Source organism: Pygocentrus nattereri, chromosome 6 (genome assembly GCF_015220715.1).
Source record: "Pygocentrus nattereri isolate fPygNat1 chromosome 6, fPygNat1.pri, whole genome shotgun sequence".
Lineage (NCBI taxonomy): Eukaryota > Metazoa > Chordata > Actinopteri > Characiformes > Serrasalmidae > Pygocentrus > Pygocentrus nattereri.
In genome coordinates this window covers 16,788,682-16,841,212 of record NC_051216.1, presented here as the reverse complement: position 1 = coordinate 16,841,212, position 52,531 = coordinate 16,788,682, and the positions used below count along the sequence as shown (strand labels likewise).

The 52,531-nt window shown below is 37.2% G+C and overlaps 2 protein-coding genes across 4 annotated transcripts; both read right to left on the bottom strand.

Moving 5' to 3' along the window:
• Positions 1-439: 439 nt before the first annotated feature.
• Positions 440-22,591, bottom strand: vil1 (villin 1). Of its 2 annotated transcripts, XM_017691612.2 has the most exons (21): positions 22,461-22,550; positions 18,122-18,262; positions 13,548-13,656; positions 13,339-13,413; positions 13,032-13,228; positions 12,507-12,615; positions 11,590-11,700; positions 11,285-11,487; positions 10,998-11,076; positions 8,274-8,372; positions 7,524-7,677; positions 7,304-7,404; positions 6,274-6,411; positions 5,607-5,765; positions 5,290-5,469; positions 4,717-4,862; positions 4,452-4,596; positions 3,548-3,736; positions 3,391-3,459; positions 2,210-2,362; positions 440-1,147 (listed from the first exon to the last, which is right to left on the bottom strand). In XM_017691612.2, exons 3-21 carry the CDS (start codon positions 13,626-13,628, stop codon positions 1,034-1,036), a joined length of 2,502 nt encoding a protein of 833 aa, XP_017547101.1. In that variant the 5' UTR covers positions 13,629-13,656; positions 18,122-18,262; positions 22,461-22,550; the 3' UTR covers positions 440-1,033. The 2 variants fall into 2 exon arrangements, with proteins under 2 accessions (XP_017547101.1, XP_017547102.1); XM_017691613.2 differs by lacking the exon at positions 18,122-18,262 and having other exon boundaries at positions 22,461-22,591.
• A 1,543-nt stretch (positions 22,592-24,134) lies between these two features.
• Positions 24,135-47,519, bottom strand: itgb2 (integrin, beta 2). Of its 2 annotated transcripts, XM_017691615.2 has the most exons (19): positions 47,384-47,519; positions 44,126-44,218; positions 42,123-42,319; positions 39,436-39,499; positions 34,384-34,441; positions 33,871-33,962; positions 32,412-32,604; positions 30,919-31,089; positions 30,588-30,829; positions 30,247-30,405; positions 29,937-30,032; positions 29,454-29,543; positions 29,143-29,274; positions 28,141-28,331; positions 27,806-28,038; positions 27,501-27,720; positions 25,949-26,154; positions 24,818-24,984; positions 24,135-24,639 (listed from the first exon to the last, which is right to left on the bottom strand). In XM_017691615.2, exons 5-19 carry the CDS (start codon positions 34,436-34,438, stop codon positions 24,571-24,573), a joined length of 2,316 nt encoding a protein of 771 aa, XP_017547104.1. In that variant the 5' UTR covers positions 34,439-34,441; positions 39,436-39,499; positions 42,123-42,319; positions 44,126-44,218; positions 47,384-47,519; the 3' UTR covers positions 24,135-24,570. The 2 variants fall into 2 exon arrangements, with proteins under 2 accessions (XP_017547104.1, XP_017547103.1); XM_017691614.2 differs by lacking the exon at positions 42,123-42,319.
• Positions 47,520-52,531: the final 5,012 nt, after the last annotated feature.

Genomic DNA, 52,531 nt, shown 5'->3' with positions numbered 1-52,531 from the left:
GATTTTTACACTCTCAGGAGAAAATAGTAACATTTTCTTTGATTACTTTGAAAAAAAAAACTAGACATTTGTGTGAGTTTGTGTGAGTAGAAATCACTTTGAAGCCAGTTATTATGCCTGGTTTTGTTTGCTTTTTTGAGCATAACTAAACTAGACAGGAGGCTAAGCTTATTTTGTTTTGCGAGTTAATCTAATGGTTCCATGGTCAGCTTCAGTTGTTATAGTTATTCATTACTTGAAGATGTGCAGTATTTTGCATGTGTGTGCAGATAACATGAAAATGTTCAGAGAAAATCATTTAGAGTTTGAATCAGCTTAGAATATCTGATCCCAACAGAGTCTTTGCTGTAGTGATAAATGTATTCAGCGTAGCATGTAATGTAGGATTATAACTTAGGTTGTACATGTAAAACTAGCAAATAAAATAATGAAACTGCTCTTGAAATGAGGACACATTCATTTATTAGCAACTTTATGGTAAGTGGACGGTAGTTTATATACACTGAACAACAGTTAATGCTGACTGTCAGCCTCAGATATTATTGGCAGATATTAGTGTCATATTAATGTTACTCGTACTAGTCATTTGTAGCAAATATTTCAACAGCATAGTTACAAACTCCTTAAGGGTCTGAAGTGAAATTGGCAATCGCATGTTCAGTGTAAAAACATGTAAAAACAAAAAAAAGACAGTACAGTGAACAAGCTGCCTTTTGCCTTAACACAGTTTGTCCTGTTCCTGGCTATTAAAAGGTATTAATATATAGTACTTCCATTTAATTCACTGATGATGTTTATATCATTTATTTAAAGTAAAATTATTCTGAAAACTAAGGTTCTCTTAATTGTACTGATGTTATTTATGTGCCTGTACGATACTTAAAATATTTAAATGTAAACAAACAGATCTAAAATCACACATTAGGCACAGACATCTATTGTGTAATCTCAATGCACTAAGCCCGTCACTCAGACGTTCGTATTGATGAGTGATTCCAATGAAGACTCATTGTGAGAGACAAACCTCTCTCTCTTAAAACAGGCCCTTATCTTTCTTCAGGTTCTGCTGTTTCCACAAAGGCATGGAGTAGAATTCCAGACGCGAAATACCCAACACTAGATTGAACTCTTCCTCTGAGAGATACTCCTGAGGAGACAGACAACAGAATGTAGTGACTGAAATATAGTGGATAACACCACAGCTCTCCATGCAGCAGGTTAGGATTCAATTCTCTGATTGGACAAACATATAAGCTATACTAATTACAGTCCTTGGATAAGACTCCCAATGCCACGTTAGCCTACCTCTGTAACAGGATTAAAGTTAAGTTGTTCTGGATGAGCATGTCTGCTAATTGCCATAAATGTGATGGTAAATTATGAACAATTCTGAAGGAAGTGAAAACACTTAAATTGAATACTTCACTATTTCTCAAAGTCTCTGTCTGTGGCACCTGTAGCATGTGGCATGTTTGTGTAGCAATTACCATAGACTAGGCATTCCCAACCTTTTGCAACTTGTGGTCCACACAACTGACTACCATGGCCTACAAGATTTAATCGGTCAGATTGTTTCAAATGCAAAAATACTAATAATCAGCGTACCCTATCAAATTTCATTTGACTGTATAATCAAGCAACATATAATAAACACTAAACAATCTCACAATTTTCTGTTTGTAGCCATTTATTCATGACAGATGAATGCCATTCAATGAAAAAGGAAACATTTTACACTGAAAATATTAGCATGTCTAACTAGCTTTGTCAGCTACATCAGCTGTATATTTTTCCCCAGATCATCACTGAGCTCAACCTAAATATTTAAGTATTTATGATGTTTTACCTGGCAAATAATTATCACACCAATAATATTTGTTATTGTTAAAAAAATGTTTTGTTTAAATGTCAATATATTATATTTGTTTTATACTTATTTAACATTGAGAAAAAATAGTGTGGCCTGTGTGTGAATTATGGCACATTTTATATAATTTATTTGCTCAGCAAAAAAACTTATTAATATTTGTAGAAAAATGCCATTTTTGTGTGTTCTCAGTAGATGAAGTATTATTGTAATTTACTTAGAAAATCAACAAAATGTGTCCTTTGATTCGCGGTGTTCAAACTCTTGCATAATACTGTATAATAGAAGCCAACAATATTTTTGTGTTCTCTAAAATGTTACTTAGTTCTTTCTTTCAAATACCTCTTTTTTGGCAGGATCAACCCCTTTTGGCAGATCCTCTGCCAGGCGGTTTACCAGATCCTCCGCTGGGTAGATTGGTAGATTGGTAGTAGAGGGCAGCAATCCCACGGAGTTGCTCGAGTTATTAGTCTGAGAGCTAGGCTTGGTCAAATCCTGCACTCAAAACACACCGTATGGTGTCTGTTAGTTGAGATGTTACAATTACGATCACACTGCAAAACCATCCTTGATTATCAGGGGAAAAAAACATTTTTCTTCCCTTTATTTCATGGGCATCTTTTTTGCTAACAGCCTAATTAAAGACTTTGGCTCACCACCACCACCACCTGCTCAACAAAATCTCCAGAAATCAATTTTATACAAATTTCCTCTACTCCAAGTGTAGTAGATATAGTAGATTAAATAATTTCATTTTACTTATTTTTTAAACTACGTTTTCAGTGTACTCATCTTTCTTTATAGATAAAAAAATATGTTATACAATGTCAGAAACCACACAAGCATGTTTGAGTTTACTTAAAGGCTCCAAAACGTACTTCCTCTTAGGTCCATTTATGATGTTTGTGTAATTTTATGAACCAAAAACATTTTAATGTGTCCATTTTCCAATCTCTAGTTTCCTTTTAGAATTAGTTTTGTTACTGGACCTCTAAGACTGCTTTATGTAACTAAACTCTCATCTGATTGGCTGTCCTGTATTCTGCTTCATTCAAAAAGCTCTGCTTATAACCTCAGCATGAATGGGCTAAAGTGATGTAAGTGAAATATGTGATTATATGTAAATTACTTGTTTTTTCATGATATCACTAAAACAATTTTATGCAAAACTGGCTGTTTTTGCACCTTAGTTCACATTTATGGACTGGAAGGACTGGAGAGTGAATGTTTACATACCACATCATGCTACGCTATTCCAAAAAAAAGCAGAGAAAATTCATTTTTCTATGACATGGGCCCTGTAACATCTCAGTGCAGTTCAAGATACGTCTGTGATGACCGCACACTCTTTGATGGGGTAAGTTTTGATCACTTGTAAGCTACATTAACCTCACTAGCCTGTGCAAAACTACAGAGCTTAAAACCAGACACCAATAATTTCCTGACCACATTTGGAGTAATGAAACAATTGTACACTGTAAATCTGTTTTAGGCCATTCCTTTAAGTGAAGAATGAATCTCACCACTGTAATCTTAATGATGTCAGTTGCATCTCCAAGTTCTGACTTCAGCTCCTGGTAGGACTTTCCACCCTGAGGAAGCAGTACCCATTTCAGTTTGATACGACTGATGCTATATGACCAAATGAATATCACAGAGACTGTTGAAAGCAGTGCTTACACTCCACATGTGAGGGTCCCAGGCATGGAACCAGCCGGTGAAAGTGGGCGGCTCAAACCCTTGCTTGACCACTAGGATGGGAGTGTCTGGGTCTCGGCCGGCAGGGTGGGTTTTCAGGTACTCTTGTGCAGTGACCACGGCTTCCTTCTTCTCTGTGTCATTGGCTCCTCTGCCGATCCACAAGAACACCTAACACATGCAGCAGGTTTACACCCTTACAAGGAGTGTAGGTTACCTCAAAGCTATTCACTACGCTGAGGTCCATGCAAAGAAAAATATTCTGCCAGATCAGGGGTCTTTTACTGCCCTCTTGCGGCTCCACAGCAGAACTGGATTTTTAAGTAAAAAAATCTCTTGCAGTAAAATAAAGCTCTGCTGATCTGCTGATTCTTACGGTTTTAGCAATAAATGGTCTCAAACGTTGGGATTAATGTATCTATTCACCCTTTAACTCTGAAGGTTGGTGCGCAGACCGTTGGTCACATAACAAGGCAGGCAACAGCCTCGCCTAGCGAACTGTTAGGTTAGTTACGTTAGCTTAGATAACGAAAAGGCAACAAGAAATATTTAAGACGAACAATTAATATGGAAACGATTGGACTTATTTGCATTCATAAGCACTTCAGTAAGTTTCCAGATACGTTTAATCTGCAACAAGAAACTCTGAAACACAACAGAGTTAAATACTGTCAGCTTCTGTTCGAAAGTTCCTGCTCCACCTTCAGTGGAAGGGTACAAATGTAATAAGACGGTGAATGGGAACCTGACTCCAACCTCGTAAAACACGTTTCTGTAGCTACTTTTGAAAATGTTTCCTGCTGGAAATGGGATAAAAACCGATACAGCTGAGCTAACTAAAGCTTTAAGCCAGAATGCTGGAGAGAAGGTAAATGCTGGTCCCCACCTGGTCCCAGATGTCCAGCAGCATGACGTCGTTTTCGTCCAGGTCATCCTGGTTAAAGTTTGAAATCTCAGTCGCAACAAATCTTCCTGTCTTATTTGAGCACTCGAACATGCGAGGGGTAATCTGGCTGTTGTCCTCATGCAGTCTGCTCATGAGAACAGACAGTGAAGATTTGAGATTTGAGGAATGTAAATGTGCAGTTTTTGACTAATTTTTACATTTGACTATGCAAAAATGCTGCTGATGATAGTTATTAGTATTGTACCTCTTTCCACTGGCATACTGGGACTTTCCCCCCAGATTCACCCAAAAGTCAGCAGGTTCCTGACCCTCTGCTATGACCTGCTTCTCCCTCTTAGAGATGATGTCAGCCAGTGATTTACCCATCTCTCTCTCATCCCCACTGCAGCCCTGTAGGAGCAAGAAAGTTCTGTAATCACCCAGACGTTCTTTGGATTTATTTGAAATAACTTCTCATATTAGTCAACTAAAATCTTGTCTTTACAGAGGAATATTATGTTAATGCTGTTGTTGACATACATAGCTGCAAATTATATGTATTAGTATTGGAATCAAAGCTAAAAATGTACATAGTATTATGAGATAGTTCTCTGCCTGGGGAAAATGAACCATTATTACTTTATAGTAGTGTTATATGGACACAAAGTGCCAACAGCATTCTCTTAATGGAGGAAAAATGTAATTTAAAAATGTATTTGTAATTTATCTGTTGATAGATGGACGCTGGGAAATATGTTGCTGCTCAAATGTTAAAATGTATTGGAGTTGCTGATCTTCTGGTGTCTGGAGTAAGAAGTGAGGAGGAGCTGATACTGACCTTTCCATACCACAGGTAACAACAGGTGGCAGTACTTAGCACGAAGACGTCGTTGGAATTGAGTGATGAGGAGCGGGGAACCACCTCAATAGCACGTGTGTTGAACTCATTTGAGCCTTGAACGTGGAATAGTCTCACTGCTGGCTGAACATACGTGGAGTCCTCTTTGGAACTCCCTTCCTGTGAGCCAGACGAAGAGGTGTGAGAACCAACCAGGTATTTCCCAACTCACTTCACACAATCCAGTGCATCACCATCACAGTTACCTAAAACACAGTGAAATATTCCCAGCTTTGGGACAGTGTTATTGGACCCACCTCATAAATCACCATCTTGCCCTTGAAAATGGCCATGAGATGCAGGGGTTCCTTTCCCATAGGCACTCGAACCTGCATTGCTTCTCCATTATACTTCTGGTCCAGAATGACTGCCTGATATGCACAAGCTGCCAGCTCTGATGTGCTTGCATGACGGCCCTGCAAGAATCCAGTAGCATATACATTAGAATTCTTGTGTATTGTAAATGTTTGATTGAACTTTAATTGGGCCTGAAATTTGTCCAAGCCCAACTTGACCCAAGTTTTGACTCTGAACCCAATGCAAGCCCCACAAAATTTTGTCTGAATCTGACCTGTTCCAAAACACATTATCAATGTTTGAGACCAGTACTGACTGAGTCCAGCAAAATGCTGTTCGAAGCTGACTCAAACAGGCTCATCATCACCCAAAGGACCAAATACATTCAGATATAGCTAATGTTGAGTGATATGTTTAACAGATGAAAACGTGTTCAAAGTGAAAGTGATTGGAAAGCCAGAATGTGAAATTTGAATGCGTCCTGAGTGTGACACATGTTTAGGAGATCTGAACCCGACATGATCAGGTTTGGGCACATATTCGAAGCTCTAATCTGGATGACAGCTTGTTTTGCAGATGCTTCAGTCACAAACATACATAGTAAGACATATTAAGGAGGGCACTTACCTGCCACATGTACAAAATGTAGTGCATTTTGCCGCTGACTTGATACGTATAGAGGATGAGGTAGCAGTCACTGCCATAAAAGTGCCCCAGCCATTTCCTGTCCACAGGGACTAGCTCACTGTTCTCTATCCTCCATGTCTGAGAAAGGATAAAGACATGTATTTGCTCCTTCATGCATGCATGCCTTTTTGCAGCTACAGAGGGCGACACTTGCCATGATGTTTGAAGGTGCCATGACGTTCTTTGTAATATTTGATTCAGAAACAGCAACTAGGAATTATGAATAAACTTATATTCAGTACTGAGCTGTTATGGCAACTGCTAAGTTGACTTGGCTTGTTAAAAGTCTGAAAGCACTTCTCCCAAGTGGGCTAGTGATTATTATGCAGTGACAATTTTTTAGTCTGGTTTCAGTTTTCATTTCTAACACATGCACCATCAGTGCTGAGCCCCTTTAACAAGCTGCGTTTGCAAATGATCTTCGCAGTTCATTTGAATGACATTAGCATGTAAAACACTGGTGTTTTCATATGAAGACATGCTCCAAGTCATGACTTGCACTTTATGTCCTGACAATTAATATGTAACTTTTTATTTAATGTGATCAAGGTTCTGGGAACACATTTATCAAAGTCAAAGAATCTGCTATTGATCTACTGTCTTTTCCTAAGCAGGTCACAGCTAAAAAGCCTTCAGACCTGCCTGGAGGCTTTACTTTAGTTTATTTTCCTGTAGGTGTGTCTAAGAAGAATTTGTCATCACAGCTTTGACTTTGGCTCCAAAGAACTTAGAATAGTGAGCATTTCCATGGAATTCTGCAAATTAACAGTTTTAACATGAGCCAAGTGTCCACTTAAGTCTTAGGGAGCAGCCAGTGCTGAAACACTACTTTTAAAATCACCTCTCATGTACTCTTGAGCTATAGGCACACCAAATTCATCTACTAATTGTCCTTCTGCAGTGTCTAAAATTGGAAATTCTTTTTTCATTTAAATGCAGATGTATTGAGTCGTATTACTCGATGACTAACCTCTGCTTCTCCAGAACCATCATCCACCATTTTCTGTTGGGCTGCTATGTCAGGCCTGGCGTGCATCGAATTGACATCAAACTTTATTTGCTCAACTTTGGCTAGAGAAAAATTGGAAGGCACAAAGTAAGTTTTGATTTATGGCTTCACAGAGAGCTAACTATTGATTATGCTGGTAAAATAGCTACAGCTTTCTACTGAATACTTTGGTCGTGCTCACCTATTTTGCCTGCGCTGTGTGTGGTGCCCAGCCCAACTGTTTGACCCTTCACTGTCCATTTCGAGAAAAGTTGCTTGAAGACTGAGGACTCCGAGCCATCGTTCACTGTCTCCACATAAACGGATGGAGGATAGCCTTTAGCCTTTTTGTAAGCCTAAAGTCAAAGAATATTAAATTAGAAAAGAGACATGACGCTATTATGTGAACTTGCATGTAGGGAATTTGTATGTATAGAACTCAGCTCACTATATCAACCATGTGAAATATATAGTACAGGAATAGATATTGAATTATTTTATTATTACTTTTTTACCCTGGAGGTCCACTTATAATACATGTGTTTATATATCAAATGCAGTCACAATTTATTTTTACTTGACCATTTTCCAATCTTTCTTCATCCCTTACAATTAAACAGGGTGTTTTGTTTGTTAATGAGCCTTTAAAACTGATATATGTAAAAAAGCTCTGTTCTTATTGTCCACTGTGTATTGATCCACATTCAGATAACAGTGAATTTTTGTGAATGTTTGTGCAGCTTAGTTTTCATATAGACTGCATAGACTGAGATGTGATCTGTTCATTTTGGAACTTTGACAATGTTTATATACACAACACACATCAACTCTTTCATTACAAAAAACATGAGGAATATTAGTTTGATATGGGTCCTTTCACAGTCCATATTATCCACATCGACTGTGATTTTGCCTTGTTTTAAAGTATGATGCACACATGTGTTTGACTCACTTCAGCCATGTTCAGTGATTCTGTCCTCTCTCTCTTTGATGACTTCCTACCCTTCCAGATAAAGATTCGGATTCCACCTTGGTCCAGCAAAAAGCAGTCCTAGAAAAGGGATTAAACCTGTCTTTAATGGGATGTGGCATAAGTGATCAGTATAGAACATTTTATTTCAGGTACTCGGCCAGCTGCTTAATGGAGCCCACAGTTCCTGAGCTTTAGCGTAAGGTTTGAGGAGTGAGGGAATTTATTATGCTCTAGAATCATCATCAGCTGGCAACACCTGCCTAATCAGTCCTAATGAGTCAGTTAAGGCCCAACAATTTAAAAAAGTTTGTGACTGAAAAGGTGTCCAGATCTTTGCATACACAGTTATCACAATGATTTTTTAAATATAAATATAAAGTAACTGTGCATGTCTTTTGCAGAAGAAGGGTTATTTTGTAAGTAATTTGCCCAAAGTACTTCATTTGAGCATGCTTACTTCAGGAGGTTTTTCACATAGTTTTGCTTCTCTTTCTTTGTCTCTCCCTTGCTTCTTAATTTAATTTTAGTTTACGCAGCAGCCCGCAGAGTTAACGTTTGACTTTCAGTACCATAGCAAAGGCTCGAAGGTAAATTAGGAAGTAAATTTGTTTCAGTTCCTGTCTGTTTTTTTTAAAAGTTTTTTTTTACACATTGTATTTATTACAATGTATTTTACAATTAGTCCATTACAGTTATGGCCAAAAAACAATGAGGAACAAACAAGAATTAACCAAACACACATAAAACAATTAGCTATGTAAGTAATTAAGTAGGTAAAATAGTACATGAATTCATTACAAACAAACAATCAGAAATCAAAAACAACAATAAATAGGGAATAAGAAAAAAAACAGGTAGACTATGTACAGCGCAGTTAGACAATAGAGCCAGACTGGGCAGAGATTATTGGCAACTAGAAAAAGAGGCCCTTAGGCTGTGTCAGATCTGTAAAAAGAAACATGTCTACACACCTAGACAGTAGCATGTTAAAATGATGATACCAGTCCTTTAGGCAGGGGAGATTTTGAAATTGTTTCCTCTAGCAGGCACATTTTGGGCTCTGAAAGCTTTGAGCCTTGGCAGGACGGGACGAAGCTTCTAAGTTGCAGGTATTTAAAAAAGTGCTTTTTTGGAATGCCAAACTTGGTTGAGATCTCTGAGAAGGGCATTAGCACATTATCTTTGTATAGATCTTGTTTTTTTTGCACCCCTTTTCATACTAAATTTTAAATCCTAAATTCAACCTATCAGGTTTCAATTTTTCATTTCCTGTGATTGGTGTGAAACCAGAGAGAGCTATTGTCCATTGAGTAGAGGTATAAACTGAAAAGAAGTTTTGTCCTAATAGAAAGACATTCTATTTCCACCCAAGTAGGGAACACTTCAGGAGAGAAGAGAAAGAATATGTCATTGTTCGTAACTGTGCTGCCCAGTAGTACCACTGCATATTGGAAAACCAAAGGCCACCCCTGTTGTATGGCAAGTGTAGTAATGACAAGCTGACCCTGGCTCACTTATTATTCAAAATAAAATTTATGAAGAGCTTTCTAAAGGTTATAAAGAAAACATGTGTGGGGCGGAGTGGAATATTCTGAGGTAAGTATAATATTTTCTGCAGTATGTTCATTTTAATTCTATTTATACTGGCTATTAATGAGATGGGTAGAGTTCACCATCTTTCAAAAGATTTGGAAATAGATTCCAGAAAAGGCTGATAGTTGACTCTGGAAATATCATCAATATCTGTAATTTTGATTCCTAGGTAAGTGAAGGAGTCAGTAATATTAAAATCTAAAGCTGTGATATGTTTTGTCTTACATAATTATTTAATCGTAGAATGGATGACTTGGATTGGTTTATTTTGTAACCTGAGAATTTCCCAAAGAGTGTCAGAAGTTGTAGTAAAGATGAAATAAATTTCCGAATAGAAGTCAGACTGATATAATATTATATCGTCTGCATATTCGGTAATCTGATCCACCTAATTCAAAACCTAATATATTACTATGTGATCTTATTGCTATGGCTAATGGCTCAATAATCAAAATGAATAACAGGTGATAGTGAACAATCTTGTCTAGTACCTCTTTGGATGTTTATGCTCTTAGAAACTGTGCTGTTAATCAATATTTTAGCAGAGGGAAGGGTATAAAGGGTCTTTATCCAGTTAGAGAAAACTTCACCAAATCCAGATCTTCTGAGAACTTTGAAAAGATATGGCCACTCCACCTGGTCAAAGGCCTTTTCTGCATTCAAAGACAGAATGGTAGTATCTAAGGCTTCCTGCCTGTTTGTATTTATCTTGGAAGATGATCTTTCTGTTGTAGCATTATAATGTCCTTGTTATTGATTACTGTAAGCCTTTTATCATACCCCTTATTATTTTATGAGCCTTGTTGTTTCATCACAGATAATTTCCATTTACTGGTGGATTCATGGAAAATACCTGTGCACCACTGTATGGTTGTAGGGTGTGATATTTGACTACTGAATGGGATTAGGGCCTTTTTATCTGCATGGCCTTTGCACAGGGTTGTTCTTCATCTCAGTGTTCCATGATCAAAGTGCTGTATGCTATATGTAAGTGCAGTTACAAACTCACTATTCAGGGCCTCTGAGTGGCAACTGGCTGAGAGTTGTGCACCATTGCTGGAATATCTATGGTATTTTGTGGTTGGGTGTAACTTTATTTATTTTTTTTACCTCTGGATTGAGCAAATCTTGTGCTAGTGGCTTCACTGCCACTTCCTGCACCACCAGGCTGCCTGAGGAATCTGAAACACTGAACAGAAAACATTTTACTGCTGACATTTTATGCAGGCGTTAATGAGTGATAAGTCTGGATATGGATATCTGTCATTGTCAGTTAACCTTTGACAGTTCATAGAGTACATAGATGCACTTTTAGAACTTATTAACATGTACATCAATGTAATGAGAACCCAAGAAAATGTAAATGTACAATTTAACTTAATTTAAACTGATCTTACTGAAAAAGTTTGATGCTAGACTTCAGTTTCTCATCAACCACCTCATCAGGAATGGAGTCTTTAATTTCCCTTCTTTCTCCCAAGGCCTGTTTCATCAGATTCATTGCCTCTTTAGAAGATTCCTCATCATCTCCCTCCACTATTGTTACCTGTGCTCGACCCCCTCTCTCTCGGTCACGGATATCCTTTGCCAAGTTCATGCCCTATTAGGATAGCAGCTGTCAGTTTGACATACAACAGAATGAACATGGCATACTTATTGAACATGGCTACTACATTACTGCCTGTGAACTGCCATTGTTTACCTTTAGTCTCTCTGTGTAACTGCTCTTAGGACCGTTCCACTGAATGATTAGGTTCCCCAGGTCCAACAGGAACACATCGCCCTTATTGAAGCTGTTCCAGCTCATATCAACCTGAGCACAGAGCAAAGAGCAGAATGTATTCTCACTTTACATTCTGTAGTTTAAATTGTACATGAAGGAGATTACTAGACATGTCAGTTTGGAATTTTTACACTCCATTTTCTCAGTATGTGATCATATTTGTACCATTTCAATATCGGGGGCATAACAATGCCTTGGCAGCACCCTTGTTAAACCTTGTTAAGCCAGTCCTGTTGCTAAATCTGCTGCTAAATACATTTTTACTACATTTTATTAAATTTTTACAACTATGAATTAGCTGCTTTCCACAGCAAATGTAATTTCTCATAAGCACTTTATTAAACAAAGACTAGAGTGAGCTAGTGTAATTGAAAGCAAGTTAATTACCAGCTACTGGCTCGATAGGTAGTTATCAGCTGATATCCAGCTTAATAACTCTTAATAACATAAGAGTGTACATCTAAACTGGTGTGCAAGTGTTATGATGTATAATACATAAATAAAAATACTCTTATTTGACCTTGGTTGTTGCATAATGAAGTACCAAGTAGCTTTTGGCCTGATAATGCTTAAGACAGCTACAAGAGCATTATAGTGTACTATACTGAAATGTTACCAATAATGATAATAATAATAATAATAATAATATACAGTTAATATGTAAAATTCATGTTACTGTGAGAAGTGTCAATGGTAAGTCGGGTAAAATATGTCAAGGCCATACTCTGAAGGGTGGAGGGGCGGAGTTGGTGTGTCTGCTGTTTGTGACCTATTCTTGAAGAAGAGATTATAGTCTTGACTTTCCTGTGTTAAGTTGAGGGTGGGACTTTTCTCACCTCTCCTGCAACCACGTGCTTCTTGCCCTTGACGTGCAGCAGTCTGCGGACATTATATGTGTTGGTTTCCACTTGTTTCATCCCCGAAGCTACACCGCCTTTCTTGTAACTGTGGTAAAAAGTGGTTTGTAATGTTTCTTCAAATGGTTATATGGTCATCATACGCCCAGTGGTGTAAAAGCAGAAGTCAGTGCAATGATCTTCAAACTTCCCCAAAATAATCTCTATATATTTAAAGGTATCCAGGCACCCCTTCTAATTAGAGAATTCAGTTACTTTAAGGGGCATTCACTACTGACACAGGTGTCCTACTGCACACGCAGCTTGTATAATCTCCATAGAATGGGATGCTCTGGAGCAGCCGCACATAAGCCTAAGGTCATCATGCCCCATACCAAGCCTCAGCTAGGGGGGTATGAAACCCCCCTTCTTGCAGTGCACATTTGTTACTATCATATTATCCCATAGTAGACTAAGTCAAGTTTAATCTCTCAAATTTATTAAAAGTAGTAAACGTGATCTTACATGATGCCATTTTTGAAGTATCCCTGGAAGGTGGGGCTCTCATAGCCCTGGGTCTCCCGATGTTGCACTGCCACACCCCCAAGGTGCTCGTCCATCATGGTGGTATATATGGCTGCAGCCCCCTGCTCATCTACGGAGGTCGAATTGCCCAGCCAGAAATGGATGTCATAAGTGAAGGAGCTGCTGATCTTTTGTGTCTGACAGAATAAGGAGGCATTTTCAACACTTTGGTGTGTGACTTTTATTGTGGACTTAGGATTAGCTGTTAAAGTCATCACTTGATTAATATCTTACAGTAAATACTTACATATAGTACTATATAGCTGTCTCCCTCATAAAACTGTCCATATGTTTTAGGTGGACAGGCCACCAGTTCCATGTTCTGAGCATGAGGAAACAGAGCTCTGATAAGTGGCATGTTAACAGATTAAAAAAAAAAACCTTTATCTACACAACATGAGAATTGCTACAGCTCAGATCTAAGGACATGACTAACAGTGCATTCTCAACCCTCACCTCCACTCTCCATATCTGCAGTCCTGGTGTGGTTTTATTGAGGACTTTTGGGACTTCGGTCTTTACTTCGATTGGCGGCATGATGCCAGCTTCAAAATCCGTGACCTACCTTGAAAAGTTAGGAGATAAAAAAAGAAAAGAATCACTTCTCAGTAAGAAAAACAGTCCCCTTTAAGATAAGGTCTACAGTATGGGGCAGCAGGATTAGTCTTAAACCTAGTCTGGCAAAGCTTTTCAAAGATGACTCCCCACTGAACATTGAAATTAAATCTAAGATGAGGCCTAATCCATGTCCAGGAAATTGCTGATGTATGTTTGTCATCACGAAATATGTTCCTCAGCATATTTTTGTCTTTTCTAAAATAGGGTATTCTATGGATATTCTGTCACTTTCATCTTTTATGCTTTTTATGCTTTATGGGGCAGTCATGGGCTGGAGGTTAGGGAACCAGCCTAGTGACCAGAAGGTCGCTGGTTCGATCCCCAGAGCCGACAGCACATGACTGAGGTGTCCTTGAGCAAGACACCTAACTCCCAACTGCTCTCCGGGCACTGCGGATTGGGCTGCCCAGTGCTCTGGGCAAGTGTGCTCAGTGCCTCTTAGTGTGTGTGTGTGTGTGTGTGTGTGTGTGCTCACTAGAGTGTATGTGGTGTTTCACTTCATGGATGGGTTAAATGCGGAGGTGAAATTTCCCTGTTGTGGGACTAATAAAGGTCTCTTAATCTTTATGCTTAAGTTTTGTAATTCTGCAGGTTCAGATTATGGCTATTGCTGTTACTCTCAAATGAGTGGCTTCCCTCCTATAAGACTTTCTCTTGGTTATCTAAGGTTAAAGAAGGGTGTGCTTTATATGAGGCCTTTCTGTGAAAGACTTGAAGTTAAGCTTGAAGCGGAAGAGGATGGAGGACAAAAGTGGCCTGGATCTAATATTAGAAGACATCAAAGGAAACACAGCAGCACTTGAAGATGACTCACGTCTGAGTTCTTATTAGCACCCAGAAGTCATCATTGGTTTTAATAGTAAATTCCTCAGCAGCTTTGCATGTTATGAAATGCCTAGTGGCATGTGCAGTTTATTGTGTGGAGGCCTGTAATGCTTTAAATCATCAATATTTGCTATTTTATGCTACGTGCTGTGTCATACATGTCTATCAGTTCAGACTGATGTTCACTGGTGGCTCAGCCTTGTTGAAATGCAAAAAAAAGTAAAAAAGCACAAAATTAATTTTGCAAAATATAATTCAATTAAAGTCGTTTCTATACATTTCAGTTTTTATGAATCACATTTTGACGTTTTGTCATTTATCGTAAGTATGTTGAGCCTTATGCTCTTGGAACTTCTGCTTTTCTGTCGTTGCTTCTGTGTGTTGATCACTTTCTGTAATTATGGCTCAGTGGACTGTGAAATTGCAAAGGCTCAAAGGCCAAAATAAGTATATCAGAATTTGGTCAAAAGTAAAAAGGTCAACAACAACAAAAAAAAGAATTCAGTTCTCATTAAATATTAAAAATTCCTCTCTACTTCGTATTTGTACGTTAGAGGAAGTAGCAGTTTTTAAATGTTCCACAGGAAGTATGGCTGATGATAAGCCGAGAGCTGTAAAACCTTAACATATGGTGTGTGTATAATGTGTCTCTTGTGTTCCCACACTATCCAGCTGTTTCTGTATACTGTGACTCACATGGTTAGCATGGGCTAAATTAATCCAGCTTATACTATACCCTCTGCATGAGCTGACATCTACTTCCACCCACCCTCAGGCCTCTAAACCACATGACCAACACCCACTTGATTTAAACTGTTACTGCTATCATACACATATGTTGTATCCGGTCTGTGCACAGAACATTTGAGTCAAATGAGTTGGTAACACTGTGGTGGATCTGAATCAGTCTGCTTAGTAACTATCAGCTGCCTTAAGGCCTCTTATGAGGCAAAAGCTATTTGGATAGAATCTCTGCTGAAAATTGCACAGTCCAAAAGCCTCAACCTTAACCAGAGTAAAGGTGTGGCTGATCTGGAGGAAGTTACAATAAAATAGAAAGATCATAGAACGCTTTAAACACATCGTGAAGATACCGTGGATTACAGCTAGCAGTTTAGTTATAAAATGATGCAATGTTCCTTCAGAGATTCTTGAGCTAAAAGGGAATTCCAGTAATTAAAAAAAAATTCAGAATAATTTAACTGTTAAGATAAACAAAGTCATTCAGAGTTACTGAAGAGATATTGACTCTGACTTTTTTACAGTGGTGGTGACAGGAACCAGGGTCACCATTTCCACAGTGGAAATATAGACATTTTATTTATTATACAAAATGACCAGTGAACCTACATGTGTCTGCTGAGTTCTATATGCAATGGTAATATGGTGCTAAATCTAAAAATACATATTCTATGAATACCATTTTGCCGTACAAAGCCCTGCATGTAGCTCTCTGCCATGAATGTTAAAAAATATATATATATAAAACAGTGTCTTAGGCATCTGTAACAATTTCATGTAGTAGTATTATGTGAGGTAGCTTTAAGAGGTATTTAGCAGTATAGATGTCTGGTTCTTATCAACACGCTATGAACAATTCTGAGGCGCATTTAACATCAACTCTCTTAATTAACCTGTTAATTTTGCAGAACTTTGTTTTCCCCTTTAACTCAAGTCATCTTTACTCTAACTGCTACACAAGTGAAACACTGAATATCTTTGTACCATGCAAGAGAAAAGGTAGGACCTTAAACTATAGCTGTGACAAATAGTTTTCTATCCATGAGCTTGAAGCCTTGTATATAAGACTGACTCTTCAGTGGAATGATGAGCTTGACTCTGGATTCGAGGCCTTGCTCTGCAAGGGGCATAGCTGTCTGTTTAATGGCCATGGCAGCTTCTGTACTAACAAAGAAATGAACAAAAATTCTACCTTCTGTCTTCTGTGCTAGGGCTAAAACCATCTTGACTCAATAATCTCAGAACTGACATTTCAGGTTTTCAAATCATAGCTGATTCAACATGATCCCAGCAAACGACTCAGTCTGTATTGCTTCATGGTTCTCAATGGTGTTTGCATAGCTGTGTTTGTTTGTGTGAGAGTGTGTGTTCGAGCAAGTAGACCATGTGTTGTACTCTTATGTAAGCTGCTCTGATACGGCCTCGTGAGAGGTAAATGCTAACTTTGCCACCTACATGTCAATCTGTCTTATTGTTCCATAGGGCTCCTCCTTTCTACTCTTCAGATCTGTCTTTTTAGAACAATCTCTGAGAACCTGGGACTCTTTAGCTTCAGTCCAATCTATGGCTTTTTAAAATATAATTTGTTATATTATGGTGCCAAGATTTTGTACAATACAAAAGACAGATTTCAGATCTTTGAAAAGCAGTGAAAAAGATGGCGACAATAGAATAGAACCACACCCTTAGGGAATGGTATTCAGTTAATGCCAGTGTCGAAGCAAGTTTTTACCTGCTAACCACCTCAAAATTGAGAGTAGTAAACAAGCCAAGCAGAATAGCAACCACCAAACCAGAGCAAAGAAGTACACTAAACCATACTGCTACTTTTTATCACATTTAGTTTTTTGCTTTTTTATATTATTTGACAATACTAACTGCCCTTTACACTGTGTGAACATATCATTTACTATTCTGATGGTCTACTACCACTGGTCCAACATTATTTTGGGAATAAATCTCATTACATTAACTGCTTCTTCCTTCTCCTGTAAAGTTAAGGTTGAGCTAGTGGTGGGGAGCGTTATTTAGTGCTTGCTGTTACAGCATTGAGCAAGTGCTTTTGATCGTTTTGCAACCATTAGCAGTTGCAACTGTTCACTCACTTGAAATGACTTCTACTAAATTCTGCTGAACAAAGGTTTAATCCATACAGTCAGATGCAGGTTATAACTTTTTGAGCATACACATTCCATACATCCCTGGTATATTTGTGTTACATAGGTCTTTTAACCCCTCTACGGACATCTATGGACCCATCTGTGGGAATAAAACGTGTATTCCTCACTTTTAAATTTAGTTATATACAAAAGTTTTGCCACCCTGGTCAAACCCCGTTCAATTATGGTTTTGTCGAAGCTAAAAAGGACACAGTCTCTACAGAGAACTCACCTTAACGCATTCCTACTTTGGCTTTTATTTGGTTTATTTGCCAATTTTAACATATTCAGAATAATAAAATGCAGCCTATGCAAAAGTTATGGCACACTTTATATTTTTAGTTTTTTCTTCCCATAAGTAAACCCCAATGCCACATTTAAGTTTGTTCCTGGTAGAGAATGTGTCTTTGAATATCAGCAAAACATTAGAACAAGGGTTCAAACTTTTGTACATGTTAGTATTATCGTAGTTACTTAAGTCAAAGTACTGGATAAATAAGCCTCAAGAATAGTAAGTGAACAGTAACACTAGAGTTTATGAATTAAGAATTAATAATGGGTAATCTAATAGTACATAATGATGCATGTTCTTCTAAATGTTTTGTGCAATTATCAAGCTATCTAGAACCCTTTCCTTAATAGAATCACTGCTGAATACTTAGAAGAGCACTGTAGGGAGAAACTTACCTAGGGAGAGAGGAGCTGAATGGAGAGGTGTTGCAGGATTGAACAGATGGCGACGGAGTGTCCGTAACGCTCACTCCCTGCTTTACAGCCCCTGCACTTTGCCTGTCGCCACGCTGGCCTTTTATGGCAAGTGTAGGAGATCTGCATACAGGTGTGTTTAGTATTATCTGCTTGACAGGTATTAGTTATCAGCATAATAACCTCTCTGGTACATCTCCATTAGCAATAGAGCCACCCAGATGGACCTGTTTGGCCTACCACCCCCACCTCATTATCTGTACTAACTGTGTACTGGAAAAAAGATGAATTTAATAATAACTGAATTTCTGATTCAAATATGTGCATTTAGTGCTTAAAGTAAGTAAACTGAGAGGTATTGATGTAATATATGTTAGTAGAGTGTAAAGGATGTACACATGATTCAATTACTTTCATTTCTGTGCATCACTTTGTCCGGTGTGGAAAATTCAAATTCTTATCTCTTTGCTCAGCATAGTTTGAGCAGAGTATTTAGGGGAGATGAACTCCTGTTTACTGAAAGTGTAATCCTGCCTTACATTCATTCAACTTCTTACCCAACGTCTTACTCAACTTCTTGCCTGACTCCCTGCACTGAACAAAAAGGGATGGCTCATGATTCGAAAGTGTCAGTGGGTTGCGCATGAATAGAACAAGCATTGTCGAAAAACCATAAGCAAACAACAAAAAACAAAACTGAAGTGAAAATAACACATCCTCTACAAAGAACACATTTTGCATATTTTAATGCATGATTATTGTTTATGTGCTGAATTTAACATATTACGTAACAATTTAACGTAAAAAAGATAAACCATAAAATATAGCCTGTTTTTTATGTTTTGTTTTTCCCAATATGTTAAACTCCACAAATAAATAGAAATTAGAAATAGAAAGTTTGTTTCTTGTAGAGCATGTGTTCTCACGTATAGCTTATTTGCACTTAGAAAATCCACAAAACATAATTTGACCAGGGGTGTTCCAACTTCCTTTATTTTAATTTGTCGTATTTCTGTTGGTCCATTAATCATAAATACAATATAAAGGACAGTTGCTGTGTTCAAATGAATTGGAAAATTGTTTGTTTCCTAAAATTCTGTTGATGTAGCACATTGTATTCATGTGCAACCTCTTGACCAAATTGAATCATGTTAATTTAAAGAACCATGTATTTTTGGTGTGTACATGTCTAACACAATCAATATGGGATATGCTGTCTGTCATGTCTGTCTCATGTTTTTGGTGATCAGATCACATTCAGATTTCACTTGATTGCATGAAAAGCCAGATATAAACACCCCCAGGACACATTGTGAAGGGACTATGATCGGATCACTCAAACCACATACGGAGGTGGTCAGAGACACATCTTGACCACATTTAACACAATAAACTGATTTCTTTTTTTTGTTTTCATTATCCTTATACAGTTACAGTGCTATGAAAAAGTATTGCCCCCACTCAATTTCTTCTATTTTTGCTAATTTGTAACATTTAAATGTTTCAGATCATCCAACTAATTTTCATAATAATAAAAAAAGGCACCACGAGTAACACAAAATGTGCCTTTTAAATGATCAGTCATTGAAGACAAAGATTTATTCAAAAACACACCCAAGTGAAAAAGTAATTGCCCCTCAAAACCTAACAACTGGTTGTGACAAAACAACTGCAGTCAAATAGTTTCAATAACTTGCGATGAGTCTTTCACATCGCTGTAGAGGAATTTTGGCCCAGTGTTCTTTGCAGAATTGTTTTGATTTGGCTACATTGGAGGGTTTTTGAGAGCAGACTGCCCATTTAAGGTCTTGCCATAGCATTTCAATGGGATTCAACTCAGGACTTTGACTCTAAATGAGTGGAGAAGTGTCTGCTGAGTGCTGACTAGCAAGTGAAAAAATAAATAGTGAAAGGAAAGATGGAGAATATACAAACAAGTAAGAAGTATTAAAAGTAGTAGTAAAAGTATGTGTAAAAATGCCTTTTATGTAAAAAAGTGAAATCAGTTCTCATCTGGTCACACTGGCAACACATTTGAATAAAAATTGTAAATGTAATCCAGCCAAAGTTTATCCAGATCTGATTTGGACCCAAGCTGTCAGCAGGTCCAGACTTCCCTCCTTACTCTCTAACTGTGTACGTCATATTGGTTTTGTAGTAGTTACATAATTATTTATAGTAGTTGCTAGTAATGGCGATATACCGGTTCATCCAGTATACCGGTTGAAATTCTTCTTAAGTTAAGTTTTGTCATTATACCACTGAGCAAAGAAATGCAGATAGCACAACCTATGAACAGTGCAAAACATGCTGATTTCCTCACCTCTCATGTAATAAGTTGCAGCCTGAAGCAAATTAGTCCAGTTTATTGTCAAAGGAGCAGACATCAGGTCATAATGAGTCGTAATGAGTTAAAGAGAGTGTAAGGAAAAGCCACTCCCTTGGGCTTAGCTGGTAGCCATTAGCCTAGCATGGAGAGAAGTGTGTCTTCCGCGTGCAGGTGCTCTTTACTTAGTAAGCTACTTCAATTAACATTGCCTTCTCGGCCTACAAGCCGAGAGGCTCCGCAACGTGCTTTATGCGTGGGTTGCACATATTTTTTGTGTGATTTATACAGAAAGCATCAGTAATCTTAAAAATACCATGATATAAATTTTTGTCCATACTGCCCACTGCTAGTAGCTGTTGAATAGTAAGCCTTAGTATTAATTACTGAATAATAAGCACAGAGTTTAAAGGTTTAATGCCCAACAATGAGGCCAGAAAAGCTCTCCTTGAGTTTCAGCGTCAAAAAGGCTAAAATCAGACAGGAATGCACTGATTCCCTATGGGATTTCTTTGATTTTAGGCAGTCAAATCCCTTTAAAAGAATGATATAAGCACTGACATAAAATGGTACTAAAATATCCATTACACAAATGGTTAATATAATATTATTTATATAACATGCAGCTCAGATTTTGCCCCCTCTCTTAATAAAAATATGTCAGTTTCTAAGATACTTTTTAATATTTCCACTTATTATGCATTACCAATACTTACAAAGAGATTGCTTAAACAACTACTATAAAGGGAACATATCCTATACATGTCCATTTTCCAGCAGCTCTTAAACAGTATGTTTTATAACTGCACCTTTAAGACTGATGTATGTAAATAGGCTTTAGCTACAGAAATGTAATTGGCTGCCTTTGCTCAAAAAGCAGTCAGTGCTGAAACACTTTGTATAACTACAGCGAGAACAGGCAGGGCTAAACTGCTGTAGTCTGAATAGACTGACATATATAAATACTTGAGTTGTGACATCACAAAAATGGTGAATTCAAAATGGTTTGTTTTTGCATATATTGACTGGGAAGTGAACAGTGCACTTTGAACAGTTTTATCAGTTTTACATACTACATCAAGCTCTTTATAAAGTGAAGGAAATGTTTTTATGTTATGGGCCCTTTAAAATGATGGCCTTGACTCATTTGAGGTGTCATTCCTTAATTTTAGATATTGCTGCTGTCGGAACAAAACCTTATATCTCCATTTTTGTTGTTTTCCAGTTTTTTTTTACATCATTTGAAAATATCTTTTGTCTTTTATATTGTGTCAACTTTCATGATGACTGGGCCCAAAATTGCTTAGAAAAAAGTCTGGTTCCATTGACTTACAATAAAAGTAGAGTAGGTTTTTCCTTCTCCTGTAAAGTTACCATTTTGGAGATACGAGGTTTTGCTCCGACAACAGCGTTATAAATCTTTCAGCACAAATGAGTCAAGGCATTTATTTTTCTAAATTCCAGTGGTTTAAGGAACAGGTACTGACACACTACTTTACCCAGTTCTACAGATTTGGGAATTCAGTAGCAGCTTCCAGACTGATCGTGCAACAGAGAAGAGGCTGGAGATTCAGATTGGAAAACAGACTGTCCAAAGTGGGCTTGTTTGCTGGCTGTACATTGGTGCACTGTACAGGCTCTCTTAGAGCAGTCTAATGGCCTCGGCTTTTGTTTGCCTTAAATCATGCAGCAATTCAACACTGGAGCCCTTGTGGGGAACGTTGCTTATGAAAGCTGCTTGGGAAAGTTCAGGACGAGGCTTCTGATTTATGACTAGCAAGGTACTTGGCAACCTCTGACCCTGCCACACTCACATATATGCACACCCTTCTGAGGTTATAGCACTAAAGCTAATGAGATCAAAACCTGAAAATTATGCAGACCTACACAGACTTCCATCAGTGCTCCAGCAAAGCCATCTGTATCTAGTTTAACCAAAGGTCCAAAAGCCATTAATACCTACGGCAGCAGTAAGTACAAGAGTAATGTTCCTACCTGCTTCTGGCACTGTGCATATGTGTGTATGTGTCTCCTTGGTAGCAGGACGTCAGGCTGTTTCACTCTCTGAACTTCAGCCTCCTGCACTCTGCCGCACCTCTTCTGATCCCCACACTCATTAACCAGTTCCGCCTGTGGAGAGAGAGAGAGAGAGAGAGAGAGAGAGAGAGGGAGAGTGCAGGGTTCCAAGTGGCCAAGCTTTGCCCACCATCACCCCAGCGACCCTCACCCTCCTCTCTCTTATATAATCTTCAGCATCCATTAGCTCCATGCCTCTGTTTTGTGCACAGAAATATGAATGTGCTGTTCATTTAAACATGTATATTAACTTCTTTATTAACGTCTTTCTTTTTGCTTACGTCTGGCAATAATTTTGTTGATGGAATATATTGCATCGATGTGGACCCAGTGCACATATCTGAATCAAGCAAATTCAAAGCAAAACCTTTTTAAAGTCTTTTTTTGCTCTACACACTGATCTGGCTAACTGTGAACATATGTGAACAAAGTATTTTAGAAGTATGTTCTTCACAGAATGTATTTTTAGGATCTGCTGCAAACTATTATATGGGTCATTTTACAGAAGAGGTTCTAAACGCTGTCCCTCCCTAATAAACATACTGTTGATGTCAGAACAAAACCTCATATCTCCATAAAAGTAACTTTGCAGTAGAAGGAAAAATCATTCTTCACTCTGAGTGTATGCTAAGTAATTTAGGACCATTTTTTATTGCTTCATATATCATAAAGTTATTTTTAAATGGTGTCACAACGAACACATTAATACTCTTACAAAATCTAAGACAAGAATTTATAAATTTATATAAGGGCAAAATTAGCTTGGAAACAAATATGTCACTACCAAAACAAATTTTGTCTGTTTAGTGTCAACGTATTTGTTTTGGTAGTGACATTTAGTTTTGAAAATAATGCATCACACACTGTACAACACAGTGAATTACCATAATTTTACATTTTTCAAGAAAAAAGGCAAAGAGAAATATGCCCGAGTGAACAGACCATGTGAATACAATCCGAGAATTTCAACATTTGATTCCTAACAAAAAAAAAATCTGTATCGATACCAATATTTGAATCAATATTTATGTTATATAAAATGACATTGTCTTAACAACAAAAATAGCTAAATAAAATGTTCTTTATTGCTTAGTTAACATCAGTTAACCCCAAATGATCCCTGTTAGCAGCAGGGATATTGTTAATTAATAATCTTACAACTTTTTATCCAGTAGCTATGAATTATTCAGTAACAGCTATAAATTAATTTTTTTATGATGTGTAGTTATGAGGATGATAAGATTTAAGGAGTTAAGGCATAAGTAGATTTCAGGGTATGCTGAGTGGATTTTTAAATTTTAGTATGCACAAACATAAAGGAGTCTTGAAAATGAATGACTTTTTTATACATTGTTTTTAGCCCCACTTTGAACCACTTCTGTAGAATGATCTATATAGACAACTGTCAGGTTTTGAACAAACTAATGACAGAAGTAACCCCATTAGCTCCAAGGTTATTATTTATTATTCATTGTGCAACTTATTATCCACTAACTACTAATAATTATTCAGTAACAGCTATAAGCTGATATTTACATTTATAATGACAGTGGTTACATTTAAGAGGTTAAAAAAACATCTGCAACGTCAAGGAAGTGTTATATGGGAAATGTTTTATTTATATTGTATATAATCATATTTGCAGTAATATCAAACACACATGACCACACAAACAATATGCTCAACAATAATGCTATGTGCAATATAGGTTCATTGCAGAGTGACATTTTAGTAGTTAAATGTTTTTAAATGTTAAAAAAAAATAGAAAATATAACAAGATGTTAGTAAAATATAATTAAAAAATACTTGTGAATCCCCAGAGCAATGTTTCTGAATCCAGTCCTCAAGGCAGTTGTGAGCTACACAATGCTAATTAGCTGGCTCAGGTGTTCAAGTAGAGCACTGATTAGTCAGCTGAGAGGATGGTACAAACATGTGGACTGGCTGGATTGTATTGGGAATCTGTTACAGCACACAAACTCCATTCATTTACAGTAAGCTTGATGTGAAACAGTTTTCTCTGCTGCCTTATGAGTCTCCAGTAAATGTTGGATTTGCAACAGTAGTTGTTGCTTTTTGGAACAGTGGATTTTCACCCTGTAAAGAGAACAGAACTCAACATGAAGCATAATACCTGATTTAAGGTTAACACTATTCATTGCAATCAGTATTTCTATAGCACATGTGCAGTTCAGTGTGATATTGTTATATTTTTAGAAATCTGTTAGTTTTAAATGTATAATGAAGGATTATTATATCCAAAATAAATACATACATCTGCCCATTTGCGGCGCTGCTGCTCCTTTTCGAACCTCTTCCACTCTTTCAGGTCTTTTACATAAATGAGAGCCTTAATGAGGAGAAGGATCAGGAGTCCAATCAGTGCCACACCAGCCAAAGATCCACCGACGATGGCTGCTACATTCGGCCCCTCAGGACATTCTAATACATGAGATGCATATAGATTATGAAATGCCAATTCTCAGCACATGTACCTTCACAGCAGCATAGATGTGCAAAAGTCAAAGAACACCCTTTATTTAATTTCCAGGTAAAATGTCCAGTAAGTGTGGGTTATTCATTTTTCTGAAGATGTTTCTAAGGTGATTAGATATAAGATAATCCACTTGCAGAAGGAAGAAGACTGTCGAAGGAAAATAAGTTAAAAAAAAGTTTTAAAATATTGTTAAAAGATAATATTTAAGAGAAAATGGTACCAATAACAAGACCTAATAGATCACCAAGAAAATCAAGCTCTACTCTTTCAATCTGAAAAAAGTGTTTCTGTCCATGCTTTCACTTTGAAAAGACAGATTAATAAATAAAGACTTATTGTTGTGTATGAGTCTGAAAGGATCTGTAGCTGTCAAGAAACCCTTACTGAGAAAGTCCAGAGTCTAGAACTTCACATCACTCATTCTGTTAGGATTATTTGGGCCATGGGAGCAGAAAATATAATCAACTTCTGAGTCTGAACTGGCTGCAGATTTCTTTGAAAGACTCCCAAAAAGAACAGAAGCTCTAATGAAGGCAAAAAGTGGACACACTAAATATTGAAAAATGAAGTTGTATTAATTGTGGAGGTTTCTGTGTTAATATCACGTAAATATATGTTTTATGCTTTTTTCCTGATGACGAAATGTAAATAACTTGTAGTTAATGCCCATATTGGAAGGAAATTAAATAAATGAAGGGTTTCTGACTTTTGCACAGTAAGTTATGTTTATATATTGCCAGGAAAACACTGAATTTGAACTGTAAAAGTTGCATTGCAAAATGGTAAGTGGTGCTTGTGTAAACTGTATGAAAGTTGATAAAGCTATCAATTTGGAGTGGGCATCAGTGCTCATCTTTCCATGTGTGTATGTATGTATGTATATATAGTCTATATCTTTCTCACTCTTACCTCTGGTCTTGAGGATTTTGACATTATATTTGTCAAATCCATCTTGTTCAGTCATTGTAAAGGACATCCAGCAGCCCTCGTGGTCTTTGACACGACAGTCACTTTTTGGCAGTTTCTCTTCTATTGTATGGGAGATATTAACGCAGGAACCTGTGCAGTTCTTCTGAAACGGTCCTGACCCGAAGCCCAAGCATTCAATACAACTCCTGATGTGCAGCATACGGATGTGAATATCAGCATATAATGATGGCAAAACTCAGGGGTTGAAAATTTACAGAGAAACTGTGCTAAAGCAAAACTATCAGTATTGTGTTAAAATAGTAAATTAAAAGTGAAAGTACAGAGCTAATCATATCCTTGAGTGGAAGTCAAAGAGTATATACATTTAAACTTACTCAGCTATATAAAAAGCGAAAAGTAAATGTTTAAGCAGATAAAACTGAGGGACGCTGTGTAAAATGTAAATGGATATAAATAAAAACAGAATGCAATGATTTTCAAATCTTGTAGAAATATATTTTATTCACAATAGAACATATAACACATCAGATGTTGAAAGGGAGACATTTTACCATTTTATGAAAAATATTATTTCATTTAGAACTTGATGGCAGCAACGCATGTCAAAAAAGCTGGGACAAGGCCACAATTGTGTAGCATCACCTCTACTTCTAACAACAGTCTGTAAATGTCTGGGAAGTGAGGAAAACAATTTTTCATTTCATGATGCGCCAAATGTATTCTATTGGTGAAAGGTCCACACTGCAGGCAGGCCAGTTCAGCATCCAGACTCTTCTTTTGCAAAGATGTGCTGTTGTGATGGATGTAGTATGTTGTGGTTTAGCTTTGTCTTGCTGAAATTTGCAAGACCTTCCCTGAAAGAGACACTTTCTGGATGGGAGTATATGTTGTTCTAAAAACGCCCGCTGGACACGGCATACATGGTTTCCAAAAAGAATTTCAAATTTGCGGTGAAGATTTGAAGATTGCAGTGTTTCTGGATTGTGTTGACATATAGCTTCTTCTTTACATGATGCAAATTTAATGATACAGTTTACATTTGTGGATTGAATGCTCAAATTGTGTTCACAAAGAAAGATGTAGATTCATAGTTCAGGAAATGGTAAAATGTCTCATTTTCAACATTTGATATGTGTTCTACGTTCCATTGTGAATAAAGTATGGGTCTATGAGATTGCTTAGGTATCAGATGTACTGCTTAATCCCCAGTTCATAGTCCATATGTTAACAAAAAAATAAAATAACTAAAAACAGCCTGTCTTCAATTTGTTTTGTGATGTTATGAAAATCAATGTTTTAAATATGTATATCAGCCTACATCAGTTTAGTCCTGTTCATTCATGCTGAAGTTAAAAGGTAAAAGTTAATTAATATATATATGAAAGTTAATTAATATATCTTCATGGCATAGTAACAAAACCTGTCTGTATAAGGAATAAAGTCATAAGGTGACCTTCAAAAAGTAAAATAAAGTACATGTTGTGTGCCCTTTAGTTATCAAATAAATTAATTCATTCAGTGTTTCACTTACCCAAACTTTTGGCATGGCAGGGAGCAAGAAGGACAGGACCCGCATTTGGGTCCCTTGTACCCTCTCTCGCAAATACACTGATTGCACATACATTTGCCACGCCCATGGCACTCACTTCCACTTGTGGTTATGCAACCATCCTTGGATTTCTTGCAATGACAAGCTGCTCCCTCAAAGCCATCTTTGCACTTGCATTCACCACACTTGCAGTCGCCGTTACCTGAGAGGAGTTCATGAAACCAGCATAAGCATATCTATGAAACTCTGTCTGTACCATTTTGTGTATGTGTATGTATTTGTTTTACCTCCACACAGCTTGTTCTGGTACTTCTCACAGTGTTCATCATCACATTCACAATGAGGGCCGTAGTAGGAGTTTCCTGCCTCGGTCAGGTGACATTTGCACACCCCACACTCACAGTCTCCACGGCCTTCACACTCAGTGCTGTTGTCTTTACGGCACTGTGCTTTCAGTGCCGCCTCGTCTTTTTGGCCCAAACTGCACTCACACCTCTGTCCCAGGAAGCCTGAATTGCAGCTATGAGTAAAAAATGATCACAGATGAACTGTGTTGTTCATTTATATTGTTTATTGGAAGGGTAAAACATCAAATGAGCAACAGGTGGTGATCATGCTGTACCTGCAGGTGCCGCAGACGACACTGCCCTGTTTATTACAGTGCTTATGTTTGTCGTTTAGCTCATTGTCGCACTCACACTCACATCGTGTTTTGACACGAACAGTTAGTTTTTCATTGAAGCCCAAAGGTCCAATGTTGAAGGTCTTTTCATCTATGCATTTCAGTGCTTTCACTGTCACTGAGAAAGTCACCTGAAGAACAAATCATAGTCATAGCAATAAACTCATAAAATAAATTCATGCTTTTCATTTTTTGAGGTAATTTTCTTATTTTTTATGCTGTATTAAGATTTCATGAGGAATGGACCAAAAAAAAGATTTTTAAATCGTTTATAGTTAAGAATGTTTCTTCTAAAATGTCACCATTTTGGACATGCAATATTTTTGTCAGACAGTGCACCTTTTAATAATGCCACATACATTTTTATGGTGTTAGTTTTTAGCAGTAGTTTCACTGATGCTAATTTGTGGCTAACACATTCAAATGCAAAAGTCTACATACCTGTGGTCAAATTACATGTGAAATTCAGCAAATAAACAATTAATTGTAATAACAATGTAATTTGACTGGGGGTGTTCAAACATTTCCCTATGACCATACGAATTTCCATACAGATTTTGGGTGAATATAGTGTAATGAGTGAGTTTTTTTTTTTTAAACTCTATCTCGCTATCATTACATTTTGAATTGTTGTATGAATTGCTTAGCATGGTAACACTAATAATAATAAATAGACATTTTCCTGTGTCTTTGAAGAAACTCAAGATCACTTTGTAATAAAAAATTATTATTTTTTTTTTCTTTTAGGAACCCTTTCACAAATGAACTATTAAAGCTAGAGTTGTTTATTCAGTCTTTAACCAGCCCTTCAACCATCCCTCCTGCCAACCAAAAAAGTATTTAAAAACAAGAAGGCTGGAAAACTGTTCTATAATAGGAGTATCAATAAGTCTATAATAATATCTAGTAATTAATAGCTTACACTTGAAGTAAAGTGCCTACCTCTTTTCCAATGTTGACATTATTGCAGGTTCCCTTATCACTATGCTCCTTCTGTCCTCCACAGTCCTTGTATGTCACAGCTATATCTTCTGGCAGGTTATCATGGGTCACAATAATATTGGAGGACAGTTTCTGTAAAAAAACAAATTACTGTTGGATAAACTCAATATATCATTTTGTGCATAGTGCTCACTCGAGGAAATGTTACTGATGTTACTACCACATAAATTAATATTACAGATGCATGCCACTACACAATACGAATAAGTTTCTTATTTGATGTATTTGTGTAAAAATGTCATAACACTCACATTGTACGCCTCCACAATTAGGTTTACAACATTACTTGAATCATTACTCAGCACTCCAACCTCTGATTTTGGAATGAGTTTGCTCAGCTCCTAGAAAAGGAAACATTGTTATTTGAGGCTTGTTTGACAGTTACATCTGTCGCTGCTGAGAACACTGATGACTGAGCTCATACTGATCTGACATCAGTATCTTCAGCAACAACAGATGTTTTTCCACAATAATACGTATAAGTATAGTAACAATGGACAATTACTGAAGTATTTTAAAGATCGATTAGTATTATTAGGAAATTCATTAGAAAGTACTCATAGTACTCATTAGAAACCTCAAAGATCTTTTTTTCCTGCCAAACCATTGAGTTCCTGTGCATTTCAATTTATTGTATTTCATGACTGCCCATGACTATCTGTATTTTGTTTGAGGACTAGAACTGCATCACACACCAGCAAACACAGAAAACGCACAATAACAATTCTACTCACCCTGTAAACGTCTGCCACTGTCTCAGTGACCGCAAAAATTGGCTGAATGTTCTGTTCCTCCAGCTTTCTGGCTATCTGACCAACAGATGGATAGTCCTGACAGAGAAATTTCAACTGATATTAGACACAGCATCTTTTTTTTTTAGAATCATCCATCAATACATGATTCAAGACACATTCAAGATTGTGATTACATTATTAAATATTATTAAACATTGTGAAACGTACAAAACCACTGTACAAAACCACTGTAATCGATTTATTACAGTAATTATTCCATCTTTATCTTCTACTAAGTAATGACACATACCCATAGGTTGCTCTTTATGTACATATTTTTGTCGTCCAGCTGACAGGCCTCTTGGTTGGGTTCTAGAATGCCAGCAAGCTTTCCATCCCCTGCCATGTGAAAGCCGGCGTCAGTGGCCAGCACCAGCAAACGTGTGCTATTCCCCCAGCCAATCTTATTCTGCACATTTTTGTAAAAGATACACATCACTGTGAATACGATGAGCTTTTTATATGCTACATTCAAAAACTACATTAAAATGGCTCATATTTCACATTTGGATATGAATAAAATATGCTACATGAACATAACTGGCATCTTTCAGTTAGCTTCCAGGCGCATTATTATGCATAAAGACTCACCACACAAGTGACGGCTTGCATGATGGCATCCAGACTTCCCTCTGGTGTGTCCAGGTTGCCAGATATGCGCTGCTGAGAGACCATTTCTTCAAAATTTTTTCCATCATCTGTCAGACTGAGCACATGCTTATAACCAAATGCTGGCTCACACTCAGTTTCTTCTCGCGGACAGGGCTTTTGGAGCTTCTCTTCGTTTGTGTCCGTGAAAGGAAGAAGGGTCTTATCGACAAATGACCCAAAGCCTGCATGAATGAATCGGATTAGAGCATCCTGTCACCACTGGGTTATAACACATGCTTTTCATTTGAATGTCTTTGTCACATGTCCTCACCTATTCTTGCATATCCAGTGATGCGTTTCAGACTGTTAAGTAGTCCTATTCCCAGGTTTTTCACATTCTTCAAATCATCGTTCATTGAGTAGGACAGATCCATCAGGTAGTACAGATCAACAGGGTAACCGTCAGCCCTTTTAAAAGTGAAGTCAAAAGTGTAGGGTTGACCTGAGAAAACAAGATTTGAAGCATTTACTCTTTAATACTTTTTATAAATAAAACTCAGCTGGACATCGGTGTCCATATGGGGTTTATTAATCATACCAAATAGCAAATTGATTTTTGTTACAGTGTTTGTTTATTTGCTTTTATATAATCATCTACAGTTGATTTTTTGTGTATTTCACATGTTTTGGTATTCCACTCATGTTGGTGTTTTGTTCTTCAGTTAACTTAACTGAATTAACCTGTAATCTTATAATGAATAGATAGTACTGTGTGTTTTAGGCATCTAAGCAAATGTTTTAACAATTTAGCTCAGCAGTGAGTTTATCACAATATACATTAGAATAAAGTCATATTCATAATTCAAATAAGCATAAAAACAATAAAAAGTAACAAGAATTTTCTGGGTCCATATTTTCCTTGACACCTTCCACAGCCACCACAGACACATGTTAATATCATCAATTACATCATGAGCACAATTTAATGAAGCACTGATTGGTCAAACCAGGAGTTGCTTTTTAACTACATATAATACTGGGCTTCCTTGAGGAGAGGTAATACATTTTGTTTATTGAAATATTAACACTTTTCTCAGCAAATAAACATACTACACAAATAAATAGATTTTGAAAAACGTTTCTTGGGTGCCTAAGACTTTCGCACAGTATCGTGTATTGTTACTGCCATCTTTGTAGTCTTAATGACCGGTATAAGTGCAGTAACTGCTATAAAGTGATGTCCAGTTTATGATGTGATTGACAAACACACTGTTGTATTACAGTCATTCTCTCAACCATGTAACTGTATGCATTAACCAGATAGATTTGCCAGGTTTGCTCATCTCTATAAGTGTTGCATTACATGTCCTCTGACACTGGGTTCATATTAGAGGACATACAAGCTGTACATTTTAAACACAAGAGTGCAGGGAAAACAGCACAAATACAACAAGAAACTGCATTTAGAAACACAGTAAAGAACTGTTAATTGTACAATACAGTATGAGTACTGTAAACAAACAGATTTCTGTACTGTAAACAAACTTCTGTAGAAATTGCTGCCCATAAGTTGGTACAGCTTACGCTGTAGGTGGAATAAGTGGATATATGTAAATTCGGGATGCACCTATATTGGAGTTATTATATTGTCCTCTGATGCCGATACATGTATAAAATGTAGAAATAGGGACTAGATCTTCCTACATCAATGTTACAGAGAAATGTAACATTTATTTCTGGTGAGTTACAGTACAATAAATGAAATCCATGGATTTTAGCCCTGCATTATACCCTTTAAAATTCTTTTATTTTAAGCTAGCATACCTGGTCTTAGCTCAAGTCTGATCTCTTGTGGCTGTATCTGGACAGGTGTTTTGCCTACAGACAGTGGTTTGTCTCTAATTTTGTGCAGGGTGCTGTCTGGGTCGATTATCATGCTGACTGGGCAGCCTCTTTTGAGAATCTCACTCTTGGTGTCACATCGTACAGCTTCCAGCTCCCCACGCTTGGTGAAATTCTGTGGGAGAAAAACGTTCCTTAGCTTAGTGATCACTAGCTTGATCATTTTGATGTCTTCAGCATGTATGTTGATGTCTTTAACGTGTACAGCATATATGAGACTGAATGCATGAATTGGTAGGTAGATGCAAATATAGTTTAAGTCGAGCCAAGGCAAGTCAGGTTTACCTACATAGCACATTTCATTCAGAAAAGAGATGACGACTGGACAAGCTGGTCAGGTGAGTGGGGTCAGTGGTCGATTTGGAACTGGACTCTGTGATCATGGTGGCTGAGGGAAGGACATTGCTCAAACTGCTCTCCATTATGGAGGATGATGGCCACCCACTGCACACCATCATCATGGACATGAGGAGCATGTTTAGTAGCAGTTGTAGTCACAGAGCTGCTCAACAGACAGATTCAGGAGATCTTTTGTCCTCAGAGCCATCAGGCTCTTCAACTCTTCCCAGGGGGGGCCAGAAGAGAAGGGTGAAGAGAGGGTACTGAATCTGAATCTGATGTTAAATATCATGTTAATCACAAATCATCATGGGTCTTGCATCTCATGCTTCTCTTGTGTTTCTTTATCCTTATGCACGTATAGACAGCATGGTGCACATATTGCACTTTCTGCATACGTCATTGTGCATCTTCCACATCTGGACACTAGACACTTTATTTGGTACCAGTATCTGCACATATTTATTTATTCAGTGGTCATTATATGCTGTTACCTGTAACTTCTTGTACAGACATTATTGCACTGCATCTCTCATCTCAGATAGTTGTGGCATGTGCGGGACAAGCAACAGCAGAAAGAAACTGATAGAGCTGAGAAGCTCTAGGAAGAGACTGAAAAGTCTAGTCAGCTTGAGTCACTTAAAAGTGGCCAACCTAGGTAGGTTGTGTTTATGTTGTGTGGAAATAAAGAAATGGCTGCTGCCACCGTGAATCCTGCCTCCAGCATTCTCCATGAGCCTGGGGTAGCACATGCCGTGCTACAGTAGTATTACAGATTGTTGTATTTTTTCTATTTGTGTATATGCCTGTAGATAGGATCCGGTATATTTATTCTTGTTATAAGTCTACACCCTTATTACTATTACTGTCCTGTATTGTGTGTCTGCTACTGGCTGCTGAATTTCCTTCGGGATCAATGAAGTATCTATCTATCCATCCATCCATCCATCCATCCATTGCAATGCAATGTGCTATTTAAGTAAACCTGACTTGCCTTAGCCTAAACATCTACAACTTTAAAACTCAGCAGAGCAGTACTTACCAAGTCTTGGCACCAGACGCAGCCTGGCCCAGATTTGATGCAGGCATCACAAGTAGCTACTGATGCTTTAATACATTCATCCTCAGAGTGGACTGGAGCAAGAACAGATGTTAGACATAGAAAGTGAAATCAAACTCAATCATATAAAACGCTCTGTTTTCAAGATCTTAAATCATAAGTATTCACATATTGTCGCTGTCCAAAGAAAACCACGTATCTCCATTTTTTCAGTATTTACTTCTCTTCATGTTCTGTGAAAACTTTACAATGATTGGACCAATAGAAATGCTGCAGATTTGCTTGGAATAAAATGCCCTTATGTTAGTTTACATTGAAAGTAAACAATGTTGTTGTCATCTCCAGTAAAGTCACTATTTTGGAAATGTGTTTTTCTTCAGACAGTGATGATGTATTAGTATACAGTATACAATATAACTTACAGAATATAAAGATATTTTGCAAACAAATTCTACTTCATATTCAGTGACCTGATTCTGTCCATTAAAATCTTACCATGTCCTCCACATAACAGCAGGAGAAGTATCTGTAAACTCACTGCCCGATGCATTCCCTAATGAAAAACAGATCATACTCTTTATAAGTAATGGCTGTTGATCTAATGAACTGCAACACTTTGCTAAGGTAATGTTTGTTCATTCAAATTAATACAAAGCTTCCAGTTCCCATACAAGGCACAGCCTACATAGAATTGTGTAAAAAAAAGATCTCTTTGGGACAAAGAACAGTAATTCTTGAAATTTCTTGAAAATAGGGCAAAATATCACATTATTAAGCTTTCACACTTTTTGTTTAACAATGTGTGTGACTAACATGCATATTTTCAAAATTGCACACAAACCAAAACATACAATTGTCATTTAGGTTTCATTACTGTGGCTTTGATTTCTTTTACTTGTCACAGTTGCTGTGAAAGAGTACAAACACCCAAAGAAAAGTGCTTATATGGATATTTGATTACAAATACAACAAGACTGTAAAACGTTGATAATGATTGAACAAAATTACATACAGCACCAGCACACCATTTACATAGATATGTAATTTCCTTGAATCAAATGAGGATCCTGAGCATCAAAGCAGGTGCAACTGATTAGAATGCTTTAAGAGGGTACATGGGAGGCCACTGCTTTATAGAAACATCAGAAACTGTCTGGTGTGGTCTTAGCAATTAAGGTGTGGCTACATTATGTTAAGATCTAAAGAGCTTGATAAATTTTCAAGCAACTTTTAGTCAGTCAGTCCACTGCTCAGAAATACATTGTCATCTACAAATGGGGAAAATTTCATATCACTGGCAATTTGTCCAAGACTGGTCTTTCCAACTAATTCTGCACAAGAGTTGATCGAAAGATGCAGCTGTAACCAGATGGGCAATCCTGACAGTGTCAAAGATTCAAGAGTTTTATTGTCATGTGCACAGCAGAACAGGCAGTTGCACTGTACAATGAAATTCTTACTTTGCTGTTCCTCCATTCACCAAATATAATCTTAAGAGAATAAAAAAAGAAAATATAAGAATAACTCTAAAAACAGTAGTAAAAAGTAAAAGTAAAAAATGTACAGTATATGCAAAGTTGAAATAAAATTAAAGTTGCATGTGCGTATGTGCAAATATGTAGAGCAGCTGTTCATAAAGTGCATCAAGTAACATGTAAACAGATGTAAACAGTAAAAATATTGTTCTGTGCAAGTAATAGATGTAAACAGTATTGTTCAGCAGCAGCAGTACAATGCATGAGGCAACCATTGTTAGGAAACTGCAGAACTTTGCCCAACATGTGCAGACAGGAAGTAAGAAGCTTCTGCTATAAATACGAATGTAGATACGATACGATGATAATGATGATGATAATGATGTTGATGATGATGATGATGAAGAAACCTTTATTGTCACTAGTCACAAGTACCAGTGAAATGGCCATTAACCCGTCCTAGTACATACAATATGACAAACGGTGGGGAGACAGGAGAGGAAAAATACAGAATACCGAATACACAGGGAAAGGGAGGAGATAACGTGAATAGTAGTGTTTTTATGTATGTCAATGTGTTTGCTTAATCATTCCCAAACCTCTCCTCAAGGAAGCCAAGTATTATTTGTAGGTGGTGTGCCTGGTTTGGTTAATCAGTGTTTTGTTATGTTAAATCAGTAGTGATGGTGGTGGCAGAAACAAAACAAAGAAATACTACTCAGGTACTACATGCTGGTGCTTTGCATCTCTAGCACTGTGTCCTTGTCACTTAATGACTTTCAATAGTCTTACTGTACTTGGAATTGATGAAATTTTTCCTATTTTTAACAATAGAAACTTCTTATTTTTAGTCTTAAGCTAAGATTGGGTTAGGCTAAGATAAAATATTCACAAATTTGTATTACAGGTCTTAATTTAGCAATTACATCTTATCTCAATTTCAGAAACTATTGGCTGTGTCCAAAACTGAAAGTAGCTGTCTTGATGTCTTGCTGCCTGAGCTGTCTTATAAGGCAACATTGTGAGGAAGGTGCCTGCAACACACTCTTAAGGCAGTGATATGTCACACCATTGCCAAGATCCAACAGCTCGCTGTCTTATACCTGTTAGTATAAGGCTTTAGAACTTTAATGAAGAAAATTGTCTTTTAAGAAGACTAGCATACTGAACTTTTTAGAACCAACATAAAAAGTATTCTATTTGCACACAAACAAGTCTCTCTCCTCCACTGTGTCCATGCTGGTGTTTTCTGCTACTTTTGCCCTAATCGCATCAGTAATCACAAAGTGGATAATGGGATATGTATGGGATATGCAAGATGGCCAGGGTTGCCTTTAAAAAATGGCCAAACTGAGGAACCTCAGCAGACCTGGAAAAAGTATCCTGTAGCCATGTTGTTGACATTGTCAGTGTAATGTTTATGAGCTGTCAGAGGCTTCCGAATCAAAATACTAGGAAAAAGTTGATCAGAGATGTTGATCCGTACCAAATCAAAGAATTATCTGTGACTCCTAATTATACATATGAAGACATATCCAGACATCAAAAATGACCCAAAATACTGCTTAAATACACACATCTCTGGACAAATTATACACATCACTACAATCATGTCCTTGCTTGGCCAATGGAGGAGTCAGCATTGTTCTGTCATTACCATCAGCTACACTATCATTTGTTGCGGTTGCAAAAGTGCGTAACAGCTGTGTCTGTGTTTAATGAGGTTAATCAGTATTAGCTTGACGTTAGCTCATGTAAGCCCTAACATACATTGTGGCTTTAACTGCATTCACTGTGTAGCGGAAGCACACAAGGTCTTGACATAAATAGCTTGTAAAACTCATCATCAGTTGTTAATAATAAATATTTTACAGAGGTGGAAAAAATACTCAAAATCCTTACTTAAGTAAGAGTACTGTTACTGTAGTGACAATTTACTTGAGTACAGGTCAAAGTATTAATAAAGGAAAGTACGCAAATAAGAGTGAATTTGTAGTTTAGTGGATGAAGCACTTGAGTAAACAAGTTATGTTTATTGTATTTGTATTTTTGCATAATGATCTGTAAAAATACAACATAAGCAATACAAGATATTGCATCAGAAAAAGATTGATCACAGTGCACTTTTCTGTGAACTGTGTAAGGAACAATGTTTACAGTAAACCTTCTGCATTTCATAAGATCATTAAGCAAGACTTCCTAGTTTATGTTTCCAATAAAACATTTTGATATCCCTGAAAGGCTCTGCGAAGAGTAAGTCTGTTTAATTAAGACTATTTTCTTACTTACTTAACTGTGAGTTTTAACAGGCAGATTACTCAATTAATAATGTCATTTTCAGTGACAGCCCTGCTACCCATGGGCTCTGTGAATCTGTGAATGTTCTCTCTAGAGACAGTAAACATTACTTCCTTCAAACTACGTAAATTACCTAATACATGTATAGTACACTTCTACTACTGAAATCATTAACAATAGCAGCAGTTTATCCAGTTTAGTTTTTCCTCTACTGTGATACATTTGTATGGTAATTGTACTTATTAGCTCATACAGAATCAGACATTTGTTTTTACTCTACTGGACAGTTAAACAGATAAACAGCCTCACCGCACACAGTTAAACACTAATACAAACACAGGGAGCAGAGAGCGAGAGAGACGTATATAGAGACATATATGTATTTTTGAAGATGAATAAACAGACACCATTTTATTCTAAAACAACAAAATACGAAGAAAATAGCTAAGACAGTTGCTCTGCTGCTCCTTCAGGCTTAAGTTGAGTGGTGAAAAGTGATGTCTGCGGGTTTGGGGAGGCAGATTTAGCTGCTGACAATAACGCTGTTTTCTTTTGTTCATTAAAAGTAAATGAAGATGACCTTTTGGATAAAGTGTTGTTCCGTGGCTGTACTGGTAACGTTCTCTCTCTGTCTCCACTGAACCTGATGTGAACATACCAGGGCTGAAGTGTTTTAGTGGCTGGGAGTTGCCCTGTGTTTGTTTTCACTTTCAGAACCAAATCTTTTAAATGTAATTGTACTTTACATTTTAATTGACTTTACATTTTAATGATTTAGTTGTCCAGAAAAATGTAAAAAAAAAGTGGAATTCCCTTTAAACATTGTTTTGTATCTCTGTGGTTAAATTAGGCTGTCCTGTTAATGTTATAAAGAAGCAAATAGGTTTATAAAAATGCACTTTTGTAATCATGTCATCAGAGGGTGTTTTGCAACATGCTGTGTTGAGCAAAGGAAGTTAGAGGCTTCCCGAAAAAAGATGTGATTCACATTAAAGAGATTTAAATTGTGGCTTTAAAATAAATGGCTGTAAAAATGTAGCATGACAATGAGACATGCAGTGTAAATGATGCCACTACAAGTGATGGAAATCCCCTTTAAGGCTAGGTTAGGTTTGAACCATGCAAAATGTGTGAAGAAATAGTGATGGTGAACTTCAGTTCAGTGCCGCAGTGCTCAGAATGTGAGAAACGGAGGTGAGACTGCCATAAAAGGTCGGCTTGCCTGCGCATAAGGCCTGTATTGCTTCATAGTGAAATTAGTCCAAGTGTTCAGTTTTCTTCCACAGAGAGTCAAGTTTAGACTTCCTTCCTCTTACGCAGATCTGATCAACAATCCACCACAAGCATGAGAGTCTTACTTGACTCTTTAAGACCAGTTTAAAGTGGAAAAATGACTGAATACGCACATTTAAATATTATGCTGATTATGCTGAGAGTTCACTGAGTAACAAAGTGCTTTGTTACACAGATCTGAGTGTGGGTTAAATCCAAATGTCTAAAATGTTTTTAAGTAAGCAAACAACCAGCATTTCAAAGCCTCTTGTGGTCTCATTGATAAAAAAAAAAATTGTTAAAACAAATACCACTGACATGATAACAAATGACAAAATGAACCCATGAGCTACGATACTGTCTATAGATACAAAAACGTCTGATCAAATTTGTAAAAATAAACTGCAATCTTAACTCAAATGCAAATATCAGCAACAAAATTTGCACTTATACAAAATACATAGAAATGAAGTATGAAATACATCAAAATCTATTTACTTACAGATCTTGAATTTCAGCACCCTAGTAAGTTCTGTCATGGGCGTTGATGTGAAGCAGTCAACTTCCTGCCACAGAAAACAGTTGCAAACATCAAAGATGGTAAAGTACAGCCCATCTGACAGAAAAGCAGTGGAGGAAAACGTGTTCTCTGATATAAAGGGGAGTGCAGGGTCACACAGAAGTGAAAGAGAAAAAAACTTCATACCGCCTTCAAACTAACAAAACAGATTAAAGGGGAATTCCACCAATTTTGATATCCAGTCGCTATATAATGCTGAGAAGAAAATGAAGACACTGTGTCTGGTGTGAAACTTCAACACAGTAGATAGAATAAGGACCAGAGGTGGCAGTGCAAATCTAGACATTTTTTTACAATGCATTTTATTTGTTTGTTCTTTAGACGTAGTGTCGATAATGAGAAAATAGCAGTGAATCTGAAAAAATTATTATTTGTTATACAAAAAAAAGGCGCGTACCTTGTTTTTAAAAAACACAATTTAGTCCCAAACTTTCTCAAACCTAAGCCAAAGCTAAGTAAAACATCAGGCAGCATATTTTATCCATTTTATGTAATAAACAAATAATAACGGTCAAAATGTCATGCCCAATTTTGTATGCAATTTTTGTATTATTTTGTGTGAAACTATACTGTAATAATAATAATAATGTTTATTATTATTAGTGATGATGATAATAATATTAATAATGACAGTCAACAACATTTTTGTCCAAATGTGTCAGCATGTTCCTGAGCATTCAACACTCAACACTGTTCTCTAATCATGCTAGTCATAGCAAGCGAGTAAAAGAAGGAACACCTGTCTTAATCTTGAAAACGTTAATGTTAACCCAAATATAAAGAAGGAACAATGGTCAGACAAAATTTCACACAGTTTAAGACAAAAATGATGATTTTTCCCTCACCATGCAGTAGAAATCTAGTAGAGTTCTAGTTCCCTCTACTTCACTCTAATAATACATAATTATTCTAGTACAGTTTACTAATTTATGTCACCATAATATTTAAATGAAGTGAAACCACAGAGTGAAACTGAGGGGCCATTTTGAACTCGGGGGAAGCTTGCAGGACATACCTCCAACATGAGCCTCTTTATATGAACTACACAAATCCAGAGGGGAACCCATACAGTTTCATTCATATTTGTTTTCTATCAGATAAGAATGTGGACATTTTGACATCTTTTTTTCTCCTAGTTGTGGTGCAATTTTTTACAATGTCCAGGTCATGTGGAATCTATAAGCAGACCACAAGTGTAGTCACTTTATTACAAAATTTTCATGTACTAGACAATTCAGTGAGCTAGATCAGTGAGAACCTTCATCAACATGGTTCTACTGATTTATGTGTGTTGCAGTTACATTTCTTAAGATAATTAAATAAGCATATTATTAACCCCTGAAGCACCGACATGTTGAATCCTGCTCCATAACACTGACATTAACATGCCATAATGGTGTGTGCTATTGGTAACATGACACTACTTGATTATTTGATATAATCTGTCCTGAGAACTTATGACAGGATATGACACTCGCCTCTGACATATTGAAGCATGGTTGCATCTATGTCATGGAGGAGGGTTCGAGTGTTGCCAAGAATAGCTTTTATGAAAGTTTGTATCGCATTTCTTCATGGGAATGCTTTTTGGGAGGGGGGTTCTAACAGTTATTGGTAGTTGGAGCCCATAATTCAGCACCTCTTGCAGTTTTCTCTAATTTTGTTCTGTGAGGAAGCGTGACAGTAAACATCAATCCCATTAATTAAATTCTATTTTATTTGTACCCTAATGTGCAAGCAGAGTGCGTAGTCTAATGAAAAACTCCATAAGATCACAAGGAAGAAACACTGAGAGGAACTAAGACTCAAAAGGGGAACCATGAGCCACGCCTGATAGTGGTGCTATGATACAATACGAGAAGTAGAACATCGCTATCCAAAGACAAACATCTATCTCCACTTTTTGTCTCCATTTTTATTTTTCTACTCACAGCACTTTGAACATGGCACTTGTCCTTTACATTATGTAAAAATGTTATGATGAATGGATGAACAGAAATGCTCCAAAATCACTTTTGATAAAATCTCTTTAAATTAACTTACATAAAATGTTCAGAATGATTTTGCCTTCTCCTGTAATGTTGCTCTGGAGATACACTGTTTTCTTTGGATAGTGATAATAAGTTGAAGAAATGTAAGTATGATTAAACAGAGGCACTCTGGTTATACTGAGGGAAGCTTTGTGACATCAGCCAATGACCAGTATTAAAAGTCTGTTATATTACTGATTATGTCAGACATATACATAAAGTTGGATATGATAATATGGTAGATTACAAACTCAATGACCCTTATTCATCAAAGCTGAAAAGTCTATTCTGATTGTGAAACGAGCAATTTTTTCAGTATTCTTATTGATCAGTTTTGTCTTTGGCGTATCTGTACAGGTGAGCTTGTGCTTGATTTCATGTCCTGAAGCCGATTCATCATTTGCACTCAAATCTCTTCTTGTTTCCACATGAAACTTTCATTAATAAGATGCAGAGTAGTTTTTAAGTCATCAAAGCTGGTCAAATCTGCACTCTTTTATATAACTTTGATGAATAAGAGCCAATATGAGCAGAAGGCAAGTTTAAGAAACAGGTGATGAATTGATACAAGTTAATTACATGGTGGATAGGAGAGCAGATTTTTAAATTCGAGTCTGTGAAGCATCCATGTGAGGCTTTTTATTACAGCAAGAGAGGGAATGGCACATGCAAATGACTCCCATGTGGTCAGGCAGGTCCAGAGGGCAGGAGGGACCGTAGCAGCAACAACAAAATCAGGATCCAGATCATATCAGGTTGTCAGATCACACATATACCTTGACAAACAGACACAATAGATTGTTAGCAGTGTTTGGAGCACACAATATTTAATACAGGGTGTGGATGATAATTATGGTGTAAGCAGAGACTCCAGCAGACTTAGCTATAACAGCTTAATTCTGAGTGGGAACTAGAAGATAGATGGATACTGGGGTACAAAGAGAACCTTTAACTTCACTATCAGCATAGTAGACAATGTGCAATTAACAAATTCATTTTATGTCCATAAAATTAACCCGCAGATCTGCATCTTTATGTGAAGATAAGAGCTATCTAGAGCTTTAGCTATGACTAAACAAACAGATTTTCTGTAATTCTTTCTCATTTAAAGTATGAATAAAAAATATACACTTGACTGATCATAATAATGGTTTCACGCATATTCTGTATGCATGGCGGTGGACAATTTTAGAGCTTTATAGAACAAAAGCAGTATTTTGGAATCATTGTGTAATTTAAATGGCAGCCATGGATTGAATGGGGCTAATATGGTCAAACCTGCTCACACTTCTGATTCTGGATTATCCAGAGCTTGTTTAGGCACCTACTGGAACAGAATTTGAAGTGAGTATAATTGTTAAATTTTAGTAAGTTAGTGTGGCTGATACATACAGTTGTAGGTTGTTAGCTTAGCAATGGAAGCCAATATTTATAAGCCAATCATATTTATAGATAACAGGTACAAGCAGCAACATATATGGACCATTCTACTGAACTGAACACATTTTGGAGTGTTTTAGTAGTGAATGTTTCAGTAGTGACAATTTTAGCTCATTTTTAGCAGAACTCAAACACACTAGACTGTACATGACTAGCAAACACAGCTTTTGCAACAGTTGCAAACAGAATCATAATTATTTAATTAAAACACAAAAATACTTAATTGCAGAAAATATATGAGATGCATTTACTTCAGAACAATGGAATCTAATTGTTCACAATGTGGACATGAGGCCTCCATCAAGCAGAGCTCCATCTACAGACTAAAACAAAAAAATGTAACTCATGGTAAATGTTAAAAGTTTAAATTTAGGGGTTAGGATTTGGGACAGACACCTCCCAAATACAACATGACATTATCCTTGTAAATAAAGACACTGTTTTGGGAATAATCTCTTTTTTTCACTGTGGGACTGCAGTTATATTTTGGTATAATGGTCCATATAAGAAAAATAGCAGTGGTCTTAGATGAATCAAGAACTGGATTGAATCAAGACTTATTCACATATACAGTATCTCACAAAAGTGAGTACACCCCTCACATTTCTGCAAATATTTTATTATATATTTATCATGGGACAACACTATAGAAATGAAACTTGGATATAATTTAAAGTAGTCAGTGTAGAGCTTGTATAGCACTACAGATTTACTGTCTGAAAATAACTCAACACACAGCCATTAATGTCTAAATAGCTGACAAGAGAAGTGAGTACACCCCACAGTCAACATGTCCAAATTGTGCCCGGTTGTGTCGTTGTCCCTCCCTGGTGTCATGTGACTCACTAATGTTACAAGGTTCCAGGTGTGAATGGGGAGCAGGGCTGTTAAATTTGGTGTTTTGGGTACAATTTGCTCATACTTGGCACTGGATATTCAACATGGCACCTCATGGCAAAGAGCTCTGTGAGGATGTGAGAAATAGAATTGTCATACAGTGGTTTTCCAGGAGAGTGATTGCTTGTAATTATTTGTGATTACTATGGGAGATTTCTGTGTTTCTAACAGAATTTGATGGGATGTTCTGTGGATAAACAGTGCATAAATATGTTTTGGCATTTGTGTGGAACAGAGATACTTACACTCACAGTCTTCAAGGGCCAGGTACTGCAGCTTTTGCTCTCTTCCTTTACTCAGGTGTGGCAGTAGCCAGATAATTATATTTCTGTAAATTACTGAGGGAAAAAAACAGGACCAGATTTGAGTGTCTAGAATAGAGGCTTAGGATACTTAGCTCCAACTTTTTGTGTGTTAGATGTTAATACATTTCTGAAAACAGTTAATAACCAATCATCAACATTTGATTAGTTTACATCCAAGGTTCGTTTTGGTGTTTTGCACTCTCATGAACACATACATACTCATACAATGGACCTGATCTTGGACCCCCCCGGGTTTGTCCGCACCCCCCCCCTCCCCGTTGCAAGTCATGGACTCTGTGTGTGTGGAACTGTGTGCTAATGCTGAGGTGTTTTTTTTCTCTCTGTTCCCAGACTGAGTTTCCTTAGGAAAAGGAGGGGGGTTCTGTGGGGGGTTTGTCTCCTCCCTCACCCAATGTATTGTTTCTCTGTAATTTTTCCATTATTCCTGTCTTCCTGTCCTGTCTCCCCCCTTGTCATATTGTATGTGCTCGGACGGGTTGATCAAAATTTCCCTGGTTACTTTGGTGACTATGTGACAATAAAGGCTTCATTCATTTGAGATAGTGGGTCAAGGCTCTGCTCCTCTCTTTTCTGCCCCCTACAGCCAGGCCGATATATATGCTTTTTCTCAGGAGGAGACAAAAAAGTACTACTAAGTATACAAGTATACAAAGATGGCATTCCAAGTAATTTCCAAGCTATCTATCTATCTATCTATCTATCTATCTATCTATCTATCTATCTATCTATCTATCTATCTATCTATCTATCTATCTATCTATCTATCTATCTCTTTCTCTCTCTTTCAAATACACACACGCTCTCTTTACTTTACATCTAAAATACACTAATGGTCAGATATGCTTACACATTAAAGCCAACCTATATTCCCAAGCCAAATGCTATATCTGATAAACACATCAAAAGCATCTTGGCTTTGCTCTAAAGGTCCTAATTAATCTAGAAGGGAAAAGTTTGTGAACAAACATTTAGGTGGCTTGACAAAACCAGATTAAAAAACCATAAACGTTAAAGTGGCTGTAGATAATTATTGACTGTTTTTGATACTTTGATCTTCACTGGGTTAATATAGTTAATACAGGTAGTTGCTAGGGTGCTAGTTGGTTGCTATGGTGTTCCAGGTAGTTGGAATGAATTTACATTGCAGTTGTTAGGTGATTGCCAGGTCACTACTGTGATATTGATAGTTGGTTGCTAAAGTGTTGCTAGGGTATCCAAGGTGTTGCTAGGTGATTTATACAGTTTTAGCTGATTTCTGGGATGTTGCTAGGTGGCTGCTATGTTATTCCAAGTGGTTGCTAAAACATTGCTAGGATGTTGCTATGCAAAATCTGTATTTAAACACTGTACGAAAACTGTAAGTTCGGCTGGTTCAGAAACCAGGATCTACAACTGTGCAAAGTTTGATTCTAGCACAAAAGCAGCAGGGACAAAACGTGTTTACATTTTCTGTGCAGAATAATATGTTTAAAACAAAGAAAAAAGTATATCAAGCAAACCTACATACCATGGTCATAATCATATGCTTTCTGAAAGTTTGTAACACTGCTACAACAGCAGGTTAGGGCTGTTTTGAGGAGATATGCTCTGAAATGTTTCCAAATTATAAAAGGTAATACAAGACTTCTTTTCAGTGGTCAAACCATAACAGAGATTTCCATTGCTGTTAAGTGTCATGATGTATTGCACACTGCCATTAATCATTTTAAATACATTTAAGCTTGACAGCAATGTTGAAAAGATGCAGTTCTTTATCACAAATCACAGATGCAGTGCAAATGTTGCAAGGGTTTTTATCCATGGGGAATATCAAACATCTGTTTAAGAAAAACATAACCATGTTTTTAGTATTACATGACTTTTTTTTTAATAACAACAACAAAGTAGCGTTCTGCTGCTGACTGGCACTGGAGCCTGAGACTCTGGAGGTGTGACTAGGCAGATAACCTTAAGTAAAGGCTCATGTGCACGCCCTCCAAGAAGGGGACTTGTTTATGCTGTTTATGGTTATTATTTGTTAGATTAATTTATGTGTACATGTTGTTTGCTTTAGTTAGTGTCAGGGAATGTGGATTATGTATAGGTATTGCCGTCAGAGGAGATGACCTCCCTGTCCAGTGGTTTGCGTGTACAATTGTTTATGGAAGTGTATCTTAAGAGTAATTCTTCATAGATATACACACCTAGATGCAGTGTTGCCTGTAATTCACTATGTGTAAATATCTACACGGATTAAGCAGTCTAAGGACTATTAATTGAAATAGGCTTAATATAAAACCAGAGGAAAAAACTCATTAAAATCACAACAGGTTCTCTGTGCATCACCAACCACACGGCCATATATTCAGATTCAGATTCAGATTCCTTTATTGATCCCAGGGGGAAATTGCAGTTGTTACAGTTGCAGCCATTTATGTAAAAATAAACACTTTACTAATAATTTAAGACAATATAGAGAAATTTACAGTATGTACACCAGATTTAAGTACTTATGAATATAGTAAGGTGGCGGTGATTGTGATAGTAATATGAAACATCAGGTATAAAACTGTTACAATTATTTAAATTAAGTTAGTGTCCCTCTGAGTTATTGCACACACAATTATTATTGCACATATGAACAGTTTCGTATTGAGTTTTGTGAATCACACAAACATCACACAAACAATACGAATTACACAAACACCAGTGTGGATCTCTGCGTTCCCCCCGTTGTATAATCCTGTCCCTCTTTATGGGTGCAATATTCTTGAAATAGTGTAATTTTGGACATTATCTTTCTTAACATGCTGCTCTGTAATGGTACTGAATGCAGTCCCGCAGCGATGTTGACCGCCCTAAAATGGCGGCGCCGTTGACGTGCCTGGCTGGACCCAACGCGACGTCTCGGTCTGTATATCTATGTAAATGTTGGTAAGGCCATCGCTACTTGTGAGTTTGTTTTAACGTCGACGCTACAAAAATAAAGAATTAACTGCGGCTTAAACCAGCTGCCAACAGCGAAAAAATGAGCATAACTGAAAATTTCCACAGTTTGCAGTTCAGTTTCACTCGTTCAGCTTTTATCTCAAAGGAAGAAACTGCTGGAAGATCTACACCAGAATACAACGAGCGCTAAAACGCGGTTGTGCATGGATGTTGGGCGTTTTATAAAGCGTCCTCGTGTGAAACACTTACCACAGGCTGAATATGCTGATGGCAGCGAGCTGAATGAAGCAAACTGAATCTTCTACACTGTAAGCACTCAGAACAGTAACTCCCATTCCTGCTGTTGTGCTGCGCGTAAAGATTCAGTCCGTTTCAAACCGAAAGTAAAAGTGTTATACTGCTGGCACAAGGACCAACAATGTGTCTTACACAGAAGGAAAACAAGCTTCGAAAACAAGCAGGAGTTTCCTCTCTATCAGAGCAAACGCCTTTCCTGTCAATGTGAAACCTTTCACTTTCTTTATTTCTTTTTCGCCCTCTCCATAGTATAATCCTATAACATGCTGCTGGATGTGCATGCATACATACATACATACATACATACATACATACATACATGCATACATACATACATACATGCATACATACATACATACATGCATACATACATACATACATACATACATGCATGCATGCATACACACACACACACACACACACACACACACACACACACACACACACACATATATATATATATATGTGTGTGTGTGTGTATATATGTATACGTTAGAAAGGTAACACCAGAGACTGTACCACCAGTGATATTTTAAATGGAAAAATGCATTTTACAAAATGGCTAATACAGAGCATCAAACCACATGTTGTCAGTTGAACAGCCACTAAAATATGTAATTTAATCAACTTGGATTCTATTCTTTCACAGTTACCTATACATAAAGTAGGTCATACCAGTGACTTCAACTAAAAAAAAGCTTGAAATCATGAAATCATGAGCTAAATGAGACAATTTCTGACTACTGAAAAGACATACTGAACTTAACATATGCTTATCTACATAGACCTTCAGAAAAAAGGGGAAAGGAAGTCAAATGATGTCAAATGATGTCATCAGTGTGATTTTTATTTTAAAATAAGAATTTTTTTGTTATGCAGTAAGACCAGTGAAATGACTCCTGGGGACAATGACTTTCATTATATAATTTATAGTATTTATTTGCCATTTGTTTTCTTTGTCATTTAAAGAATATATTTCATAGTTATGTATAGATGATGGCAGTTAAAATAGAAAAACATGCTTTACCTCAAAATATGGCCTCACCCTATGCACATGGCTGTGAGGACAAGCACTTTTGGGGTGCTTAGAATTCAATCTAACTGATTTGAAAACCAGTATTGCTAAACCGATGGCTGTGTAGTTGTTAAAATAACATATTGTTTTATTTTAAAATATAAATAAATTGTAACCTTGAATTGGTTTTCAAATGTAATATGTCTGTAAACGCTAGGGACAAAAAAAATTCTGTAGAATGATCCTTAAATTTGAACAGGCAAAGACCTACTGGAAATCTCCTGCACGTCTTCAATGGTGCCACTAGATGGCAGAATGAAGCAGACAACGACTCGCTGTTTTCTTTGGCTGGGCTCACTTCTACATGGAGTAGCATCCTAGATTCAGTGGATTTTTGTATGACAGCCTGCCTGACCTGCAGTATTTGCAGGGCCAGTTTAACATTTGTATACAAATGCAGGATTTTACATTCGTTTGAACCAGATTTTATGAGGTTTGTAGGAACAACAGTGCATCCTTTATCCTATGTGAATGTGCAAGTACAGGGAAGCAGTGGTTCCTACACTGAAGAAAAAACACATGACTGACAGAATGACCTGTGAATATGTTATGCGGTCACCAACTCTGGTCCTGGAGATCTGCCCTCCTACAGAGTTTAGTTCCAACCCCAACCTGCCACACCTGATCCAGCTAAGGTCAGAGGCATAAGTGTTAGCTAATGGGGGCAGTGTGTTAAACTCTGCAGGAAGGTGGATCTCCAGGAAGAGGCTTGGTGACCACAGTTATATACTGTACTCAGCTTCTTCAATCGGTAGAGCAACACAGAGCTGTCACGAGTATTATTACCTTTGCTCTTTGTTTTAAAATGTTTTCTTAGATGTTGATTAATACTAAGAGTTTTTATCAGACAACCACCAAAATGGTGAGACAGTGCGGTTAAACTTTGCCCCAGGAATATAGGTGAATTGTGTCATATGCGTTTCTAGTTTCTTAATAAGAAGATCAATTGTACGAAGCTAAACTATTTTAAGAACTAGAGAGGCACATTAGTGTAGGTCTGATCCTGGAAGGTGCCTCCATCAGCACAGAGACCCTCCTATTCTACTGTTCTTCTGTTCTATTCCAGCATGTTAACTGTCTCATTGCTCGGGCATGAATTTAGCCTAGTTTTACACTAAAATAGTTTCAGTGGAGAATCTCTGTTAACACTGAAAAATAAAAATGCTAACACTCCATGTTTAAACAAAAAAATGGATGTCTATGATTACTAATGACAACATGAGGCTCCAGCAGGTGATGTCTTTGACATGTACAGTAATGTGCAAAAGGCAGAGTCAAAACGGCCATTAAGTACAAATGAATACTTTTTCAGCTTCAAGAAAAATAAAACAAAACAACAAGAAAAATAAAACAAATTTCAGAAGCCTTGACAACAAAATGTAACATTAAAAATATTCAGTATTTGCTTTTCCATTCTTTTTTCATAGACTTGCTTTCAGTTTTTCAAAGAAATATGAAGAAATATTTTTTTAGAAGTCTTAGAAGGTGATTTAGCATTTTCTGCTGCTCACAAGCAAAGTGATCCCAAACTCATTCAGTGATGTTGAGGTCTGAACTCTGGATAGGAGTCTTTTCTCTTTATCTTTTAATCATTTTTAGAACTCAGTTTTGGAAACTCCTCTTTTTTCCACTTTCCACATTTCCATTTTCTTTTGACTTTCCTCTTTCTTACGCAGGTGAACTGTACCTCCTGAGAAATGACTTGTACTGAATTGCAATTTTTAAAGAAATCAAGGGTGGTCTCTGACTTTTGCACAGTACTGTAGCAGGTCCACACACTTTACTCTTAGGGAAACATGGCAATAATATATAGCCGTAATAATTTTAAGTGAACTTTAGAATTTACGTCATGGCCAGAAAATGGGCATGATGTTTTATTTCTGATGCTCATGTTTTGTGTCTTACTAGCTGTTAAATGCCAGACTGGACGTGCCAGTGTAACGGTGTGTGAGTCTTGGCTCTTGCTCCTGCTCTGGTGGTTTGTTTGTTATGGATGCAGGAGGTCCTAAGCAGCGTTTCCTGCAGAGAGCAAAAGTGGTAGTGCTTACAAATACAGGTAACCTCATTCCCTCAGGGGGAAGATTGAGGAGATAGAGAAGCGTGGCCAAACCTGAGTGATCTACTAAGGAGGAAGCTGTGCTCTGAGGCCTGTGGGTAATGAAGTGCTCTCAGTAGGGTCTCTGATATATTTTGCATCATTTCCCTCCAGAGATTAAAAAAATGTGAAGAGATTCTAGTCAAATAGACAAATGCTGCATCCTGCAGTGTGTAATTTTCTTACTCTGTCTCTCACATGCTTTCTCATCCTCTCTTTTTCTTCTTCTCTCCATTCCTTCCCTCCCTCTCTCACTTTTGTCCTTTCTCCTCTCCCTCGTTTCTCGGAGTAGACAGCACTGCGGCGGTGTATGTATGTGTGAACAGAGTATGCCGCAGGTCTGCAGTAGGGGAGCTGAGGGCTGCCGTGTGCCGTGGGGACATTGCTATTAATAGCAGCTGCTGTATAAATAGCCCATGCGTAAAACGAAGGGTCCAGCAGTAGATGTGTTGTAGCTCTGCAGCTAACGCATTGCAGGGAATTCACAGAGTAAATGGACACTGATGCTACAAAATTCAGAGGAAAAAGGATGCTAACGATCCTTAAATATACATCAGTAGCTCATGAAACGACTGTTCATTTTTAATGGGCCTTCTGCTAAAATTTAGTGCTGTACTGGCTCTGTGTGTTTCTTTGCTAGGACTCTCCATTAGTCATACATTTACTGAAATTGCAGTTTAGAAATTGTGCAATTAGTTAGTTGTAAAAGGCTGCAATTAACACTGCAGCATAGCCACAGAAATATCCACTGCAAGTGATCTGACCAATCAGACCAAAACCTGCAATAATGCTAATTTCTGCTCATGCTCTAATGGGATTTGAAGCTTATAACAGACACGTTAACATAGGAGTTTCATTTCAAAATGCTGTATATCCATTTATGGATGTAACACGTTTTTGACACGAATAACACATTTTTATTGCTTCAATAAAGATCTTTATTGTATCTTTAGTTACATCTTTACAACTACAGTAATGAGCTGCTGCTGCCGTTTTTCATTTCTAACATCTAACTGAAACCTGGGCTGGTATTCACAAAGCAGAATTATAGGACAGATTTTTGCTCAGATTTATGTGATGCATTTTGGACTTCCAGATGGTCTAGAGTGACATTTTTCTTGCTAAATTCATCCCGCATGGTTGACCGTCACTTTTTAATTATATTGCTGGTTATTCTAATGTGTCCTGAAGTCCCAGCCAGTGGGAGAGTTTGCTTTGCTGTATCTTTCTGGGGAATTTCTGTTTAGCATTTCAATAATTTGACATGAGAGAAGGACTGTAATACTTGTAGAGTTTAAATACCGCAAGCATGATCATTCTATTACATGAAAATGAACAAAAACTTAGGTGTTATTTTTTATTTCACAGAAATCATTAGGCTTCTCTGAATTTTCACAGTCTGACAAATAATATGTGTAACGATTTGTATTTAAAAATTTGTTACTCTTAAAGGCAGCATGCATATAGCTACACAACACCTATATAAGCCTTTTCTGACAACTGACAAAACTATATAGACACTCAAACGTTTATTCCTACAAGTGTCCATTTTCATTACATTTACTGAGATTAACTGACACTGAAATTGACAAAAGCAGTCTTTGAGAACCGATGCTTGTTAGAATAAGGTGTCAAAGGCTTGCGTAGGTTATGCAAGTGTCATGTAGCCTTATGAATGCTGCCCTTCACTAAAAAGTTACAGACATTTCACAGTTAATGATCAAAATAAAAGTATCTGTTTAAGGAATTGATGTTTATGCCTATCATTTATGTTGTAATTGTGCAGCCCTTTGGTTTCTGCTCATTAGCCTCATTTCTAATTTGGGCTGATATTTTTCCTATCATAGACTGTGCTTGGTAATGCCAGCACCTCAGTGCACTCCATGCAGATGGTGACTGTTGCCCATGGCTGCTAAGGAGGATATAAATA

What these genes read in the sequence shown, in the direction of transcription:
- vil1 (XM_017691613.2), bottom strand. Translation starts at nt 13,628, where the DNA reads ATGCCGCCAATCGAAGTAAAGACCGAAGTCCCAAAAGTCCTCAATAAA. An exon ending in AGCACGTGGTTGCAGGAGAG is followed by an intron (nt 11,701 to 12,506) that starts GTGAGAAAAGTC and finishes CTCTGTGCTCAG; the next exon opens with GTTGATATGAGCTGGAACAG. An exon ending in GTTACACAGAGAGACTAAAG is followed by an intron (nt 11,488 to 11,589) that starts GTAAACAATGGC and finishes CTATCCTAATAG; the next exon opens with GGCATGAACTTGGCAAAGGA.
- itgb2 (XM_017691615.2), bottom strand. Translation starts at nt 34,438, where the DNA reads ATGCATCGGGCAGTGAGTTTACAGATACTTCTCCTGCTGTTATGTGGA. An exon ending in CCAGAACAAGCTGTGTGGAG is followed by an intron (nt 27,721 to 27,805) that starts GTAAAACAAATA and finishes AACTCCTCTCAG; the next exon opens with GTAACGGCGACTGCAAGTGT. An exon ending in CTGCCATGCCAAAAGTTTGG is followed by an intron (nt 26,155 to 27,500) that starts GTAAGTGAAACA and finishes GCTGCACATCAG; the next exon opens with GAGTTGTATTGAATGCTTGG.